Raw genomic sequence first — 72,089 nt, 5'->3', positions numbered from 1 at the left:
ATTTGCTTACAATGAATGTTTGATTAATACTGGCACTAGTGAAAAAAAAGCCTTTTTATATCCTCTGAATTAGATTTTGCCAGTATTTTTTCCTTCTATTCTCGTTAATCGTGGATCAAAATATTGAATCTAAAATGCACCCAGGGTGCTTCTTTCTAATCATTAAATCATTTTAGTAAAATCTGTTGGTAGAAACAGAGGTTTCAGAATCTTGAGCTCCTTGGAAATGTGCTTGTTATTTTTATCCACAGCTGATGTGCTGGGGAAGAAGAGCAATTTTGTTTACTCCCAGGTGATTTAAATTAGATTTGAACTCACAGGTGGATTTAAGCTGATGAATAGCTTTTTATTGAAAATGAATAAATTGAGAAATTCAGATTAGTCAGCCACTTTTTTTGTCATAAATTCCAGAGAAGGTGCATTTAGCAAAAATAGAGCAGAAAAGTATGTACAATTGATTAATTGTACCTGATAACTAGCTGACTTAATAAAATCATTAATGAGTTTAATGCTGTTCTAGGTCTTTTCTGTATTGGTGTTCTTCTAAAAAAGAATTTATATGGAAAAGGAGAAGAACTGACATCAAATATAAAAACAAGTGAGTGCATGAACCAACCAATATGCAGACTGATACAGAGAGATAGATTCCTGCTTGTAAACATGCACAACAGCACTAGAGCTCTTCTGCATAGACTGAATATCCTTTAACAAACATTTTGGTCATGCATAAAACCAGAAAAATTTCAACTGACTAGTATAGTCTTTGTAGAACTAGACAAAATTGAGCACTTGTCAGCATTCGGTTCAACTTCAGAGTATGAAAACCTCTCTCACAAAAGAGAATGTAGTCCTAGCAATCCTTTCTGGAGGCAAGTATCATTACCTAAGTATAAGAAAATCTGGATCTGGCTGTCTGTTCACTGATAAGAGAAAGGCATAATTAAAGTTAAACACACAGATTCAGTTGTGTCTTTTTTTTTTTTTTTTTTCCCTGACAAAATGCTGAGCTTTCTTCTATTTCTGCAAAAAAGATTTTGTGTTGATTTTCTATATATGTGTGTATGTATATGTTTGTGCTTATTTGGAAAATGCTTTGAGACTAAAATATAATAAAGTTTACATATTATTTTATCCTACTGAGGCACTTGGATAGCAGTGACATTTCTATTTCATAAGAATGACAAATCGTGTGAGTCCCCTGTCTATACAAAGAAGAAAAGGACTAACAAAGTGTCAGGGATTAACCCAGCAGGCTCACACACTACACACCACACTTGCTCACTCCCAGCACCCGCAGTAAGATGGGGGAGAGAACTGGAGAAAGGAGGGTAAAATTCACAGGTTGAAATAAAGACAGTTCAACAGGACAGAAAGGAAGGTAAAATAATAATAGTAGTGTTAGAAGAATTAGAGTATACAAAACAAGTGCCACACAGTCCAGTTGCCCATCACCTGCTGACCAAAGCCCACCCAGTTCACGAGCAGCGATTCCTGGCCAGCTTTCCCCTAGTTTGTATACAGAACATGACATCATATGATATAGAATATCACTTTGACCAGTTGGGGTCAGCTGTCCTGGCTGTGTCTCCTCCCAGTTTCTTGTGCCTCCAAGCCTATTTGCCAGCAAGGTGGTGTGAGAAGGTGAAAAGTCTTTGACTCAGTGTTTACACTGTTACTCAGTGTGTTATCAACATTATTCTCATCCTAAATCCAAAACACAGGTACAAGGAAGAAAGTTAACCCTATCCCAGCTGAAACAAGGACACCAAAAGGGAAAATACTCCCTTGTATTTAATGGAAAGTGATTAGACCCCCTTTGTGCTGGTAATTTGGCTTTAAGAGAATTGGTGAGAGACCATTAGAATGAGCCCTCTGAAAACAGAATAGGATGATACTGTATTGGTTCATTTAGAGATTGAGAGCTGGGTCAGGGTATGTCTGTTGGTTTGTCTACTTATTATATGAAAATTACTCAGTAACCCTGAAAAAATAATTACATCTAGATAAATTTTAGCTTATTAATTAATTTTAATTAAATATCAGATTATAGCAACTTATCAGTGGAGGATTGTCACAAGCAGAGTTCCCTAATTAATTGTATTAAATTCTTAAAAACTTTGAGTTACTTGGTACTTAATAATTATCTACTTTTTATATCAGTGCTGTCTATCATTAATCTGTTATATACTTTTATCATTTCATTATTTTATGTATAAAAATACTTAACCAGAAGTTGGACAAATATTAAAACAAGATGGAAAACATCTGCTAAACTGTCACAGGAGCTTTGTAAACCCAAGAGATAACTGCAGCCCTCTAACAAATAATAACATCTGCTGTTTGTAATGTAGTTAGAAATTCTAGTGATTTCTTATTATTTGGTAGTTAGTAGTAAACTATTACAAAATTTGATTGAGAAACACTCATTTTTATATACATTCATTTAGGGTTTATACATTCGTTTAGGACACTAGTGTTTCACCATCTGAGTGCACAGCTAATCAGTATGATAGGCATATTTTAATTTACAAGGATTACATTCAAATCAATGTATTTACATCATAGTATAGTAGTCTGATTCTAAAGTTATTCCCACATCAGAGGCATAGAGTGGGAGCTTGATACCTTAAAGCTGGTTCTAAAGTTGAAGGTGAGTCATTAGCTTTACTTCTAAGTACACCTGCTTTACCTTCCTCATTCCCTTAAAAACAGAGTGACACATCTATTTGAAAGGTATTGGTCCCAAAATGGACAGAATGCTTGTACGGGGCATTATTTGCTGGATGATAATATGTGATGTGTTTTTGAAAATGTTCCTGCCAATGAAAATACAAAATTGACAAGAGGTAGGATTATTCTAGAGTGTTTCACAGCTGTTTTGGAGCAAGTTTAGATTAGTTTAGTGTTATCAACAAACAAGTTGGTGCAGTGACATTATTTACAAGCTGTCTTACTAAAGATTCAGTTGAGAAAAGTGTGGTTGAAATTTAAATAAACACATAACCCAACATTTCTTCATATTTCTATTGTGAGCTCCTAGACACAGGGAAGGCTGACATTTCAATTTGCCTATGGAAAATTTTGAATAGCACTGAATAGAAAAAATAATCATCATTACATGATGAGAGAAATTTTATACTGAGGAATATGAAGTGTTATATAATGTCAGTAGTGTCATATTAGAACTCCTGCCTATTTCCAAGCATAAGTAAATTGTGTGCAAAATGTATTTATACACCTGCATATGAATGTAATACTAAAAATGGTTGAAACAGAAAACCATAAAAGCAGCAAGCGTGCATTTATGCCCAGTGCATTGTAATAAGAGATGGCAGACATGACGTCAGACATCTAGAAACTACAATGAAAGCAATCATTGATGAGAGTACATTATATTGAAAGAGAAATTACCCATCCTGTATACATAGTCTATAATTACTTTTGCGATTAGCACACATGAAGCGTACATGATGTACAAAATTTCTTAAAGACGCATGACAGGAGTCTTGCTGTATCAGGAAGATGATTTATATTGGTTTGTAATTCTGAAATATTTCTTTTAACTTCCCATATTTTTCATGTGTTTGTGTTGGTGAGCCATGTGACATGCTTGATTGTAATGAATTAAAGGTACACATATGATTTAAATACAAATTAAAAAATGATTAGTTAATTACAAATAAATTACATTAATTAAATGTATACCTTCACTGTATGATATATTAAATAGTTCAGTTATATCTATGTCTTGATTTTTTTTTATCCTTGGTCTCTGAAAGTTTTTTTGTACTGATATATTTTTCTTTATTTTTCAGCACATGGAAGTAGCTTCACGCCCAATTTTCATAGTATCTCTTGACTACAATTAGAGATATATTTTTTTTGTTTAGTTTGTGAATATGAACGTTATTCACAAGATTGTTTCAGCTTCTCAGTATGTCAAAATAATCTCTGATGTGGGAAGAAAGTTATATAATTCAGAAATAAAAAATAATAATTTTGTGGTCTCATTCCTTAAAAACATATGCTTTTGAAGGAGTGTGCTTTGTGATTCTGGAGCTTAGAAGAACGTGCTACTAACATAGACTCAGTATAATTGGAAAAAAAAGGCACTCTTGCTTAACTTACATAATTCAGAGCAAATTATTCCAAATATAATAATTAAACCTTATATGAGTGCTTAGCAACACATCCACAGTCCAGTGTGCCTCACAATGCAGTGTGCTCTGCTTAAAGAAAACAATTGGTGCTAGTGAAATAAGTGTATTATTGTACTTAATTAGGTCAAAGTTCTAATTCTGCTTTTTATACTTTCTGTAAGACTTGGATTTTGAGGACAGGTGTTTGTCTCTGCTGGGTAAGCTAATGGTGACAGTTCAGTTTTGCCTTTGGTGTTGTGGTTGTTCATATGCACACTTCTGTAAAATATGTTTTCAGAGTACACATACTTGTGGTGTGTTGACCCTGTCTGGACACCAGATGCCCATCAAAGCTGCTCTGTCACTCTCCTTGTCAGCTGGTCAGGGGAGAGAAAATACAGTGAAAGGCTTATGGGTTGGGATAAGGACAAAGAGAGAGAGATCCTTCAGCAATAACCATCACAGGCAAAACAGGCTCAACTTGGGGAAATTAGTTCTATTCATTACCAATCAAATCAGAGTAGGGTAATGAGGAGTAAAACCAAATCCTAAAAACACTTTCTCCCCACCCCTTCCTTCATCCTAGGCTCAGCTTTATTGCTTATTCTCTCTAACCCTCCCCCCTGAGCAGTGCAGAGTGATGGGGAACGGGGATTGAGGTCAGTTCGTTCATTACACGTTATCTCTGCCGTTCCATCCTCCTCTGGGGGAGAACTCCTCACGCTCTTCCTGTGCTCCAGTGTGGGTCCCTTCCATGAGTGCAGTCCTTCAGGAACAGGCTGCTCCGGTGTGGTTCCCCTGCAGGGTCACAAGGCCTGCAGCAAACCCACTCCAGCCTGGGCTTCTCTCTCCATGGGACCCACAGGTCCTGCCAGGAGGCTGCTCCAGTACAGGCTTCCCATGGGTTTACAGCCTCCTTTAGGCACCCACCTGCTCTAGCATGGGGCCCTCCTCGTCTGCAGGTGGAATTTGCTGCACCATGGACCTCCCATGGGTGGCAGGGGCACAGCTGCTTCACCATGGTCTACACCACGGGCTGCAGGAGAATCTCTGCTCCTGTACCTGGAGCACTTCCTCCTGCCTTCTGCACTGACCTGAGTGTCTGCAGAGCTATTTCTTTTACATATTCTTACTGCTCTGTACAGCCTCAATTGCTGTTGAATGGGTGTTTTCCCGCCTTCTTAATTATGTTATCTCAGAGGACCTACCACCATTGCTGATGGGTATAGCCTTGGCCATCTTGAGTGAATCCGTCTTGGAGCTGGATGGTATTGGCTTCATCAGAGATGGGGAGAGCTTCTGGCAGCTTCTCACAGAAGCTATTCCTGTAGCTCCCCTACTGCCAAAACCTTGCCACACAAACCCAATACACAGTTTTCATACTTCCTGATATAAATTTGTTATATGTTATTCTAGAATTTGAACATGATCCTAGTAAGATTCGCAGAAAGAATCTGTAAGTTTGCTGTGTCTGAGTAGTGCATTCTGGTACAACAGTTTTTTCTGTTTCTGTGGCTGCTTGTGCTCAAGGCACATCAGTTATCAGTTATCAGTGTTAGTCCATCAGCAATGTCCAGCAGTGTATAGCTGTTGTTCCCAATGATAAAGACATTGTTACTAGTAGTTACTAGTAATATTATCTATCTATCTCTAGATCTAGATATCTAAAGCTGTATCAAATAGCTCTAACAAGTTCTTCAATAGTACTTAAATCTGCAAGGATCTTCAGATTGATTCTCAGTACCAGCTGACTGTGGAAATAATGAGGTTCACAGCAGATTAGGGAAAAGGATAACTTCTCAATTTGAACGAGATTTTTTTTAAAAAATGAACAGATTCAGACAGAACTGAATAATTGTTTTCATGTTTGTAGTATCAGTTTCCTAAGGAAAATTAAGATAATTTAGGTTTATTCACAGTCTTCCATGACTTCTGACATTCTTCCCTGAGATGGGAGAAGCCCCTCTCTTCCCCTGTACTTAGATTCTTTCTTCTGTGTGTCACCCCAGCGTTAAGAAGGTCTGCTGCTGAAAAAGCATGATTTATGCCAGTTACTGCCTTCCTGGCACAGAAATTTTCCTCTACAATTTAGAGTCTGCTTTCTTTTTTCTCCATATCGTTTTCGTAGGTGATATTCTTTCCTGCTTCCTAGGGAATCCAAGTCTGCCATGTTGATTGCCAGTTTAAACTGATGATTAGATAAGATCCGATTAGATAGGAACAAATTAGTTCCTTGATTTGCATGTAATGGGTGAGAACAGAGCTATTAAAAAATGTGGCTTTGATCAGTTGACTCAGACCACAAACAGTTTTAAGCCTGACTTGACTGATATTAATAAAGGAAAATTTTCTTGATGACAAATGTGATAAGAATAAGATAATTTAATTTATTGTGATCTACGAATCTGGCTTTGGTCATTTCACATAAAAACTGCTGGCCAAAGCTGTCCTTTCACTGTATTGTACTCTGTATTAGTTTCCTGTGCTTCACTTTATGATTTACCAATTGGATTTTAAAATGATGCATAACTTGAAAACACCTCCACAGCACACAGGAAATAGAAGTGCTTTTATTGGTATGGTGATCAAATGAGCAGCAGTACAGAACCTTCTTTCCTGTAAGTGTATTCATCACACTGTACATTTTCTTTTACACCCGGTACATTCTGTTTCATAAAGCAGACAGCAACAGTCTCACTTTCTCACTGAAATTAACTATATGGGATTTAACACATTTGTACAAGAAAGCTACCTTACACCTGGTTTTTATGAGAGATACAAAACAGTTAAGGTAAGAAAGCTGTTATTTTTACCTCCTTAAATAATAGGAAAGCCAGGGAAAACAAAGGGCAAAATTTTCAAAGCTGCCTATGAAGGCCGGATAGCTAGCTCTGACAAAATCTCACAGGCAACTTAAGAATTTCAGGCTAGTTACATATTTTTCAATTTACAGATTGTTTTAGTCTGACAGATTATTAATCCCTTTATGATCTGTTTTTAGTGGTTCACATAATAAATAACAGGTTTTCCGTTGTGTTGGTGTTTCTTTGGCATGTGCCAGAATTACTGCATAGCTATTTATTGGTGATGTGACCCACTCCTTTTTCTTGATGTTTTGCAGCACAGTCAGTCCTACGTCATGATAGGAGCTAATCTTGATAGGATAGCCTATCATGATAGGAGCTTTTTTGGTGAAATGTGTTGGGTTCCACATTATTGTATGGAATATTGCTATTGTTAAAAGACAGACCAGAAAGGATCTTCAGCAGAAGCAGCTGATGGAGCACTTCTATTCTAAGCCTTTTTTGCTTTTTTTGTCCTCCTGCTAGATTTCTACCTAACTCATTCGTTATGTGAACAAGAAGCTTTTTATGTGACTGTTTTTACTTTGTGATGTTCTATTAGTACTGTAATCTGTCAATGTATTTATTAGCATATATGCTTAATTAAAAAAACCCAACACTTCTCTGGGTTTTAAATAAGAACCGTATTTTTTTTTTCTGCTAAAAAATAGACATCTGAATAAACATCTTATTAATTCATTTCCCATTTTTATGCAAACAGAAGTCTAAAAATCAAGTGAACTATTTAGGTTTAATACAAAAATGAATTATTTTTGTACTTCAGTTAAAATCATTTTCCTTTAAGTAATGAATACACACAAATATTTTATGGCTAATAAAGTGCTTTACAGTGCTGACATAATGCTTCTGATACAAATGGAAAAACTTACAGTAAACCACAAAAAATCCTATTTATGGACATGCTGCTGTCTTTCTTTAACTAGAAAAAGGATGCTTTAATTTACTTTTCTATTCCTTTTAGGCCTTCAGTTTTTAAGTATTTGAAAAAATATATCTGTGTTAATACATCTTAAAACCCAGTGTTGTCATTGGTTTTGTCCAAGAAGTTATTCCGTTTTTAAATTGTTAATAGTGGTAGTTCTTAACCTCTAGTTAGTATCACTAGTAAGTAACTAGTAATTAGTAACTACTAGTAGCCATACTAGTTTTTAGGTTTTTGATGGAAACAGGTGATCAGTTTAATTATAGACAAAAGGAATTAAGAATGTCTATGGTAGTATTTTCGTTCTGATCACAGGTCCACTTTCAGAAACAAATCTCGGGATCAGTTTAGATCACTTTGAATTAGGGTGGACTAGAAAGCACAAACTGTATCCCTTCCACAAAATACTGTACTGGAAGACAGGCAATAGCACTGCACTTACTCCAAAGTGTAAACAGACAAATGAAATGCATGAGATGCATCTATTGTGATTTCCAGACCTTCAGAACCAATTGTTTCTCTCTTCAGAGCAGAGCTTTTTGTCTGAGTTGGCAATGTAGATCTGGTCTCAGTGGTCCAGTGGCAGCATCTAATGCAGGCATTTAACCCTGCATGTAGGCAGCCAAGGAGACATTGTCCCTGAAGGATTTATTTATTTTTTTTTTTTTTTTTTCACTTTTTTTGAAACTGTTTTGGTTTTGTGGCTGGAATAGTTCTCCAGGTGGATTCATCCCACAGTAATACAGAAAGGTTTATGTAAAATGAAGCGAGAACAGGTTACTGCTTCTCCTCACAGGTTACCGCTTCTCCTTGTAGTAATACAGGCAGTTTATGAATCCAGGCTTCTTATGTAGGCAATGAGAAAGGCTATTTGGGAATTAAAGTGCTTTCAATCACATTCTGAAATCTCCACGAAGTACATAAACAGCTCACATTTTGCTCTCTATATATAGACAGAATTTTTATGTATCTATACAAATAACTAATCCCAGGAAGGTCAGTACTGCAGAAAGCCTTTTAAAGAAGAATAATGCCTTCACAGGCACAGCTGTAGGTATTACAGGGTTCGCACTGTGGTTCTAATATTTTAAGAAGTAGTTAAACTTTGTTATATTATTTTTTTTAAAGTTGAGAAAATATATGATGTTGCAAATATTATTTTGTGTAATTAATGGCAGTACTGGTGGTCATTTGGTAATTTTCTTTGCAGATGTGGAGGGAAGGGAAACTGGTAGGAAGAATAGATGAAAAAGAACTGAAAGAGGCTGTCTTGGGCTACTTGAAGGGAGAAAAAATAATGACAGGAAAAAGGCTTTGTTGTTTAAAAGCAAATATGGCTGTTTGGTTTCAATTTATTTGCTTATAAAGCATATCTCATGCAAAACTTTCTTTTAAAGTTTTTCTGATTTCATTTTTAAAATATTGCACGTGATATGACATTCTTATAACGCAGTTAACACAATTAACACAATAACAAAACAACAAATGTGAAATAAAATGTGAATTGTGAGATCTATCTAGAATAATTTCAGAATGTAATTTTCTTACACTAATTCATTTAAACATTGAAAGGGAGAGGTATAACACTGTATGGGAGGTACATAAATCTCATTAACAGATTCTATAATGGTATTTCTGTTCCTGAAGATTTGTTCTGTGTTTGACAGCTCACCTGTGTTTAGCATACATGGGACTGCTGGGCATGTTTTTAAAGAACGTTCAATCATGAACCGTTAGTAAAATAAACAGAAAAATAGCAACCATTCTGCTGTGCTATCATAAGAAATAATATTTATGATGTCCAGATTCCAGCTCTGAGGCCATTTATGTTGTATTACATTTTGAAACAGGATATTTTCAGGCTTCTTTTTGTAATATAGATTTTGATATTTTCACATAGTTATTTGGAAAAGTTTCATCCCTGTTTGTCATTTTTAAAATCATCAAAGGAAAGAGGGATGATACAGTTAGTACTTGCTATACCTAATGTATAAACTAAATTGAGCAATATAATGACTATGCAAAGTTTACAGTATACCTCAAAATACTAACACATCACCTGGAAGTTCATATTAACACATCACCTGGAAGTTCATGTTGTCTAGGCAAAAGCCTCTGGAATACCCTACATGATTCCTCCCTTGTTTTTCCATCTTAAAGAGATGATCTCTTCAGGTAAAATCCTAGATCTGGTAAAGCTGAAATCAGAAATGCCTGTTAATTTTAATGGACTTAGGGTTTTCAATTTTAGTTAGTGATTGATTGTGTGTATGTTCGTATGGACACAAATGGGTGGGATGATGGTGTGCACTGTTCAGAAACTACAAGTGATATTCTTGTTTTACCTGCAGAACAGATGCAGCCTGGTCACAATCAGACAGTGCTTGCTTTTATAGGTACACATTGTGATATAAACCCAGACCTAACTGTGTAGGAATCTTAACTAATTGTTGTTACCTGCCCACCAAAGAACATAAGATACATCAGCTATGTAGGTCTGGTTTAGACTTTTAATTCCAGACTCCAAAATACAGGCCTATGCAGCCTCTGTTAAAAATGTTTTTTGCTGTTCTTTTCAGGACTGTAAAAGAAGTTCTGGCTACCAATAAATCATTCCTAATGCCTAGAAGTGAGTACCTCCACTCACACAAAATAAATGCCAATACACTGCAAAGAAAGATAAAGCAATGTCATCTTAATAATGCTTATAGTAAATCAGGCATTAAGCTTGCAATAGTGTTAATGTAATTTAATACTTTATAATAGTTTCTGAATAAAATTAATGACAATGTAGGACTGTAGCTGTTAGCTTGTGTGTCAAGCGAAGTCTTCACATTACAGTAGGGGTATGGCTTGTGAGAAAAAACCTAACACTGTCTTCACCAAATACACTTTCTCCACCAGTTCAGCCTGATTCAGAATTTTCTCCTTTCCTACGTACAGTGGCTAATAAGTCTGCAAATATAACCAGAGATGTCCAAACTAAAAATTAGAGAATTACAGTGACGTTCTTTCTTCCTTGCCAAGCGCGCTGAAAAGAATGCTTATCTGCATCTTCACAGGCACAGGATTGTTAATCTAGTGCAAGGATGTAATAATGTAAATTTTACAATGCAGACATAATGTGGGTTTGTAACATCGGCTGAAAAGTTGGTAACTGTTTACATTAAGTGCCTAATCATTGCTCCTTTGGTAGTTATAGTAATAGTATTTCTGATAAAATAATTTGGCATAACTGTGTATGTTATGTAGCACAGCATGAGAGTCCCATTTTCATATTATATGCTTTACTGGACATTTTAAAAAAATTTGGGGAAAGTCACCTGTCATCTGGAGACTGAAGAAAGAAGACATTTTTTGAATAAATTATATGCTACATTAATATTTTAAATGCAACTAATTGTGTTATGACTTGAATAAGCAGTGCTAGAATCAATAGGAAGAAAATTACAAAATCAGTATAAATAAAATAACAACAAGAATTCATGTACTGTAAACTGAGTCATAATGGTAAGATAAGGAACTGGCATATTTAATGACGAAAGTGTTATCCTAAGCAGTAAGATAACATTTTTAGCTATTCTAGATTAGTAGCTTTACTATCTTGCTATTTGTTCGTGTATTATTCAGGATACAGCTATCCTTTTATCAGAGATTATTAAAATAGTTTAAAGAAAAAGACACCCTGGAGATAGAGAATATGGACCTTGTGATAATGCTGAAAAGGAGTAGCTGTTGACAATTTTGTAAGAACTTCAGAAAACATTACAAGACTCAAGAGGGATGATATGTGAATGATCAGTAAGAGCTAAATTACAACTGGCTTATTCATGTGAGTAGTTCCACCGAAATCAATAGGGTTATTCATGTGGACCAGGTGGTGGCAAATTACCCCTGGCCTTACTAGACGAGCATTTTACTGCTGACGTATTTTAATGTTTCCTTGAACAATACAATCTTTTCTGCACAATAATTTGAGCTTAATTTTCTGGCATACATTACAGTTTTCCTCTTCACCTTTCCTCAGTTCTGATTTAAAAATGAAACAGATGTATCTGTTTTCCTCGTCTTCTATTTCCCAGTATAATTTCTCTGAAGCTACAAATCGTCATATGAATAGCACTGACTGAAGATAAGTTACTTAATAGATGCTAGGGACCTGGTTTTAGCTGCCTGGTTCTTACGGTTATTCCAGGCTAAACCTGTTCTGTTCTCTGCAGAGGTGCTCAAAATCCTGCCTCTTGGGATATGTGTAACAGATCTTCTGTTGCTACAGTTTTCCAGAATTATCTCAGGTAGAAAAGATGGTTTAAATGAGACTAAGTTTTCCATGGCACTAGAATACTGGACTGACAAGGTTTACTTTTTAACTAAAGCAGCATGTTACTATGCTTCCCCAGCTCCAACAGAAGGTCAAAACTGTGCAATATGACTAGTTAGAGTAATTTTGGCGAAAAATAAAGGCTGACATATTTGCAACAACCATGAAAAAAAAAAAAAAATGGTTCTAAATATAAAAAAAAAGGAGAATTAAAAAGTAGTATTCTAGATAAGACAATTGAATTAAGAAAATTTAAAAAATAAGAATAAAATAACAAATTGAAAATCCCAAATGAGCAGGAGGTCTCTATGAATGGGTCTTTTTCCACAGAGATTATGAATTGGGCTGTAGTATGAAGAAAAATTGCCCATTTTAGCTGCCTTTTGAGTTTAAAAGTAGAATACCTTCTTCTAAGAGCAGTCTGACTTTTCAAATAACATTTAATTTTTTAATTGCTTTGGTATCTTATTTTGTACCTCATTATTTCATGCCTGCCTTTATTTTGATGATAGGTCAAGTATTTTTGAAATACCTGTCTTACCCTTTTGTTTTTGAACAGTTTGCATCTTCCTGAGTTCTCTTTCATCTTTGGAAAACCTACAGATTTCTCCTTTCCTTGTTAAAGGAGACAAAGTATATGCACCTTTTATTCTTGAATTGTATAACCTATATGAATATTGCATTTTGTATAGGATTTGCAATGTGAAAACCTATTTCTTCTTGATGATAATTGTTCAGACCATTTAATCTTGCATTATTACTAATTTAGACCAGCTGGTTTGATTTCTTGTAATTTCTTGTAGTTTAGTGCCCGAAAGGGAAGAAAGGATACCAATAACTGCAGAATTACTAGAGCTCTTTATTTATGCTTATTTTATATTACCACTTTAAAAAAAAAAATTCTTTTGAAATAGTAATTTTATTTCCCTTACCTTTTATAGCATTATGTAAACTGTACATAATAAGCTGAAGTTCTGCCAGTGAATCACTGACTTGTACTGCTGTTCTGTCTTTGAGACATTAAAGGATTTTAACCAGGAAAATGATCATTCATACATCCATTCTCTCAGATTTTTGTGTCATCAGCCCAAAGTTTTGGCTACAGGGAGACGTATCTTGAATACAGAGCTCAAGTAAATGTTTTGTCCAGTCTGTGACTGCAGTTTGACGGTCAGAGGTAAATAGGGGTAGGACGTGCTTCTGGATTGGCCCTCTAAGAATCTGAACACTCCACCTGACTTTGGAAATAAGTGAATAAGAATTATGTTTAAAATTAATACGTGTTTTTAAATTAGGTTTTGACTCCTCATGGTGGCAAGAGAATCTTAAGCATACTTTCAGATGTAAATAACTGAACAAAGTGAGTTCATCTTGTAATGAATATATTGCAGGTTTCATTTTCTTATTCACCATACCAGTTTGATTTTAAAGTTGTGTTACAGAAGTCTAGTCTTATTCCCCAACACTTAAATAATACTTAATTCTATTAAATGCTTAAAGACTTTAATAATACTTAGATAGTACTTAGTTGTATTATAATGTCATGCTTACATTATAGTTCTGACATATTTTTCATATATAGTGGTGTTTCCACTTCTGCTTTTTTAAAAGTTTTATTTAGCATACTATAATAATCCTACTTCTGCATTCTGATAAGTCTTCACAATTTTGTGTATCATCATTCTGTTTGCTTTACATATATGTTATGAAAATTAATGTGTCTTTCTTACATGTTTAATCTTTCGGTTTTACTCTTAGTTAAATTCTCATATTTAACTAAGCTACATAATGTATTTTAGCTGTCTGAATCGTGGAGTGAAAGACAGTTTGCACTTTTCTTGTCTATATTCAAGTTTTCTAGTACTGCGGTTTTGGTTTTCTTTTTCTCTTCTTGTATATTATGACCTATTTTTAAATACAGTGGAGCTTTTATGACTGTGGGTTTTACAGTACTGGATAAGGCAATTTTGGATGCTGCTTTTGTACATGTCATTGTTTCATTTATGGATTTATTTATTCATTGGATTTATGCTGCTACTTTGCTTTTGATTTGTATATCTAAAAAAAAAATTATTCAGATTTCATCCTGGATCAGCTCTAGGGTTATTCTTTGTATCATGCTATTTACACATAAGCTTTCTGTTAGTTGATAAGAACCTAAATTACCTAAATTGTAAGTAATCAGCTGTGATACTTCTGATAGCCCATTCCTTTGCTGTTCTGTGTGGGAACTGTGTTTGACCTCAGTTGTACTTCTGTGATTAGAGTGGTTATCAGACTGGACTTTAGTCCATTCACGTTGCTGTCTAAAAAGTTTTACTTCCCTAGTTCGATAGCTTGAGCTTTCAGGTTAGCGCTGGAAAGACATAATATAATATGAAGCAGACCATAATAATGTGAAGATTATTTAAAAGGTGCTGAAAGAAATCACAGAAAGATTACCATGCTTGATAAAGATACATTCTTCAGTGCAGTATTTTTCTCATAGGAAACAGCTTAAATGCATGCAGACTTTTAGAAGGAACACCTAAATATTTATAAACAGGGAAACATCACCCTGCTGCTTCTGCTTAGTATGGATTTGCACTAAGTGATAATATGTGTGTGTAAGGCCTGTGTAGGGATTCCTGAGCTTTACAAGAGGATGAACTGCTTCTAACCCTGTTTTTTAAACTACAGGTTCTTGATACTGCTTTTCTAATAAGCCCCCCAAAAAAGTACTGAGACTATGAGTTTGACCTAAGCCATGTCCTTGCCACAAGCCAAAAGACAGGCTGTGAATTATTAGTCTTTGAAGTTTTATTCAATGAAGCATGCTTCTAAACAGACAGAAACCAAAGTCAGACCCTATTTTTTTATAAAGCAGTGTAGAGAAATGTTCCTTTCCCGCTTATAAAATGTAAATGTGCAGAAGGTGCTGAAAATAGCTTGAGAAAAGTGCAGATAGTAGGTCAGTACCATTTCTTTGAATATATATGGGTTTTTTCCTAATCATTATGGAGCATCTTAAGCCTGTTCCAGTTCTAAAAAATAAATACTCAGCATTTATATATGGAAACTGCAGTCCTATTCATTTTATTTCTGTAAGTAATGTCACTAAATCAATGGCAGTAGTTACATAAGATAAGCAAGACATACTTTGTGTGTCTTTTAAAAAAGATGCACATTTGACAGAGAAATTAATTACTAAACTGTGATGATGGGGAAATACAGCAATGCTGTTTTTTAAAGGTTATATCAGATACAAGGGTCTTCAAAGCATGTGGCATTTTTATCATAATTAAGAGCTATTTGTAACAGGATTTTTTTTTTTTTTTTTTCTGTTTTAAACACATATTTAATGTTGGGTCTGATTTTATGTCTTCCATATCTTATAAAAATAACTCTCTGGAGGGTGAGTTTCTGTCATGGAAACTCTCGATTTTTCAGAACTTTTACCATATAAGCAAAACTCTGAGCATTTTTGGGAGACCTAATTGTGAAAAGAATGAGGATAATTCTTGTATTGATTAACAGAGTAGTATTACCTAATTAATTCAGCTACAATATTTGAAAATTTATTTTTATTGAAACTCAGGTAAATTGGACAGGAATAAAGAAAGGCCACTGAGGTCAAGTATCTACTAAAGCCTTATGATTAGCAAAATGAGACAACTAAAGGCAGAATCTCACTCTGCCTGATGTCATCTGCTTGGATGTCAGGCTCTCACTCTGGCTCAGTTAGGAAAGGAAGTTGGTCTGTGGTCTTACTCCAAAGAAGGGTAACCTTAATGCTCTCTGCAGCTTCCTGAGGAGGAGAGATAGAGAAGGAGGTACTGATCTCTTCTGCCTGGTATCAGAGATAGGACACATGGGAATTGTTCAAAACAGCATCTTGGGAGGTTAAGACTGGACATTAGGAAGGATTTCTTTAGCAAGAGGGTGGTTAAATCCTAGAACAGGCTTCCTAGAGTGGTGTTTGATGTCCCAAGCCTGTCAGTGTTTAAGGAGCTTATGGAGAATGCCCTTAATTTTCTTTAACTTTTTGTCAGCCCTAAAATGGCCAGGCAGTTGGACTAGATGATCATCGTAGGTCTCTTCCAATTAAAATATTCTGTTCAGTTCTGTCCTAAATCTCTCATTCTAAATTAATACAATTTCATCATCCTCAATTATGTTTCAGCATGGTACATATCATGACAGGGAAAGCTGCATGCAAAATAGACTTTCAGACTGTCTCAAGCAATTTACTTTCATTATGTCAAGCCACTAATAATTCTGTTCTGTGATAGCTATGCTTGGTAGGTGGGTAGATTGATTTTTACACTTTCCATTCCTTAGTGCTCAGTTCATAAAAATAATAGCTGTGTCAGATAATATTTATGTTCTATGAGAATGCTTTCAAGAAAGCATTAATATCAATTATGCCTAATAATAACATTGAAATATAAAATATATTTGTTAAAATGATGATGAAAAATTATAATTTAAATAGTTTCATAAATTGTGGTTTACAAAGTAATTACTATTTGCTCTAAACTAAAAAAATTCTTGACAAAATAGTAAATAATCATATCAATATAAGAGTATTCTGGTATCTTATAGAATAAACCAGGTAAAATAATTAATAAAATGCTTCATATTGGCAGTACTGCTGAATCACTGAGTATCCTTAGGAAGCCCTAGTATCCCTCCCTAGGAAAACACAATCTGTGACAAAAATGTCTATGAAAATTAAAATGTACATGATATTAAAAATTAAGAATTCAAAATAGAATGGATAAAGACAAGGACTATTAGCTTTGCTTATTTTATAAGTGAAAATAGAAAACCTTACCTACTTAGAACTATAAAACCACAATTGAAAGGGGTTATCATGTCCTAGTTGCAAGATGGAGAGAGCTGGATGACTAAAGAGAAAGGATGAAGTGCATGTAAATATTAAATGTAGAAAAAAACTATTTAAACAATGGGACACTGTTAGTGTCAATACAAAAATATTACTCCCTAATTTATGTTCCCTAGAAATAAAAAGAAGCTTGATAAAATTCTGGAACAGCATTTTAATAAAATTAGTGTAATCCAAAATCTGGCTTTGTGTTAAGATGACAATCATTTTATGAGTTATTATATTTTGTTGTTGCTTTTGATTTTAGGGAACTGCTCTACAACCCAAGGATATATTGCAGGCCTAAGCTGTTTCGTTCCAGTTCATATTTTTTTCTCCTAATTTATGTCTCTATTTGGTTTTGATATTTTTCCAGAATGTCCAATTAATTTTTACATTAGTGATCACAGTCTGTAAGAGCAATATTCCTGAGTTCATACATATTCCACTTCAACCAGCTTTTCAGCAAGACCTAGCAGAATAGTGAAGTCCCCTTTTTTTTCTTTTCCCAATTCAACGTTAATACTGAGGATAATAAAATTCATATAATTTCCATGATACTGTATTCTTTAGGTTTTATACCTTGACCCCTTCTTAACCTATCAGTACAAATGCTTTCTGAATTTTATTACTGTTAGCAGTTTGATTTTATTTTTCTCTCACAAAACCAATCTCATCTAATGTAACCCCAGGCTGCAGCACATCTTGATAGATTGTAGAAAGTTTTCAGAAGAAGACCTAAATGTCCTTTTTATTAGAGCAAGCCAGTCATATACATTGGAAAACATAACACAATTTTTTTAACTCTCTGAGAATATTCTCGCAAATAGTATCTGTGAGGTACATAAAGACTTTCAGTGGTTATATTTAAAAATGACTTATACTGCTCTGCAGTTTTGTATCATTTGATATGAAGGTTTAATTTAAACGTGCCCGCCTTTTGTCCTAAGTGACTGGAAAAGGTGCCAGCAAGAATTTCAGGTTAATCGTTCTCACAATTTTCACTTTTGTGCATAAGCACTTACTTAGACATCTATTAGTGGGAAAACATGATCTCATACTAGCCAGATTCTATTGATTCTGTTCCCATTACTGTAGCCTTAAACAGATAGAACTAAATCATAATATAATTTCTATGTTGGGTGCCATTGTTATGTATGTCATCAGTAAACTAATGTATGCCCTGTTTAAAAATGAAAGTTTTATTCAGATATGCTTCTTAGTAGTCAAGCTGCATAACAATCTGTGGTCCAATATCCAAAACCAATCTAATCTATTGTCAAATACATCCTATATTTATGTATGCATTAGTGTTATGTCTGAGGTATGCTTTGATTTCAGTATGAAAATAACAATGAGAAACTTCTAACTAAATTGATGCCCCAAATTTGGGATGATTGTTGGTAACTGAAAATAGACTAAAATTTTTTGATTCTCAGCTTTAGGGGAAGGGGAGTTGATTTAAGACATTAGCACATTTCTGCACAGTTTTAATAGAGCATGTTTCATATTTTAGAGTCCATTTTTGGTGGCATTAAGAAGCGTGGGGTGAATCAATATTTCAGACTTCATGCTGCAGAAGCATAACAGAATATAATCTTTCTCCCCACTAGTGAAATTATAATAGAAGGTCTCAAACTTAAAATATACAGATCTGACTTGACACATTCTAGCACCAGACATATTTATAAATGCAGGCAGTTGCTAAAACCAAACTTTCAAAACCATCAACTGCAGCTGAGCAATATACTGAAACTTAGGGTTAATCTTAGTTATTCTTAAGCAGAACTGAACGTCCAATTTTAAGGAAGTTCCTTCAGCTACCACTAAGTGGGGGAACAAACAAAATGAAAGTCAGAAAATAGGAAATGGGAGCTGACTTACCATCAGTAACCGTTTCATGCGCACCAGAGTCCCAAATATGTGCAGGTAAGGGTGATCACAGGAGGATGCATGGTGGGCATGAGGTTAACTTAGTGCCTGAAATGTGGGCTGACTGCTGGCAAATGTTCCGAATTGTTAAAAGGAGCTGGCAGAACTTGACAGTGAGAATCATCAGTAGGTCTGTATAGTACAACCTTAACATTAGGGTTAATTTTTTTGTGTAGGACTTGAACTTGGTGGGACTACTTGCATGATGAAAATTACCGTATGTCAGTTTGTATGTGATACGTGGATTCCCATGTATACACCAAATAATGTATGTGGCAATTTGTTCTGAAAAGTTACTAGTCTTTCCTGTTATTTAGTATGGGAGTATTTTAGAACTGTAGAATCATAGAATGGTTAGAGCTAGAAACCTAAAGATCATCTTTCCAACCCCCCTGCCATAGGCAGGGACACCTCACATTAGACCGTGTCGTCCAGGGCTCTCTCCAGCCTGGCCTTGAGCACTTTCAGGGATGGAGCATTTACCACTTCTTTGGGCAACCTGTTCCAGGGTCTCACCATTGTCACAGTAAAGAACTTCCTTATATCTAACCTAAATCTCCCTTTTAAGTTTTAACCTGTTCCCTCTTGTCCTATCACTACAGTCCCTGATGAAGAATCCCACTCCAGCATCCTTGTAGGCCCCAATAGTTAATAGCCCAAATTTAATATAAACTCTGTAGTGTGTTTAACATTGACGTGAATATAGAACTTAAAGCATAGCATTTTAAAAACCTGACAGTCCTTTATAATGAAAAATAAATCAGGATAGCTAATTCCCCTTCATGTGAAGAAATCCATGATCGTGAATGCATAATAAAAAATGTGACACTTTTTTGTGAAAGTAGAACCGTCTTGAAAGCTTTCACTGCTAGTTGTCAAAACATTTTTTAAATTCTCAAGCCTTGGAAATTAGCTTACTGTCATCACAGCAGTCTGATGCTCTACGACCCATTATTTTAATTTCTTACTGCAGTTCCTGTTGAGAAATCAGCAATGCAAACTCTTGTTTGACATAAACCAAACATGATTATAGGTATCTCTTATAATGTGACAGGAATGACTAATATCAGAAACTGAAAATTAGATTGTGGCATCTTTGTATCTTGGGACATTGAAATTATCATGCAAGATAAAAGTCAAATTTTCTCTGAATGGATTTATTTATTCCTGATTTAGTGTGAAATATTGTAAACTCCCTTTAGTGAACTCAAGCAGGAACTCATTAATGGCCTGAATAATGGAGAAAAAGAAAAAAAGGGGGGCAGGGGAGAGAGGAGTAGTATGTCAAATGTGTTGTGTACGGTACAAGAGTCAGCTCAGAAATGATCAGTTCAGTGATAGGTCTGTAATATTCTGGCTTTTCTGATCCATTTGGATATCTTGTAGGTTTCTGAATCATAGAGGAGCTGTTAGCTTGGACTTCATGTTGGGATGTGCATGTTTGCTTAACACTACAGCTAAGTATATGCTGCAGCTGAACCAGTAACCTTTACCAGACAAAAAGTTATTTGCACAAAGTGCAAAAAGTTATTTGTGCTGAGTTAGTTGCACGGAACAGTTAGTCTGCAACATTTATATCTTGGCTGCAAGTAACTGAGAATTAAACCATCCTGGTTTATTTTGCATTCCGCTTATGCTGGACTACACCATATGTTATACAGCAAACTGTGTAAATGGTAACTTCAACTGGAAAATAAATTCACTTTTTTAATTTGTTCCCTAGGAAGTGATAAATCATCATCCTTTAGATGTTAGGTTTTAAATAATTCTAATATTTAACAAATCCACAGAATCACAGAGCAGGCCAGGTTGGAAAAGACACTGAAAGATTGTCTGGTCCCACTTTTGTGGGAAAGGGAGATTATCTAGCATCCTGTCCAATGGCATCTTGAAAACCACTAGTGGTGGAGACTCTACCACATCCCTGGGAGGTTTCTTCAGTGACTGATTGTTCTCATTGTAAAAGAATTTCTTTGTTATGTTGTGGGTAAACTTCTCACAGTACAACTTGTACCCGTTGTTGTCTTCTCCATGTGAAGAGACCCTCTCTCCTTTTTGCCGCTGCCTTTTAATTACTGGAATACTGTGATGAGGTACTCCCCCAAAGCCTTCTCTTCTTCAGAGAGAAAAGACCTAAATCCTTCAGTCTTTCCTCCAAAGGCAGATTCTTCAGCTTCTTGATCATTTTCGTACTCTTCCTTTGGACCCTCTTCTGTCTGCCTATATCTTGCTTGAACTGTGGTCACCAGAGCTGGGCGTAGTGCTCCAGAGACAGCCTGAGAAGTGCTGAGTAGAGTGGGATAATCATGTCTCTGTCTCAGCTAGTAGTGCCGCCAGAGATGTAGTCCAGGACTCAATCTGCCTTTATGAGGGCACAAAAAGCTGGGAGGGGACAGAGACAGGACACCTGACCCAAACTAGCCAAAGGGGCATTCCATACCACAGCACATCATGCCTAGTATATAAACTGGGGGGAGTTACACAGAAGAGCAGATCGCTGCTTGGGTCAGGCTGGATATTGGTCAGCAGGTGGTGAGCAATTACATTGTGCATTACTGTCGTGACCCGAAAGGAGTTGTTTAGGATGACCTCCTTCCCCATCGGACCAACAATTTTGTGATACCCTTGTACTGAATTAAGGTGAAACAACACCAACCAACCAGTTTTATGATTTATTAATACAAAATACAAGGCAAGTGGTTAGATACAGTAACTCAACAATCATTGACAGGATCAGCAAGTCCCGTGCCATGGGTTTTTACTTAGGTCTAGTCAGTATTCAGTGAAAAAGAGAGAGAAAGAAAGGGAGAGAAAGAGATAAAGAAGTATCACCAGTCATGGATCCAGGGACGCCTTGTTGGTCCTCTTTACCCATGGTATTAGTGGTGGTGATAATCCTCCTTCTAACCTGAGCCCCACACTTTTATGTTCTTATTCTTTTGGGGTGTTATTCATAGTTTGCATATGAAGTGTAGAGAGGGATTACTAAGCTAATGATGGGCATAGTTTAGTGAGCACTTGCACAGTTCCAAAGCTGAGGTTCCCCAAGGGTCCTCCAGATGGTCATTGTCCCTCATATTGTGATGTCTGCTTTTTGCCTATATCCTCTGAGTCAGTTCATCCTTGAGTCATCATTTCACATTCCTGTGGAGACTTATCAACCTCAAACAAAGGGGTCAGAACAATCCTATCTACACAGTATTGATAGCCAGCATCCTTGTTATTTGCTTTGTTTATGCTCAAGGCCTCCCATGGTCAAATGCAAATGGTGCCTGAGATTAACACAGCCTGTCTCTGACTCATCCTATGGAATGTAAATGATGTTTGAAACAAGATTAATGTCCAGGTTCTCACAATCACTGATGTTTATTGTGGTTTTCCTTTCCCCTTTTAGCTTTGTATCTCTTCCCTTGTTATTTCCTTTATTATTAGCAGTATTAGGATTGTATTTGTAGTTTATTTTAGTTATTAAACTCTTTTTATCTCAATCTGTGGGTTTTGCATTTTTCAATACTCCTTCTTATCTTGCCTGGGGAGTAGGGAAAGGGGGGTGAGCAAGCAGCCGCATGGTACTTAGTTGCTGGCTGCAGTTACACCAGGACATTCTTGTGTGTTCACCTCACCACCCAGTTTATTGACATCAGTTCTTGTCTTTTAATCGCATGGTTAAATTCTAGAATGAGTCTGAACTAGTTAATCTAACAAGATAGCAGGGAAATAAATATCAAACTAGAGGATAAGCCTCTATATGTTCAAGTATCTTTTGCTAAGCACAAAAAATGGTTCTAGATCATGTTACCCCCGTGTTTCATGTGAAACTGACAACAACTTTTCTATTACTATTTCATAGACATATTTATGTTTGACAAAACCATATTAAAGTTTTATCTCACTTCAGCTATGCCTCCAGTTCAGCACTCACAATATGAGTGTCCTACTACTTCCAATGTATGCATACAGCTTACTTTGCAAAACCTCCAGGAAGTCTTGACAGGTAAAATTAATATTACCTCCATGATCCAAGCAGACAGAAGTTGTTCCTTCTGCTGCTTATAGGGTTTTGACCTTCAGTCTGTAAGCAGAACTCTCCTGGTCAAAGTGGAAATTTTGCTCATGTAAGAATTACAGATTATTTGTAGCTTGTATCCAGAGCTTAGTCTTCAGTGCTGATGTATAATGAGTAACTAGTGTATGTTTTCCACAGAAAGGCTTCATAAAACAAAAGCAATTAGTAATATTCTTCAAATATAAATATATACATATATATATAAAAATAAATACAAATATAAAAATCATGCAAAAATTATTAACCATGCCAAGTGCAAGGTCCTACACCTGGGTCAAAGCAATTCCAGGCACAGCTACAGGTTGGGCAGAGAAGAGATTCAGAGCGGCCCTGCAGAGAAGGACTTGGGGGTGTTGATTGATGAAAAAATGAACATGAGCCGGCTTCAGTGTGCTCTCGCAGCCCAGAAAGCCAACCGTATCCTGGGCTGCATCAAAAGGAGCGTGACCAGCATGTCGAAAGAGGTGATCCTGCCCCTCTACTCTGCTCTCGTGAGACCTCACTTGGAGTATTGTGTACAGTTCTGGTGTCCTCAACATAAAAAGGACATGGAAGTGTTGGAACAAGTCCAAAGGAGGGCTACGAGGATGATCAGGGGACTGGAACATGTCCCATAGGGAGATAGGCTGAGAAAGTTGGGGCTGTTCAGCCTGGAGAGGAGAAGGCTGCGTGGAGACTTCCTAGCAGCCTTCCAGTATCTGAAGGGGGCCTACAAGAATGCTGGGGATGGACTATTCATCAGGGACTGTAGTGACAGGACAAGGGGTAACGGGTTCAAACTTAAACAGGGGAAGTTTAGATTGGATATAAGGAAGAAATTCGTTACTGTTAGGGTGGTGAGGCACTGGAATGGATTGCCAAGGGAGGTTGTGAATGTTCCTTGGCAGTGTTCAAGGCAAGGGCAGGTTGGATGAGGCCTTGGGTGACCTGGTTTAGTGTGGGGTGTCCCTGCCCATGGCAGGGGGGTTGGAACTAGATGATCTTAAGGTCCTTTCCAACCCTAACTATTCTATGATTCTATGAAATATCATTGCTATCTGCCTCAGAAGAATCAAAGAGAAAAAGTTGGAATCGATGTTTATGAGAAAATTAGTAACAAAGAAATTAATATATTGGAACATAAATTGGAACTATTAATATGTGACTTAGCTTAGTAAGTATTTGGTAACTGCTGGTAAAAGGTAGCTCTGTTGGCTTCACCTCTCTGGGCAACTTACGCCAGTATTTTACCACCTTCATTGCAAAGTTTTTCTCACATGCAGCCTGAATCTCCCCTCCTTTAGTTTAAAACCATCACATGTCATCCTATCACAACAGGCCCTGCTAAAAACTATTTCTTATTCTTTCTTACAGGCCCCTTGTAAGGATTGAAAGGCCACAATAAGGTCTTCCTGGAATCTTCTCCAGGCTGAACAATCCCAACTGTCTCACCTGTTCCTCATAGGAGGGGTGCTCTATCCCCCTGATCATTTTTATACACCATTAGCAAAAGGATGACCAAGGAAAATGTGATCCCGCTGCTAAATTAGGTGGGGACCTTGATGAAACAGGACATGGAATAGGCTGAGTTACTGAATGCCCTTTTTAGCTTCTGCCTTTACTAGCAAGATTAGCCTTGAGAAATCCCAGATATCTGAAACCAGGGGCAACATCTGGAGCAGGAAAGTAGTACCGTTGGTAGAAAAGGAGCAGTCTAGGGGTTACCTAAGCAACCTGGATATGTATAAGTCCATGGGCCCTAAGTTGTACCCAGGAGTGCTGACAGAGCTGTCTGACATCATTGCAAAGCCACTTACCATCTTCAAAAATATCATGGTGACTAAGAGAGATGCCCAAGGACTGCAGGAAAAGAAATGTCACTCCTATCTTAAGAAAGGCAAGAAGGAGGACCCAGGGAACTCCAGACCTGTCAGGTCACATCTCCATTCCTAGGAAGGTGATGGAGCAGCTAATCCTGGAAACCAATCCAGGAAGCCTGGAAATCAAATGAAGTGATGATTAGGTGTTTGGAGAATCTCTCTTATGAGCAGAGATTGCAGGAGCTGGTCCTGTTTAGTCTAAGAGAAAAAAAAGACTGAGAGGGGGCTCTCATCAATGCATGCAAATATCTCAAAGGTGGGAGCCAGGAAGATGGTGCCACACTCTTTTCAGTGGCACCCAACGATAGGACGAGGAGCAATGGCGATGAACTAAAACACAAGAAGTTTCACCTCAATACAAGGATGAACTTCCTTACACTGAGAGTGGCAGAGCCCTGGAATGGGCTGCCCAGGGGAGTCGTGAAGCCTCCCTCTTTGAAGGCGTTTAAAACGCACCTGAACCCATTCCTTTGTAAGCTCTTTAGGTGGCCCTGCCTTGGCAGGAGGGTTGAACTGGATGATCTCCAGAGGTCACTTCTAACCCTAACAATTCTATGAATCTGTGAGATACCCAAAATCTATCTGGACATGGTCCTTGGCAACTTTCTGAAGATGATCCTGCTTGGGCAGGGGAGTTGGACAACCTAACACCAGAAGTCCATTCTAGCCTTAACTGTTCTGTGATGATGTGCTTTACAAGTGTGTTATCGTTGATATTGGTAGTTTTATAATATGAACAGGCAGAAGTTTCTTGTATGGTTTATAACATCAACATCAATCCTGAAAGAGGATGACCACAGCTGACAACTGGCAGCTAAGCAAAAATCTAATTAAGACACTGTTCCTCTGATGCTGGGTGATCTCTTTGGAAAACATCGCCATGCATGGGACAACCAATAAATGCTGAAGTGAAAGTATTTTAGATAATTTCTTATGAAGACAAGTAAATAAAGTTCAAATTTTAAGTTACTATAACTTAATTGCCAAACATCAGTATAATCTTTGGCTCCTCCTTGAAAGAAAGAAGCACATTTTTATGTCTAAAGGAAACGCCCACCTCATAGTCTTTGAATATTCTTTTATTCAAGAATAATTGAATCAAAATTATATTTTTAGAATAAAATTACAATTATTTGAAAGTTTGGGGGTTATTTAACAACAACAGTTGATTTATAAGTACATTATTATTAGTGGGACTGGGCCATTTTACTATTCTTTTCAAATCCCAAGACCTCTAGAAAATTTCAGTTTCAAAATTAATCATAAAAACATTGAAAATCTTGAAAAATGGAACATTTTGATTGAGGGAATAGAACTATTGTAATCTGAAAAGATTTATCTCATGTTAATTTAGTTTTAACTAGTGTTAAAAGTTAGCGCTAAACTAAAAATACAGGGTACAACTGAAGTTATATGAATTCTAGCTGCATTAACATTTTTCAGATTTACCTGAAGATCAAACATAGCTTTTTCTTGCTTTGCTGCTCATCAGGACAACAAAACATTCTGTGCATCAAGCTATGGAAACATAAGCTGATCATTCACAAAAGAGAAATTTTACTGTGAAACTATCAATAATATAAACTTCAAAAAGCAGGACATGTTATATTAAGAAAAAAGAAATGATGAAAAAAATGTTAGAGATTTTTTTTGTTTGCTTTTATCTGTTTATACATGTTGTATGTATCAATACAATGGAAAAATTCACCATGCTGTAATGTACTAAATATAATACATTGTTAGATTCAGTGCTTGCTTGCTATTCAGTCAAGCTTGTAATTCAATATAATTTACAATGTTACATCTGATTTTATCATGAATTAGATTATGAAGTCTTCCAGGTAAAGAAATCTTTTCTACCAGTGCATATTTTTTTATAAGCAGAATTCAAGTGACTAATCTATGCAAAAGAAGATGAATCAAGTTGTATTAAGTGATCCGAGCAATGTGGTCTAGTTGAAGATGTCCCTTCTCATTGCAGGGTGGGCTGGACTGGATTACCTTTGAAGGTCGCTTCCAACCCATACTGTTCTACGATTCTATGTGGAGTCACATCAGATTCTACACTTAACATTTTACCTGACTTTCTATATTCCTATTTTGTCCTGGGTTCAGTAGCAGTAGTCAGTTTTTCTCCTTCTTAGTAGTTTTTGCAGCACTGTGTTTTTGACTTTCGGCCTGGGAATGGAGCTGATAACACAGATGTTTAGACTGACCAAGGACTTTCTGAGTCTCATGCTCTGCCAGGGAGGAGGGGAAGCCGGGAGGAAGCAGGGACAGGACACCTGACCCAAACTAGCCAAAGAGGTATTCCATACCACAGCACGTCACGCCCAGGATGTAGAACTGAGAGTTCCCGGAAAGGCTAGATCACTGCGGAGTGGGGGCGAGGTACCAGTTGGTGAGCGGTTGTATTCTCTTCCTTGTTATTTCCTTTATCATTATTACTATTAGTGGTAGCAGTAGTGATTTGTGTTATACCTTAGTTATTAAACTGTTCTTATCTCAACCTGTGGGAGTTGCATTCTTTTGATTCTCCTCCCCGTCCCTCCAGAAGCGGAGGGAAGAAAGGTGGGGGGGGAAGTGGACTGCGTGGTTCTGATTTACAGCCTGGGCTTAAACCATGACATATTTTTATATAGTTTTTTTTCTGATTTAACTGAAATAAGACTATTATCCCTCAGCAGAATTGTAAATAGGGTAATTTTGCCTCACTGTTGTTTTTATGGCTGGAAGCAATATGTCAGACTGTTACTGAAGTTTTTCTCAGCTTTCAAATCTATTCAGCACTCCCCAAATGCTTAGCATACAGTCTATTCTAATGGTTTTAGGAGGAACAGACATCTTTTCTGATTCTGTGCATCAAATTTCCCTTGGCATGCCTGCTAAATCAGGAAGTCCTATAGTTATGGAGCAAGCCAAGAAAGCAAATATGCTTTTCCATCCAGACCTCTAAATGTTAGTTGTGTCCTTCCTGGATTTATCAGGTCACAGGCTAGGAGCAGGCAATCCCTTCCCTACCACCTCTCTCACTCCTCCCAAACTGGGTAACCATTGTCAGCTCTGTTCATTTGGTGTGGTTATCGTTCATTATCTTACAAAAGAGGATTTAGGGAGATGAGGTCCAGGTGAGTAAGAAAGGATGGAGTAGGATCTACTGTGAAATAGGTTTGTTCATTTCAAGGTCTCATGAAAAAGTACTCTCATAGAAGAGAATATGCTTTTGTTAAGAATATGTAAAGGTTTCTTTTCCTAAACCCAAGGAATTAGGAATATTTTCGCCTTGTATGTTCTAACACAATCCTGAATCAACTAAAAGTATGGCTGGAGTAACCTATAAACATTTGCCACAAATTGTCTGGTGCAGTAATTTTTATTTACAGTAATGATATATGAATATTTACAATAATGATATATGGATAATGCAGTAAGAATAGTGGGGGTTACAGTTATGGAAGTATTCTAAGTGTTAAGCTGCTGAAGGCATGCATCTTCACAAAGCATTAAATGAATACTGGTTGAATATAAATAGAAAGCATTCTATATATCTGTGTCTGTTTCTGTGGGAACAGTAGGGGGGCTGAGTGCTGTGATTTGAACTAAAGACATGTTACCTACTGTTGTGTGTGCAGTCTGCATTACAAATGGTAGCAGAAGATTCTTCTTTGTAACCACAAAGCATAGTGGGGAAGACACCAAGCCACAAAACCCCAGGAAATTAAGCAAATATGTCTACACATTGTGAACATTCTGTTAGACTTTTTTAGGTGATGTATTGATCAGCAGGCTCTTTGTCTTGGAGTACAGGAGAAACAGAAAAGGTGCCTTTCAACATTTGCAGCTTTGAATCTCTTCAGTGACTTTGGCTAGGGAGAATGAGTAGCTTGGTTTGTTTCAAGTTCAGGGAGCATTTGGTGTTCAGATAAGAGAAGAAAAGGAAATAAACAGTCATAAAATTTTCAGAAGAAACGACTTTCCAGTGATGCCCAGAAAAGAGTAATTAGCTCATTTGGAAACTTTTCTATGGGAGTATCCAACCACTGATACACAGAGGTTTTACTGAAGGTTTCTGGCCCAACTGTTCCCACTTCAGCTTCAAAGATATCAGTGGGCTTTAAACAAAGTAAGTGCTATTCATAACTACTTGTGTGACTAAAACTAAGAAGGATCTGCCGCTCAAAAGCATACAGTCATGTTGAGAGGAAGCACAATCCTATTTATGATATAAAAATAAAAAAAATTTGCAGAGTCCTTGGAAAGAAGAAATATTAATAACTTTATTCTAGTCCACAACTGACCTATCTAATGATCTGTTAAAACTGATTAAAAGAGTTGGGAACTATGTATGTCTTTTTAATAACCTCCCTAGTAAAAGTACTAATATTTTCCCATAAACTGTAGAAATTAAACAGTATCCATTCAATGATATCCATGTTTTCATAAGTATTATTGCGAAATGCAGAAAAAATCCAGGCAACTTAACAAGAGCTGTGAAGTTTTAGATTATTAGGATGCTTCACAGAAGCACATACATGAGTATAGATTTGGGCATTTTATCATCTGTCAGAGATACCTGTAAAAACTAATTACTAGTAAAAGTGATTGTTTGCTTCCCTTGTATGTGCGGCCCCAAAAGATATTTATCTAAAATCTGCTGATGGTAATAAAATGCTGAAGTGCTTCAGATCACAGGAAGAGAGTCCATAATAAGGCTATATGCCTAGAACTTTTTACTGTTTTCTGTTAAGGTCCTGGTAACATCATTCAGTCTGATACACATCAAGATTTAACAAAACAGGAAATTCGTGAGTCTGATGCATTGGTTGTTTGGAATAGATCTTATTTGTTTGGTAGCCCAAGGGTGAAGTGTATGCACAGATGGTACATCTTCAAATTTTACATCCTTGAATACTTAACTGTGGTATCTCAGTGTCAGTTCCTAAAGCAATGCTGGAAGTATGAACTTGGGTGTCTTTCCTCATTCTACTTTCTCTAGTCCCCCAGATATTTTTTGTTTCATTTGTTTGTTTGGGGGTTTTTGTCTGTTTTGTCCGTTTGTTTTATTTTATTTTTGCAGTGTCTGGCCTTTCTGTTGATGGTGATGATTGGTTTTTTTAAAGATGCAGTATTGGCATGACACTTTATTTCTGAGCTAAAACATCTGGAATATTAGTGAGTAGGTTTAGCTGGTGAGTATGCAATCACCACCTCTCCTGATGCCTGGTTAAAGTAAAACTGATAAAATATCTTCACTTTTTTATTATTTTTAAAGAAAATTATGACTGGCTAGATTAGCTTTCCTTCTTCCATCCATGTTAACAGTAGAAATAAATTACCAGGAATTATTTTTTTTTTTAATATAGTGAAAGACAGAATGATTAAAACAAAACCAAAGAAAACCTATGTGATATAAACAAATGATACAGGTTTTTAAACCATCAACCTCTTCAGTTGTAGAATATGCCAAAACAAAAGTTCACCCACAAAATTATCAACACCTCTGCATATATTCTGGAAGATAGAAACAGCTTGTGTCATTTGCACTGCCTTTGTGTACTAAAGACATAAGCAAAAATTTCACACTTATGGGAGTGGATCCACAAGGAGGCACAATTTGGTCTTACATGTTGTTTTATTCTCCTGTGAAATTCTGTATGTCACTTCATGAAGACTTTTCAACATGCTGAGAAATTAGCAGTATTTCTGCCTTGAAAAATTTCTCCAGACTGCCTCTAATGTTGAAAGAACATTGCATGTAATTCTGTTGATGGTGAAATGTGCTTTTTTTTTTTTTTTTGCATTGTCAACATTCATAAATCTTGAACGAAGAAGTAAGTTTTTCCTGCTTCTCCTGAAATTCATGGGATTTTGCAGTATCACACATTTTAATTACTTTTTCTATAAGTGGGTCTGCCATTTGCAAATACTTATTAATCCAAACTGTCTTTTTAAAAAATTCTTGAGCAAGATAAGAATAATAGTAAATCCCCTAAATTCTGAGATCCACATCCTCCAGTCATTTTCAGTGTTGGTTTTGCTTAAATGAAGATTATAAAAATGAACTTCCTGAAGCTTCTTGGCAGTTTTTTAGGACCCCTGGAATATAGTCTGCATGGACAGACTCTTAAGTCTACATAGCAACATACTGGATCAAAGGGATTGTTAAACAACCAAGGACATAATAACTAATCTTTTCTTCAATAGCTTTTTGATGGAATCACGTTTTTCTACTTGTTTTACTGTCCCAAGGCACAGTACATTTGCATCTTTCGAACAGACAATTTTCTGAACATAACCCTTCCCCACAGAATTTTCTACAAACACAGTCCATAAGCCTAAGAAAAACAGAGACTGAGAATATTTTCACATGTATGGCTCAGAGTAGCTTCATGGCAGATACAGATGATTTGAAGTGTAAACAAAGATGTTACAGATCCTAAAAATATTTAGGAAAATCAGTATTACGTAATAAACCATGCTCATTTTCAATGCTGACGTCTACTCACTCTTGAAACACTTTCACAAAATGTACTTTCAGTCTCATGTTTGGGGGTTTTCTTACCATTGTACTTTATAAAGTCATGAGTATCCTCTGATAGTACTGAAATGCACAGAGTCCAGTATTTAATGAGAATTTGTTCACTCACACGCATCACCATTTCAGGATGTTTGTGACACCAGCTTGCTTGCATATCAGTGTCAGTTTCAGGATAATCCATAGGGGTAGTTAGAAGTTCTTGTAGCTATAGCCTTCTGTTCCATAATGATGAATCTGCATAAATTTCAAGGTAATTTGTTGGAGTGTAGACCAAATAGAAGGGAAGAAAAAATTGAACTGATGCAAGTTCTCTTTATGAAGGTCCCATTCTCTTAGATTATATGTCAATTCAAATCGACATAATGAAACTTTGTAAACGCACATAAAGGGAAGATTACAGTACATCTGATATAAAGTCATTTTTTCATGTCTTTGAAAGAGAAGAAAAAATACTGGAATCCATGATAAGCTGAAACATTTTGCTCTGAAGTGTTTCTGATGTGCTTGGGAAACATCATCTTGCAGCTATCAGAATCAAGGATGATATACTAAATATTAGTAGTATCTCCATTATATTATTTGGATAATATGCTGGTTATGTGAATATCTTTGTAAAATTCATAAGTATTGAGGTAATAGAATCTTCACTGGAATAAATGCTAGATCCTAAATATATATATTTTTTTTTTACTTCGATTTTTATGTGGATTTTTTGTACAATTATATCCGATTTCTGTGGAAAGTAGGCATTGGCTATAATTCCCCCCCCCTTTTTTTTTTTTATTACACATGCTGTTCTCCTCAAGATTTTAACAGATGCTGTTGTTTTTGAGTATTTTATTGAGTGGCAAATGCCATAACATGGCTAGATTTTTTTTTAATGCAAATAATCGCTACTGATGTTAAAAATAACAAAGCAAGTTATCATGGTATAATTTTGCAATTTCTAGGTAACTGGAAAATGGTTCAGAGTACCTATAATGTTCTTCCATGGGAAAAAAAGGATGATACTGTAACAGAGAAGTAGGTGAAAGAGAAATAACACAACTGATAACAGGAGAGGAAAGATCGCTATAAGTTAAACATTTAGAGAAGGGTTATGGAGTTTGTGGTGTAGAAGTAATATAGTGTTTCCTGACATAGGATAGGAAAATGGTAGAGTCACTGACAGTGCAAAAAAGTGATTAAAATGTCTCAATGCAACACAAGTATTGTCTTTCATTTTTTTAAGAAAAAGAATGCAATGGAAAACTTTGATTAAGACATCCACACTAATATTTTGTAACTATGGTTGTAATACAATAATATGAAGTCAGCAGTGCACCCCAGCAGCAATGTACAATAGTATGCTGGGTTTTATGAGTAGGGGCAGAATCAGGACATCAAGGGGAGAGATTATTGTCTCTACTCCTCATTCATTTGGCCGCATATTAGATACTGTGTTCAGTTCGACCCTCAAATACGCGAAGGACATGGACAAATTGGAGTTGGATCAGGGGATGCCACTGGGATGATGGGGACTGGAACTGCAGCTTCCATACTTCCATTATTCCCTCCACAAAGCGAATTATTTTTTTGTATTAAGCATTCTTTGTCTGTAGTGCATGTGCTGGATATTCTATTGACAGAGTAATCTTTGTAGATTTGTAACCAGGGCTTATGTATTCTAGTCACATCACCGATAATAGTAAGAAAGGGCAAGCATTCTTCATTACATCCTGATTAAAAAAAGGAAGGCAGTTAAAACAATAGCTTAAGAAGCTAGAATAAATGGATAAAAAGCAGTCAGGGAAGGAAAAAGGAATTAATGTTGCAGGAGATTTAGAAGTTGTTAGCCAGCAGACTAATTCTGTTAATGTTACTAAGCCTTCAGCATTCAGTGCTGTATCAGATGTACACTGCACACACAGCTATAACAGAAGAGAACGCTAATGGTAACGGAAGAATTTAATCTTGCTCTATCCTGTAGGGACCCAATCCACAACAGAGTTTAATTGCCACAAGTGCAAGGTCAGTTTGATCAGTTTCTATCTGCAGAGGATCTTTCTCAGACCAAATTTTATTTAACCTATGCAGAAAAATGAGAGCAATGTTTCACGGAAAAAAAGAAAAAAAAAAGTTAAAAAAAAAAACCAAAACACAAACCAAAACATTGTAAGGTAGAAATAGTTTATTATGCTGCATAGAGCTGAAACAACAAGCAAGATGTAGGCATTATATTACTGCCAACTATGCAACTGCTGCTTTACAACTGTTCCGGGGGCTGGACAGGGAGCTCTTTCCCTGTACAGGCACAGCCACAGTTGGAAGGATGCATTTTCCTCATCTACCTGAGATAAACTCTTTTTTTGTTTGGTTAGTTTCTGTTTGTTTGGGTTTGTTTGTTTTTAATCTCCTAACTCTAGGCCTTCAATCCTAAAACTTAGTCTGTCCATTCTAGCTCCTGACACCATGATACCACATCTACACCAGACCTCCTGTATTTCAGTCCTTTGGGGAATCTTCCTAATAGCACTTCCAGAAGGCAAAAGTTGGAATCTAGGTCTCAGAAAAACATGTAGCAATTTTGCCTTTAATCACTGAGGCCAGTACCTTGTCTCCAGTTCTGCCTTTCACCAATTTGATTTTTTTTCATCAGTTTCCTGTTGCTGTGGTTTTCCTTTTGCTTTCTTTTCTGGATTATATTGTGATTGTTATTTAAATACAAATATCACACTGATGTTATATGTTTGAGAAACCTTGCAGTTTGGGAAGAATTTGAGAAACACTTTGCAGAAATGGTTTTAATGCCTCTCACATCTTGAGTAATAACTAAATAGCTATTTTTTTAATCTTAATTTTTATTAGGAAAAAAAGACACAGGTTGATGGAGTGGGAGGTTCATGGAAATGGAAGATTTCTTTTCACTAATGAGGCTTAAGGACAGAATACCATAATAAACTAGACGTGTTAATCCTCGTGGCCAGAATTGTGTTCTTTTACGTTTTTTAAATTTTCCCCCTCTGTTCCCTGCTCTTGGAGCATTGTGAAAGACATAAAACTAATTTTGAATAAAAACTGCTAAACATTAGCAATTTGCTGTCAAGGGCTGGAAACTACCAGCGGGATATGCAGAGGCATGTGTGTGTGCAAGGTTACCTATGATAGATTTGATTCAGAAAGAGCAATTTAGTAATGATAAAATATGATACCTAGAGAAATAAGCAGGTTAGTGTTGGAGTGAAAAAAGCAATGCATAAAGGCAGCAGCTTACTCACCATGGTACCTGATGATAGGAAAATCTGGATAGTCTCAGATCACCTTATTATGCCTCTGCATTATGGATTTTATTACGTCTCATTGCCAGTCATAGGCCTTGAAAGTCAGAAGTCAGTGGTAAAGAATTTGTTAGAAGTTATATTATTGTCTCTTCCAATAAAATACAGTGTAAATTTCTCAAGACCCTGCCTCTGTCTGTGCAGTAGGGAAGAGACCTTCAACAGATAGACAAATTGCTTAAGTCAGCCAGGAGAAATTTAATTGATACAGGGTTGCTTACTGGCCTCTGAATATGCTCTTTGGTTTCTATGAGTTTTACGGCTTTTTAAGTGCAATTGAAATGTAACATTGCTATCTTAATTCAAGAAATATGAACAAATGCCTGTTAGTCTCATTTTTACAGGTACAGGAATCTAATTTGTTACACTGGTGAGAAAATTCTTGGAAATTAATGCAATATATATAGTCATAGTCTCTCTCTTGCATTATAATTTATCTAATTCCTACCATGGACAGTGTTCTGGGCTGCCTCACATGAATTTTGACCTTCTTTGCAGACATACATCTTAAAACTAAGACTTGTCTTATATGAATAAATTTTACTACCTCAGATAGCAGGCATGTACATAACTCTCACATGACTTGACATGTGACCAGCATATAGCAAACCTGTCACTGTCAAAATTTGCTTGGCTAAAATCTGAATGGCTTTTTGGCATAGTTTGCATGCAATACTTTATTATCATACAGTATATGACTTAGAAGCCTCTGTAATTTGATTTCATTTAGGATTACAGAGGTTGTCAGACAAACAAAATTGGTGTTCTTATAAGCAATTCTTGCTATGCTCCACTAGAACACTGTAGGTCCTGACCTCACGCATGATTAGAAGCCTTATACTCTCATTTATGACAGAATAAACTGAGGTATCTAAGACTTCAGTGTGCTGAGTCCTTAGAAATCCAGTAACTTCAGACCTGAAGAGTTTCCCATTCAAATGCCCATCAAAAAGGGTAGTAAATTAACATCTAAGCCCTGTGAAGGGATGGCTGTATGTATAGTGTGATGGGTTTTCCTGTCCTGGATGCCAGATGCCCACCAGAGCCTCTCTATCACTCTCCTTCTCAGCTGGACAGGGGAGAGAAAACATAAAAAAAGGCTTATGGGTTATGATAAGAACAGAGAAATCACTCAGCAATTACCACCATGGGAAAAACAGAGTCAACTTGGGGAAATGAATATAATTTATTACCAATCAAATCAGCATAGGATAATGAGAAATAAAAGCAACCCTAAAACCACCTTATTTCTACCCTTCCCTTTTCCCAGGCTCAACTTGACTCCCAAATTCTCTACCTTCCCCCCCTCAGCAGTGAAGAAGACAGTCAATGGGATTGTGGTCGGTTCATCATATTATGCTCCAGCGTGGGGTCCGTCCCATGGGAGACAGTCCTCCACAAACATCTCCAAGTGGGTTCTTCCCATGGGTTGCAGTTCTCCAGGAAGTGCTCCAGGAACTGCTCCAGCTTGGGTCCCTTCCATGGGAGCAGCCATTCAGGAACAGACTGCTCAGCATGGGTCCCTTCCATGGGGGCAGTCCTTCAGGAGCAGGCTGCTCCATTGTGGCCTCTGCAGGGTCACAAGTCCTGCAGCAAACCCACTCTGCCATGGGCTCCTCTCTCCACAGATCCACAGGTCCTGCCAAGAGCTTCTTTCTGCATGGACTCTCCATGGCGGGACAGCTTTCTTCAGGTCACATCCACCTGCTCCAGTGTGGGGCCCTCCATGGGCTGCAGGTGGAATCTGGTCCATCATGGTCCTCCATGTGCTGCAGGGACACAGCTGCCTCACCATGTGCTGCACCATGGGCTGCAGGGGAATCTTTGCTCCAGCACCTGGAGCTTCTCCTCCTCTCGTTTACTGACTGCAGAGCTGTTTCTCACTCCTGGTTTGGCTGCTGTTGATATTTTTCCCTTTCTCAAGTACGTTATCTGAGAGGCGCTACCACCATTGCCAATAGGTGCAGCCCTGGCCCACAGTGTGTCCATTTGGGAGCTGGATGGCACTGGTTTTATCATAGATGGGGTAGCTTCTGGCAGCTTCTCACAGAAACCACCCCTCTAGCCTCCCCACTACCAAAACCTTGCCAGGCAAACCCAATACGATATAGTTTGCATGTTTGACAAACTAAAATAAAATAGTTTCCTTGATGATGAAGAATTCAATTCATGGATATCTTACCATCAGTTTGCCATTTTTCCATAATCCCAGAGTATATATTTCTATAAGCCAGTGACCACATGCACATTAAAGTGGAGGTAAAAAGGCTCTAGCCAGGACTAACTTCACTAATGTTAACAGTTTCATTTTGGGACTAAGCAAGTCATAATGCTTGATCCAAGCCATCAAATTTTTTCAGCTTTCATGGAATACACTGTGCAGGCCTGGCCATTCATGTACGTAACCCAAATATTTTTCTTTTACCTTTCTGCCCTATTTCAGGTCCACTCTAGTGGTGGACTTTAATTTCCTCACAGTGAGCTACAGCAACATGTTTATTCCTCATCATGCTTACAAATTAGTCTTGAAAAAATTGCAATTAAGCTAGCTAAATGAGAGAAAATAGCATTCTAATTATTGAGATACAAAATTTGAACAATTTCATTTTGAATATACTTTTTAAAAAAATAAGTCTTTAATTTGTAATTACATACTTAAGTTCAGCTCAGTATGTCAGGATTATGGTTCAGAATTCCAGTTCATTTCAGAAGTTTTAGGGATAAAGGACTGTGAATGCTGCCTTGCAAACCTGGGAGTTGAGTCTTCCACATGGTTTGGCTACAGCCTATATGTATGAATTCAAAGTAAATGGAAAATATCTCCAGCATGACATATTTAATGTTAATAGGACTCATGTAACTAAACCTCCTGCTGCATTAACATTTCTCCTTGATGTCCTGAATTGGAAATGGAACTCTTACAGACCATGAGAATTCCTGCCATAAAATTGATGCAGGGCAAAATTGTGGGGTTTTTTCTCCATTAGACTCCTTGTATCAGTCAAAACCTTAAACCCTATAATGTTTGGGGGGGGTTATAATAAATATGTTTGAAATTCAGTCCTCTGAATGGTAACTATAATTATCATGTAGAAGTAAGCACATTGAAAGATTCATGGATCTTTTAATTTTGGATTTTTTTTTTTTTCAATTGAAATGCACTGCCTATCTGTGTACTTTGTGAGTAAGGCTACTAAATAGCTGACAGTATCAACATTATATGCAAGTTGAATTTGCACTGACACACTCAAAACCACTTTGCTGCTATACAATGATTAAACATTTCTTCAGCTCATGCCACATTCAGCAAAGTAGGGGTAGTAAAACATCTGTGGAAACAAACTGGCCATGGATATTTAGAACTGAATTACCCATTTTCATTAATATTTAATCTGCTTATTACCTGCAAAATGCTTCAGATTGTTTACCTGTCATTTGAGTTTATTAAAGCGCTACAGGTAAGGCTCTGTGTGACAGGAAGGTCTGTAGTTCTGTAGAAAAATGTGAGAATTGTAAGGTGTATAAAATTTAATTAGAAAAACATTCCAGGATTATAGACTTCCTGTGATATTATGTTTCTGTGACGCATGAATCAAAATGTTCATTTGACATAAAAATCTAATTGTCCTACTGAATTGGCATATATCTGATCAGCATATGTATTTGCTGGGATTACTATCTTGAAGGTTATATTTACTTTTGAGTCTTTCTAAAAAAAATAAAATACTTCAGTTACACTCTAGGAGTTATATTCTTCACAGAACAAAGGTAACTTTCAGGGGAAGTGGTTATAGTTTATAAATACTGTAGACATAAAATCCATTGCATCAAGCAAGGATTATCTTTATCTGTGGTTGAATGGAGGAGATAATAATAAAAAGCAGATGTAGGCCATCCCTTCTATGAAGTTGCTTACAGGTATCATTAGCTAAGCTTTCACCTTATGGTAGAATGTAAAATTCATTGGTTTAAATGGGAATAAGATTTTTACTTTTTTTTTTCAGATTTACAACTTCTTTATGGTGCCTTGTTTTCTAATACAGATAATATAGGTCCATGTCCTGGTTTAGCAGTAGCAGTCATTTTTTTCTACTGGTGCAGTGCTGTGTTTTGACTTTTGGCCTGGGAATAATACTGATAAAGCCGATGTTTTCAGTTGCTGGTCAGAATGTTTACCCTGACCAAGGACTTTGTGAGTCTCATGCTCTGCCAGGGAGGAGGAGAAGCCGGGAGGAAGCAGGGACAGGACACCTGACCCAAACTAGCCAAAGAGGTATTCCATACCACAGCACGTCATGTCCAGGATGTAGAACTGAGAGTTCCCAGAAGGGCTAGATCACTGCGGGGCGGGGGCGAGGTACCAGTTGGTGAGCGGTTGTATTCTCTTCCTTGTTATTTCCTTTATCATTATTACTATTAGTGGTAGCAGTAGTGATTTGTGTTATACCTTAGTTATTAAACTGTTCTTATCTCAACCCATGGGAGTTGCATTCTTTTGATTCTCCTCCCTGTCCCTCCAGGAGTGGGGGGAAGAAAGGTGGGGGGGGAAGTGGACTGCGTGGTTCTGATTTACGGCCTGGGCTTAAACCACGACAGTCCATATGGAGAAAAATGAAAGAATAAAGTCAAAAGTCACATTAACAAAAATATTTTATAGCCTCCATTATATATCTGTTGCTCAAGTGCAGCAAGAATCAGCCTAAAATTAAAAAAAAAAAAAAAAAATCTCTTATGTAAGTACTGTAAGGGTATCAAGAATGTTTTTACCTCTGGGATGAGGCTGATCTCATTAACACATACTAGGCATATCCTCTATTCTCTTTTCCCTACCCCTGAGAACATCTGTATTATAATGAAAGATAATTTCCAAATTGTCCTGGTTTAGCAGTAGCAGTCATTTTTTCTACTGGTGCAGTGCTGTGTTTTGACTTTCGACCTGGGAATAATACTGATAAAGCTGATGTTTTCAGTTGTGGGTCAGAATGTTTACCCTGACCAAGGACTTTGTGAGTCTCATGCTCTGCCAGGGAGGAGGAGAAGCCGGGAGGAAGCAGGGACAGGACACCTGACCCAAACTAGCCAAAGAGGTATTCCATACCATAGCACGTCATGCCCAGGATGTAGAACTGAGAGTTCCCGGAAGGGCTGGATCATGGCAGGGTGGGGGGCGAGGTACCAGTTGGTGAGCGGTTGTATTCTCTTCCTTGTTATTTCCTTTATCATTATTACTATTAGTGGTAGCAGTAGTGGTTTGTGTTATACCTTAGTTATTAAACTGTTCTTATCTCCACCCGTGGGAGCTGCATTCTTTTGATTCTCCTCCCCGTCCCTCCAGAAGCAGAGGGAAGAAAGGTGGGGGGGGAAGTGGACTGCGTGGTTCTGATTTACGGCGTGGGCTTAAACCACGACACAGCTAACACCATTTTGAAGCTTTAACTTAATCCTTATTCATAATCATTAAGTGGTCTACAAAGACTGCTTAAGTGTAGACTGCATAGAATGCTCACAAACAAATTAGTTCTTTTAGTGGTGCTTGCTCTTTATTTTTCTCCTTTGTTTCTACGTTAGCATGTATATACAAAAGAAAAAAACTTCCCATTGCATATTTTGTTACAGAGAATACTTAAGTCTTGAAAACTTAAACATTCAATACCTTAGTCTAATATTATATTTTATTTCTAGTAAAAGTTCAAAGGAGAACTAAAACAAAATATGATACATGTTCTAATTCAAGATTGATTCTCAGAAAATAAAAGCTAAAACTTAATTTGTATCCAAAATATTTGCTAGGTATTATTTAACAATACAAAACATGCTTATAAAAACCAATGCAACTGTATTTTTAAGTAATTACCTAAAATACAGATTTCTTATACAACAGCACAGACTAGTGGCTTTAGCAAGTCATAGAATCATAGAATCATAGAATAGTTAGGGTTGGAAAGGACCTTAAGATCATCTAGTTCCAACCCCCCTGCCATGGGCAGGGACACCCCACACTAAACCATGCCACCCAAGGCCTCATCCAACCTGGCCTTGAACACTGCCAAGGATGGAGCATTCACAACCTCCCTGGGCAACCCATTCCAGTGCCTCACCACCCTCTCAGTAAAGAATTTCTTCCTTATATCCAATCTAAACTTCCCCTGTTTAAGTTTGAACCCGTTACCCCTTGTCCTGTCACTACAGTCCCTGATGAATAGTCCCTCCCCAGCATCCTTGTAGGCCCCCTTCAGATACTGGAAGACTGCTATGAGGTCTCCACGCAGCAGATTGGCCTTTAATATTGAAAGAAGATGGCTAAAATCAGTCTCTAGAACAATTTGAGTATAAGTAAAGGAAGTTATTTTACAGAAGCACGTATTAGAAAGTACTGCTTCTTATATATTAAGAACCAAAGGGCAGTGTGACAAGATAGGTCACTGCTTTCAAGGTACATCTCCTTCAGGGGAAGAAACAGGTCATGGGAGTATTCTTTTTTCTTTTGTTAATTTATTTAAGGAAAACTCATGCATTCTATTAATAGACAGTAATACTATTTATATTATTTATTTTATTGACATGTTGAATGGGAGTGTACCTCTGGCATTTAATCTCTGTTTAGGTCTTCTAGACTTCGGAGAAATATAATTAAAGTTAACAATTTATCCTGAATGTAGAGATTTTGATCATAGAGGTACCTCATCTCACACATCTTTCTATGCTCCCTTGATACAGCTTTTCATTTCTTTCTGTATAGTTAGCCCAAGCACAGTATCACAGTAACATCAGTATAGTTGCTTTAGGTCATGTGTATACTCCCAGAGCATTATTATTTTACATTTTTTCCCATTAAGATGCATCTCACTTTTTATGAAATGCTTTTCTCTGCAGTTATCCAAATAACAGCTAGAAAAACCTAGTGTGGCTCTGTAGAGGCATGAAAATATAATATGTATACATTCAGTGTACAAAAAGCTGCCAACTATTGAAAAATAATTGCAGATTCTGGACTTAGCATCGGCACTGGCAAAATTTATTGCTCTTGCTCATCAGAATAAATTGAGAAAACAAGAGGAGCTGTGCTTTTGTGTGTCCATCTAAAAAGAGATATCACAACACATCTCACCTGTGTCAGTCATCTTAAAGCTGTTGGTACCAGAGTAATGAATGCTGAACCTAAAGACAAAGTTAGGGCTCCATAAATAATCACTGAAATTGAAATTCCAGTGTGCTGAATTGAACAACAGCTATTTGCAGCTTAGAAATGGTCAATGCAATGGCATGTAAAAGACATTAAATGTAAACTCCCAGCCAAGGAGGAAATAAATATTTTACTGTGCAGTTTGAATTACAATATAATTTGGTGCAAGTTTTCTTGATACAGCAAATGCTTTAATCATGATAGCCTGAAATCAATCTATCAATTTGACTATGTAATCATAGTTCTCTCTCACCACACTCCTCAACTGTTTATTTATATTCTTCCTTCTTTAGCTAGACAACCATTACATACTGCACTTCTCTATCCCATTTACTATTTCCAAGCAGTTCCACTGCCTTGAACTGCCTCATCCTAGCTGGTCGCAGCTCCACTCCATCCTCTATCACAATTTCTTCCCAGTTTCATTAATTTCTAAAGCAAATGAAAATAGATTAAGGTAATTACAATATTAATAGTGTTCCACTAGCATCAAGCCAGCAAATAGAGACTAACCATGAAATAGTCTCTATTTTTTGGTAGAATATATATGCCTATAGGCATTCTGGGTTAGACTTGTGAATCTGTGAGACTGGGTACTCATGTTCACGTTGCAATTCAGTCTGAACCATTCAATGTCTAATTTGGCTCTCTAAGTCTTCTGCAGGCTGATATAAAATCAACATTGAAAGGCCTTTAGCTGAAAAGGATTAGTCAGTCTTTCCTGAATTTGGGACTCAGAACTGAGAATGAAAATAGAAAAGCTCTTAAGAAAATGTCCAGTGCTGTGTAAGCTACATGTTACTGCTTACTCTACATTCAGCATCAATGTGACTTTGCAGTGCTAAGTGCTGATGTGTACATTGTGGCCTAAAGAGAGGTTTCCTAACAGGAGGACAAAATGAATGTGTTTTGGTTTTTGGTTGTTTGGTTGCTTGGTTGATTGCTGTTGCAGAGTTTTTTTCCATTTTTCTGGAACTGCCAATTCTTACAGAGAGCTGGGTATTCGCTCTGAGGTCCCTGCTATCAATCCATGACATGCCTTTTTTCTCCTAAAATAGCATTTTTCCATATATTTATGAATGAAACAGTAATATTGAAATTTATGCTGTAAAATTAGACAAATGGTTTTGTCTTTGATTTTCTCCTCCCTTTGCATCTTCTTATCTCGCACTTTGAGAAGGATTTATGCTCTCTAGATCATATTTATAAATATGGTTTAGTTACCCAGTCCCCCATTCAAACATTGGATTGCAAAGAGATTTAGGTCCATATTTGCATAATTTTACACTCTTGATGCCATTAGAGTAATGAGCATTTAGATGGTTACACAGATGTTATGCACCTAAATTTCAGCAGTGGTAAGAGTTTTAATCTGTCATTACATTACTCATTAAAAAAAAAAAAAACAAACTCGTACACTTTTGTTTGTTTTAAAGTTAAATCAGGAAAGGAATCCTTCCAGCAGATGGCAGTAATTCTCCACCTACCCCAGCTACAATAAAAATTTGTAATCATTCTAAGCAGAAACTCCTATTACTAAATTGTGGGGTTTTTTCCCAGCTGATGCCTGAAATGCTTGCACAGGCTATTCTTTTTCAGTTTTAATTTTCAAGACGACCAAGCACAACAGGTGTCACTAAGTCATCTGAAACTAGACAAGGGAAGAGGCATCTAATTCGTACACCATAATTGATTTGCCATATTGATAATTCAGATAAATTAAGGTTGATCAAATTTGTAAGTAAATCTGCAATAAGGCGACAAGGCTGCACTGCTTAGTTTGCAGCTACAAGAACCTGCAGGAAGTCTGAGTTTTATTCAGCATCTGTGCAGATTTCCTTGAAGTGGATTTGTCATTCCTAACTATCCTGCTTACATGACATATTTGTGGTAGAAGTGATATTGAACAGGATGTACACAGTCTCCCCAAAGGAGAGTGTTGCTCAGACATTCTTCTCTAGTCACAAAAGATTATAATATCTTCCTGTTCAAGGGATACGGTCGAATAGAATATTTAGAAATAAGCCAGTTAATTCAAATCCAGTGTATGCTGCAGTTTCCTATAAATAATGGACTGATTTTATTTTAGATCTGCCTTAAAAACAGTGTTATAGTGACTTCTCCTCCTGCTGAAAAATCAGTGCAGCTACTGAGATAACAAATGTCTTTGGCTATATTCTGCAATTTATTCAACTACACATGGACTTAGCTGCGTCATGCAAATAATCCCTCTTCTGTGGAACTTCTTGTTTTACTATAACTTAAATACATGAATAAGCCTTTCTAGGATCCAGATATAGCTTACTACAATTAAATTACTGTCATACATAAGAAGCATGATAAAAATACGTGGAAGGAAATATATGTATAATGCTTTTGGTTTTTTACTTGTTATTTGATATTTACTTGTTATATGATATTTAAAGAACTTGTAAGTGAAGATGGCTAATAAAACAGAAATCTAAGAGAATCCTAACATTCTGAGTTTCTTTAGTGAAAAATATGAGATAAAAATTTTTGTGCATACTTGCAACACAATGCAACTATAATCCAGACTGCAACAAGACAGTTAATAGTATAAAGCATTTTATCTGCTAAAGAATTTTTATTTTGCATATTTTTACCAAATATGATTAAAGAACTTATATTAGAAAACACAAATTTGCATAAAAGTACCATGAAAGCACTATCAATTAGCAGATGACAGACAATTTCTTAGCTATCTTGTATGTAACTTTACTCGCCACATCTATTCAGAAGATTTTGGAAGATTCCTGGCCCTTTTGCTTTAAACCTCTATTTGCTATTACTGATGGTATAAGATCACCTGTATTAACAGTGGGATTGAGTGCACCTTCAGCAAGATTGCCGACGACACCAAGTTGTGTGGTTCAGTTGATATGCTGGAGGGAAGGAATGCCATCCAGAGGGACCTTGACTTGCTTGTAAGGTGGGCCAGTGCCAACCTTATGAAGTTCAACAAAGCAAAGTCAAGGTCCTATACCTGGGTCAGCGCAGTCCCAGGCACAGCTACAGATTGGGTGAAGTGATTCAGAGCAGCCCTGCGCAGAAGGACTTGGGGGTGTTGGTTGATGAGAAAATGAACATGAGCCTGCAGTGTGCACTCACAGCCCAGAAAGCCAACTGTATCCTGGGCTGCATCAAAAGGAGTGTGATCAGCAGGTCAGAGGAGGTGATCCTGCCCCTCTGCTCTCGTGAGACCTCACTTGGAGTATTGTGTGCAGTTCTGGTGTCCTCAACATAAAAAGGACATGGAAGTGTTGGAACAAGCCCAGAGGAGGGCCACAAGGATGATCAGGGGACTGGAGCACCTCCCATATGAAGACAGGCTGAGGAAGTTGGGGCTGTTCAGCCTGGAGAAGAGAAGGCTGTGTGGAGATCTCCTAGCAGCCTTCCAGTATCTGAAGGGGGCCTATAAGGATGCTGGGGAGGGACTCTTCATTAGGGACTGTAGTGACAGGACAAGGGGTAACGGTTTAAAACTTTAACAGGGGAAGTTTAGATTGGGTATAAGGAAGAAATTCTTTACTGAAGGGTGGTGAGGCACTGGAATGGGTTGCCCAAGGAAGTTGTGAATGCAGTGTTCAAGGCCAGGTTGAACAGAGCCTTGGGTGACCTGGTTTAGTGTGGGGTGTCCCTGCCCATGGCAGGGGGGTTGGAACTAGATGATCTTAAGGTCCTTTCCAACCCGAACTATTCTATGATTCTATAATTCTATGATTCTGTGACCCATTAGTAGAAGATTTTCCTTTTTATTTTATGGGAATTGTTCAAGAATTTCTATGTGACAGTATGTTATTTTCATAAATGCCAAATGCTATTGAGTAGTATTTGCATTCATTAGATATCTATAAATGAGCCAGTAAGAGCAGAATTAGAAAGCCATAGAAACACACTATTTTTAAATGAGGGTGGGGTGGAAGGAAAAGTAGGGTAGTAACACAATGCAATTTGTATATGCATTTCATTTACCAAATTTTTAATTATACTAAGAACATCTGTTGGGTTTAGAAAAGAATACTCTTTACCTTTATTGCAAATACAGAGCATTGTCACTACTCAGCTGTCTCCAAGACACAAGAAGTTAGCTCACATAAAAAACTGGGTTTGCTGTAATGCCTTTTGTGCCTGGTAGTCTGAGAAACAGTGTTTCAACAGTTTCCACCTTGGAAAGTTTACAGACTAGACAGTATTTTGTAAAAATCAAAAGTCAACATGGACACTAATTCTACATTGCTTTGATAATAGCCCAATTAAGAGACAAGTTGATAAAAAAACGCCTTTCCCCCCAGTGCGAAGTGATATTTTTCCAAACACAAGAAATACCTGAACAAAAAGCCTAAGGTAAATTATTTAGTGCAGAAGCAAGACCACAATCGATCTTCAAAAGTTTTAATTTTTTTTAAAAGTATCTAGCAACTAACATTTTTTGCAAGGAGGAAATACTTGTTCCACATGAAGAGCGAATGAACAGCACTTTTAAATTTGATTTATTCTATTTTGGAGCAGGGGATGGGGCCTGGGCAGGAGCAGGGGGCTGTGACAATGTCGCTGTGCCAGGGCAGGGATATGGAGTTAAGGTGAAGCCCAGGGGCAAGAGGAGGTTCCAGAGGTGTCATGGGTGGAGGCAGAAGATTCAGCCCAGAGATTCCATGTTGCAGAATGCAGGGGTAAAGGTGAGATCAGTGACCTTCAGATCAACCGTAGCTGTGGGTTCTCAGGCATAGCTGCCCCAAAGGGGTGCAGCCCCCCAGGGGTGTAAAAAGCAAAGGGAGTGGAGGAGCTGAGCAGAGGGGATGGCATGACTGTGGGCCTGGGCTGGTCAGAGACAACAGGAGGTGGAAAAGGCACTGGCTGGACCCCAGTGTCCCTGGACAGCAGCAGGGCCCCAGAATTTGTCCAGGCTTTAAGGGCTGTCCCAGGGCTTCACATCCACGGTTGTCTCTGGCTGCTGCTTTTCCCTCAGCCCATGGTAGGCTTTTCAGGAACTTCTGTCTCACAAAGAACAAATACAAATATTTTATTAATATTACTAACATATTAATAGAGGAGGGCAGTAGTGTCTGCCCTGCTATTTTTTTCTTTTTTTTTTCCCTACAATTTCAAGCTCTTTTTACAGCTTAGTCTTACACCAGCATTGGAATAGAAATTGGCATACTTTGTCAAATGCAAGGTAAAACAACTCCAGTGACATTCTAATACGTGAAAAAAGGTTAAACACATTTTCAGTTTATCTCTCCACAAGGGCCTGTTTACTAGAGCTTAAATCTCTACCAAATAGCAGTCTGAAACCCCTCTATTTTGCTTCCTGTGCTACTACATTCCCACTGGGGCAGTGCCATGTTTCTTGATATTATTCTTCGTCATGCTACCTTTAAATAGCAATACTACTGAGAATGACTTTACAGGAGGAGAAGCACTGATTTACTTGGCTGTAAAGTTATTCCTGGAAGGTTGCCTGCTTGTGCCATACCTAAAAGGGAGTCTTTGTTTCAGCCTGTTGGTGAAAGTGAGATTAGACTAGTGAGAAGTCTTAATACGCTATCCCCACATCTCCAAATGCAAATACAACTCTTAGTTCATTATCTGCTGACAGCTTTCTGGACTAATACACAGGTGAGCTTGGTTGTCCAGATTGACCATGAATATGCTATGAGGAATGTATTAAAAAAAAAAAATATTTAGGGCAAAGTACCTTCTATTATTATAAAAAACATTAGATAAAAAACCCTTAATCAGCCTATTTAAACATTGTTCTTGCACATTCACTTTATAATGACCTTTAGACATTGTAGTAGGAAGGACCTTCTAGAAGTAGGACTTCTAGAGCTACATCTAGAAATGGGAAATAGTCTCGGGCCACTTCAGACCAAATTTCTTTTGCTTATCTAGTTTTTTTGCAGAACTTTGAATTCTTGTTCTCCAATGAAACAGATTGAGCTAACATTTGCTATATGTTGAAGTTTGTGATTTTGATATAGTTATTCAGAATTTACATGTTTTCATTTGAGGGTTAGATGTTTTTATTTCTCGTGGATGTTACTTTTTGGAGCCAAAGACACATCTCCTGATGTTCTTTCTTGAATAGAAGCAAATGGTTAGATAAGGAATATTGCACTATAAATGTAATTTGAGCAACACATATTTTTCATACTCTTTATGTTGCATCTTACTTTGAAGTTCATCATCTTTCTGAAGGTGCCAGTAAACACTGTCTGTGTACTCACAGATCTTGAGAATAATTATCAGGTATTGTTGATAGTGAGCTTGTATCAGCAAGGAAAATTTGCTCTAAATAAGCAAGCAATTTTTGCCAGTACAATCTCTTTGTCATAGATTCCCTAAACAAAATCAATTTTCCAGTTCTATGAGGAAAAATAAATCAATATGAAGGAATAATTCTAGGCATATACCAAAGTTTTATACAGTCTTTCTTCCTTGGAAGATTGGATATAAGGAAAAAGTTCTTTACTGAGAGGGTGGTGAGGCACTGGAATGGGTTGCCCAGGGAAGTTGTGAATGCTCCATCCCTGGCGGTGTTCAAGGGCAGGTTGGATGAGGCCTTGGGTGGCACGGTTTAGTGGGAGGTGTCCCTGCCCATGGCAGGGGGGTTGGAACTAGACGATCTTAAGGTCCTTTCCAGCCCTAACTATTCTATGATTCTATGATTCTATGAAATGCACATGATAATTCAGGCCTACAAGGTAAATGGCCAACACGGAAAGCCCACTGTTGCTCCTATAGAATTTAAGAGTTCCAGTTGGAAGGGACCTATAGTGATACCTTGTCCAGATATTTGACCGCTTCAGGGCTCACCAAAACTTAAAACACACTATTAATAACATTGTCCAAATGCATTTTAAACACTGAGAGGCATAAGGCATCTAGATTGTTAATGAATATATTGAATAGAACTGGCCCTAGAATTGAACCCTGAGGAACACCACTGCTGACTGCAGGCTGGCCAGATGCAGCCCCATTCACTACAACCCTTTGAGCCCTGCTCTTCAACCAGTTCTTCGCCCAGCACACCATGTACCCACTAATCCCACAGTTGGACAACTTTTCCAGAAGGATTCTGTGGGGGACAGTATTATAAGTTTACTAAAAGCTAGAAAAACTACCTACACCTCCTTCCCTTATCCACTACATAGTTGACCTTATCATAGGATATCAAATCAGTTAATCAGGACTTTTTCCGTTTGTGAACCCATGCTGACTGTGCCTGATGATTTCATTATTCTTTAAATGTCTTTCAGTAGTACCCAGTATAATCTTATTCATCATTTTAAAATCCTGAAATCTACAAAAATATTTTTTTGTTCATTAAGCTCTGATTAGCTTGAACAGAATTAAGAGTTCTCTAGTCTGTAGTGATACCCTGGGTCTTCATTTTCATGCTTCATTAAGTTGTTAGTATGGAAGGCCAGGTCAAAGCCTGATCAGATCATTGAAAAATTCCTGTTGGCTTCAGAGGGGTTTAGATCCGGCCATACTGTACCTTCCATGAATATTCAGGAATCTTGGTGATGAGATTTTTATGTTTCTTCATGCTTGGTTACTTGGAGGTCATAAATGCCTAAATCCATAATCATGCTTAAATTTAAACCCAAGAGATAAAGAACATTTTAAACCCATGCCATTTATACTTTTTTGTCATTTTCTTGAACTACTTCCTTTTTCAGGAAGTAGCATTTTTTCAGTATCTCTTAGCTGTTATTACCTCATGAAAAGAAAAATAAAAATGTGCAGAACCAATAAGATTTGCTCTAACTTCATTATTTCCTTTAATGTCACTGAGTCTTTACATAGTTATGATTTTTAGGAGAAAAAAAACAGTTCTTTAGTTGCCTGTTTTCAACATCTTCCTTTGTGTTACATATGCAATGCATTTCAAAGAACATTTTTCACTGAAACTGCTATTGTATTATGACAAAATAGTTTCCTCTAAAGTTTAAAGGAAGAGAATTTTTAAGTGAAACATTCTTGATTCCTGTTTGTCATTTATTTCTATTTACTTGCCTTTTATTTTTTCCTGAATTATTAGAAATACTGTTGCTTCTGAATGTCATCGATGAGATGAAAAAAAACATGGAAGATGATTATCAATCACAGTCCACCTAGGGTGGAAAAAACACAAAGTGCCATGAATAAAATATCACAGAATCACAAAATGGTTGAGGTTGGATCCACACCAACGTACCTGCTCGAGCAGTACTACTCAGACTAGATTGCTTTGGACTGTGTCCGGATGGCTATTTAATATTTCCAAGAATGAAGGTTCCACAGCAATTTCTGGGCAAACTGCTCCAGTGTCCATATTAAAAAGCTGTTTCAGCTTTAAACAGACCCTTCTGTTTCCTTGTTTCCATTTCCTCTTGTCTTGTAATTGAAAAGTACCTAACTCTGTCTCCTTTGCACCCTCCCTTCAGGTATCTGTATGCACTGATGAGTTTCCCCTTAAGCCTTCTCCAGGCTGAACAGACCCAGCTCTCTCAGCCTTTTCTTGCGGGAGAGGTGATCCAGTCCCTTCAATACCTTCATGGTACTTCATTGTTTCACTCCAGTATGTCCATATCTCCTTTGTACTGGGGAGCCCAGAAGTGGACATGGTACTCCAGTGAACTCACCAGTGCTGAATAAAAAGGGAGGATCACCTCCCTTCACCTGCTGGCAGCACTCCTTCTACTTGCAACCCAGGAAGATGTTGACCTCCTTTGTGTCAAGGGCTTATTTCTGACTCATGTTCAACTTGTTGCCCACAAGGACCCCCAGAGCCATTTGTGCAAAGCTGCTTTCTGCTTCCACTTGTTAAACTTCATAAGGTTGCTGATAGCAAATTTCTCCAGCATCCTGAGGTCCCTTTGGATGGCAGCCCAAGCCTCTAGTGTATCAGCCAATCCTCCTATTTCTGTGTCATCTGCAAAACTGATGAGGCTACACTCTGCCCCATCCTCTAGATTATTAATGTAGACATTGAACCTCATGTACCTCGTATTGATTCCTGGGGCACTCTGCTAGTTACAGGCCTAAAAGTAGACTTTGTATCGCTGACCAAAACACTCTGAACTCAGCCATTTCTTGCAAGCTTAGACAGTGTCTCTGTATTCCTCCCAGATTACCTGTCTCTGCTTCCACCTTTCATATACTCTTTTTAAGTTTGAGCTTTGCCAAGAGTGCCTTGCTCATCCGTGCAGGGCCCCTGGCATTTTTATTTGACTTTCTTATTGGGATGACTTTTGTAAGATATGATCCTTGAATATGAAAAACATTGCTGAGAAAAATCATATTCAATAGAATGACAGAAATACTACTTGTAACTGAGATTACAAAATACTTGGCAGTGGCAGTTATGTTTATCATATTTTTGGGTAACAGAAAATGTTTCCTTTTTATTATTGCTCGTCTTAATATAAGGTTAACTTTTCAATACTGAGTAATTAATTTATTTGTAGAAACAATGCACACTTAGGAAGTGGACTTATTGCCCACTGCACTTAAGAGGGGATCAATAGACTCAGAAGCTGACAGCCTTTGTGCATCTTCATTCTTCCTTTGTTCTTACTGTCACAACAAATGTTTCTGTTACATTATTGGGAGGGTTATTTTAGACTAAAGAGAGGAGTCTGGCAGCAGGGTAAAGTCTACAAGACTTGCAGACTAGCAGCATAAAGACCAAAATCTGCTGGTTTTCTTTTTGTTCTGTTCATGATTGTAGTTTAAGTGGAACATGTATTCCAGAGACGAAAGAAAACAAAGTACTGAAAATGATGTTATCAAAGCCCAGAGAGGATAGTACAAGAAGGATGAGATGGAAAGTAAAGTGTTCCTGCTCAGTCTAAGCTAGCTTTATTCACTAAAAGTGATAACAGTGAAAAAATGGAACATTTGCATATTTATGGAAGGTAGTGGCAAGGTTGGAATATGAGAACTATTAAGGAACCTGAAATGAAAGAAGGGGAAGGTGTTTGAAAAGAAAAGTACTCAACTTAGAGCTGGAAAACAAGAATCTTAGAATGGTTTGGGTTGGAAGGGACCTTAAAGATAATCAAATTCCAAGGGCCCTGCCATGGGCAGGGACACCTTCTGTGAGATAAGATTGCTCAAAGCACCATCCAGCCTGGCCTTGACCACTTCCAGAGATTCCACAACTTCTTCCAGAGATTCCAGAGAAGATTCCAAAAGAAGATTCCACAGAAGCCACAACTTCTCTTGGCAGCCAGTTTCAGTGTCTCATCATTGGCATAGTGAAGATTTTTTTCTGAATGTCCAATCTAAATCTCCCTGCTGTCAGCCTAAATCCATTTCCTCTTGCCCTTGTAAAAAGTCCATCTCCAGCTTTCTCCCAGGGCCCCCTTTAGATGCTGGAAGGCTGCTGGAAGGTCTCCGTAGAACCTGCTCTTCTCCAGGCTGAACAAGCCCAACTCATTCAGCTTGTCTTCATAGGAGGGGTGCTCCAGCCTTCTGATCATATTCATGGCCTTGCATGCTATGTGCATTGGCATAGAGGCATTTGAGCTGGGACCCTGATGATAATGAGTTATTGGCTGGAATGGCTGGAAGTCCTTTGTGTTGCTCATCAGGTGCTCTATTTCTGACTTGTGATCCCTTTCCAGGCTCTGAGCATCTGCTATGAGCACCAGCATCAGACTGGTAGGATTGGGATGGATTGAGGTTATCCTCATCTAGCAACTTTAGTTTAAAGCCGCCTTCACAGTGTGGCAAGCCTGTTATTGAAGATACTCTTCTCTTTCTGTGAGAGGTGGACTTCATCAGTCCCTAGAAGAAAGAAAGTAGAAAACCATCATGTGATAGAGAGTACATCCTATGATGAGGGCACAGGTGAAGCGATAAGCAAATTAATATACCATGAAAATACAACCTTCTGTTCCACCAAAAAGCAGAAATTCCCTGCTTAACACAATAACAAGAAGCCAGTTGAGGTTTGGGGTTTTTTTATTTGCTTTTTTTTTTCTGATTCCACAACCAGGCTTTCATTATAGAAGAAAAGATAGACCATCATTTACCCAGGTTATTTGTATGTGATAAAATAACTTAAGAATACTTGGCAGCCAAAATTGGCTATTTTCCCAAAGGGTCAACAGCCAATGCATTCCACAAAAGCAGAAAGGGAAAAAGGTGTGAATAAGATGAAGAAGAAACAAAAGAAAAAGTCAGTTAGAAAGGAATGTCTTTGCATGATAGAAATGCTGTTGTCACAAATGCAATTATCTTTTCCACCCAAGCTACAAATAATATAATCAGACCAATGTGGAGCTAGGGCGTAATTAAACACAATGTTTAAAGATATGCACATCTGAAAGAAAAGGTGCTTTTAATTGTACCTTCATACAGTGACATTCAAATATATGCTGAAAGACGATTCCTGCTTTCGGTGTGTACTTGGCACTCATCAGTTTTGGGTTGCGTAGTTTCTAGGACCTCTGTAAGCCTGACTTCTAATGAGAAAGATTTAAATAAACGAGTTAGAATGGATATCCATATGGTAGAGATTGACACTGGTTTGTGATGGGTAAACAGATAGCTTTACTTTTGGAAAGGCTACAGTTCTGTTTTCACAAACTGTTAAGGTAATTTACTGATTGATATACTGCCTCTGCAATTACCTTAGGTTTTGGTAATACCTCTGGTTTATTTAATGAGCTAATAGCAAAGGTTCAGTTATGAAACTATGTTTTAGCACTAAAAATAGTAGTTGAAAAAGTGTTGGTCTAGCACAGTGACACAGTAAGAAAGTGTTTATAATTAAAATAATGTGTTTGAAAACACAGTTGTTGTTTCTTGAACACTTTAATCAGAAAAATCTCTGATTCAGATCATTTAATATATGACCACTGGCGATCCAGACTCTTTTACATCAGCATTAATATCAAAATTCTGCTTTGTTTTTCTGCCTTTCAATACCAGTTTGCAGCATTTATTTAGAGTCAGGGTACTTTTTCTGTTTCTTGAATGCTTTAGAATTGTGGTGTTACTCTAGAAATGAAAATAAAAAGTGTTTTATTTTCTTTTTCAGGGAAATTTTGAAGAGTCTTACTCTTTTAATCCTCCAGTCATTGATTGCGCTGTGAGGACATTGAGGTGAGGTGGTAAGTTGGTGTAGATCTTTTGCTAAATTCAGTTAAAATTGTCATTTCAGATTTAACTGCTGAAACAATATCCTTCAGTGTTGTGTCTGTGTGACAGAAGTTGAGAAATGTCTTCCTGGCAAACTTCCCAAAAGATTGATTTCATATGTAGGAAGTCTGAATCATAGCGGCATCAGATTTGTTCTGAATTTGCACAACAGCTTTATATCATATGAATAGAGCAGTTGATTCATACATGCTCAGTGACTGTTTTCCACAAATTCTAGGTTCCTGTACATCTGGAAAACTGGGTGATTATTGTAGTTAGTTTGACAGAGCATGAGTCACTCAGAAACACTTGGTATTGTCAGCTTTTCAAGTTTCAGTGATCTATTTGTTAACTACTTGTCAGGCTTTTTTCAGAATTTTCCCTCTCCCCAGTATGGCAAATCTGTAAAGGCTTTTCCTGACAACAGAGAGGGTTGATAGATTTAAGAGGTCACTGTTCCTTGGATAAGCAAATTTTTCAAAGCTCAAATAAATTACATCATGACTTCAGCTGATCTCAGCAACACTCTGGTAACTCTTATATAAAAGTCCCCAGCTGGGAATTCGTGTCTGAAATAAGTTTATTTTTAATTTTTGTTCTTAGACCCTAAGCAGATAAAACAGGAGTGAAAGTCTCATATTTCTAGGTGTCAGAGCAGTTCTGAATATTGAAGGGTCCAGTGACTTCAAGTCATAGTTCAGAGAATCATGACTGGTGACTCACTATTTCTGACCTCTAGCTGCTTGGCCAGTCAGTCTTAATAAACCATGGTTTGGATTTTGTTGTTGTTGTTGTTGGTTTGTTTTTTGTTTGGGGTTTGTGTGTGTGTGTGTGTGTGTTGGGTTTTTTTTTCTTTTATTTGGTTTTGGTTGGGTTCTTTTTGCAGGGTTTTTTTTTTTTTTGTTGTTGTTGTTAGTGGTTTGGGGGTTTTGTTTTTGTTTGGTTTGGTTTGGGATTTTTGGGGGGTTTTTTAATTTGTTTTGCTTTGGATTTTTTTGTGGATGTTTCCTTGGGATTTTGGGGGTTTAGGGATTTTTTTATGAACTGAAAGTTAACATTACTGCTGTAACTTGAGTACTCAGAAATATAAAACTTCATCTTTCACTGAGAAATCATATGGATTTGTTTAGCTAAATTTCATTTTTGTGTTATTTTTCTCTATTTCTACTCATCCATTAATAAAACTAGAAAAATAGCTTTACGACTTCAATTATATATCTTTGTTATATGAAGAAGATTAATGTTGCCACATTTAAGGATTACAAGAAAACCTCTCAAAGTACCAGATACTGAAAATAATAAAGTTGTATGCTATTGCATTTTCTGGACATAAAAATGGTCATGCATATATAAATATGATGCACATCAATTGCAGAGTAAGGAACACTGATGTAGCATAGATTCTTATTCTTTGCTTTATTCTGTTGTTGATAAATGATGTATTTACAAAGTAAACATGGTAAATTCTTTTTGACTTTAATATGTAAAGATCACCCAGTCCAGAGTCTGTTACTTTTTAAACCAGCAGTTATTTGTTCTGATAAGTCTTCTGAGTGACTTTATTTTTGTTATATCATTGAAGTATAGTGACAGCTACTAAATCTTGGTCTAAAAGCAGAAGTGATTTCATACAAGCAGTGTCCATTTGAGTTAATACTAACAACAGAATTCCATTTTGATACAAAGTTTCCTTTGAAAGGATTTTTTTTCTTCCCTTTGCAAATCAGTAGTACATTAAAGTGCAATCTAAATCGTGTCATTTGGTCATCCTTTTATTTAGTTAGTGAAGATATAAATTACTGTTATTGGAAGTAATAAAATTATCCCCTTGACTTGATTCTTCTTAGTGTAAAACTGTATATGTTTTCCATGCAGTAATGTATTTCACCTAAATTAATAAACATGTTCTTAGAACACATTCACATTCTTAAAGCAAAATCTTATAAATGCAGATCTAATTTATTTCTGCCTTCTCTTGCAGTAGTGTCTTTTTAAATTTAATATGAAGTTAATATTAATATTTATACTTCACAGTTAAAAAAGCCTTGATTCTCTGCAGCTCAATTGCTGCAATTTTTGTAAAATTGCAGATCTTGAATAAAGGTATTTACTTATGATTTCCTAGACTGAAATCCTGTTATCTTATCAAATATAAGAAATGTCTTTGAAGGAATCGATAGCAATGAAAAACCAATGGGAAATAAAAATGGAGGGGAAAAAAGAAAAAAGACTCAATTGATACCAAAGTTTAAGTTGCTCAAGGTTTATGTCAGTTTTATATTTCCAGATCTATGACAGATATACAGTGATATGCAGTTTTCAACTTCCATACATTTTCTATTTCCGATATTATGGAGAAAAAAACTACAAATTATGCAAACTTTCTCATTTACTGAAATTAATTTAGCAAAAATTCATAATATTAAAAAAGCCTGTTCAAAGTTGAATAGACTTTGCCTTGTGTTGTATATCAGTTTCTTCTATCCAGAAGTTCAGTGCTTTGTTTTTCTCTGCTTGGTGAACATGGTGTCAGCTCTGAAAATATTAGCATGCAGTTCTTAAGGGGGAAATTTTGGCTGTGCAGAAATAGAAAGCATAAATCTCAGACTTCAATGTGTCTCAGATTCTGTATGTAAACTTTGATAAGCAGGGATGTGTATGTGGCACTTTCAATGATAATTGAGATACATCCAAGAGGAGACAATAGGTCTTCATTATTTAGAATTAATTTCTTTGCTTTATGAAAAGGTTTGAAAATGTAGATATAGGTAAATAGGATGCAATAATTTACTTTTTGTGAGATAAAGGAGGCAATTAATAAACTTTTTAATGAGCATATTATTAATAAGAACACATGAGTATTACATAAATGTATTAAAATTCTTTGCACTGTCAGTTCAATAGCTTAGCAAGTTGAAATTAGAATGTTAAAGCTTTAAACTCTAGGCCAAATTTATGAAACCAGTTTAGACTGGTTGAGTTTGAACATTCTTTTAGCTCGACAGTTATTTGGCTCCCTGAAATGTAATGGTGGAATGAGTTCAAATGCTGAGGATAAAAAAAAACAAAACACATTACAAAGCAATAGCATGACATGACAGTCGTTCACATCTTGCAGTCACAACAGAAGGGTCAAAGCCTGGATGCCTATGCAGAGACAACTGCTCCTCAAATGAAAATTAGGTCTTGTGGCTCAAAACTGATGAGGTGCCCTGTGAAAAAGCGAACTTCTTCCCCTGGCCCCTGGCGCCGGCAGTATTGCAGTTGTGGTTAAAAAATTTGAGTTCGTTTAGCTACTTTCACAAGCACAAAGTTCACTTTACCACTTAATCAAGATTAAAATTAGGGAAGAAAAAGTACCTCTTGTCTTTTTATAAAATCTACATTGTTCCTAAAAATATCGACTCGTAGAATCACAGAAGAGTTAGGCTTGGAAAGGACCTTAAGATCGTCTAGTTCCAACCCCCCTGCCATGGGCAGGGACACCTCCCGCTAAACCATGTCACTCAAGGCTCTACCCAACCTGCCCTTGAACACCGCCAGGGATGGAGCATTCACAACTTCCCTGGGCAACCCATTCCAGTGCCTCACCACCCTCTCAGTAAAGAACTTTTTCCTTATATCCAATCTAAACTTCCCCTGTTTAAGTTTTAAACCGTTACCCCTTGTCATATCACTGCAGTCCCTAATGAAGAGTCCCTCCCCAGCATCCTTATAGGCCCCCTTCAGATATGGGAAGGCTGCTAGGAGGTCTCCACACAGCCTTCTCTTCTCCAGGATAAACAGCCCCAACTTTCTCGGCCTGTCTTCATACGAGAGGTGCTCCAGTCACCTGATCATCCTTGTGGCCCTCCTTTGGACTTGTTCCAACAGTTCCATGTCCTTTTTATGTTGAGGACACCAGAACTGCACACAATACTCCAAGCGAGGTCTCACAAGAGTAGAGTAGAGGGTCAGGATCACCTCTTTCGACCTGCTGGTCATGCTCCTCTGGATGCAGCCCAGGATACGGTTGGCTTTCTGGGCTGCGAAAGCACACTGAAGCCGGCTCATGTTCATTTTTTCATCGACCAACACCCCCAAGTCCTTCTCCGCAGGGCTGCTCTGAATCTCTTCTGTGCCCAACCTGTAGCTGTGCCTGGAATTGCTCTGACCCAGGTGTAGGACCTTGCACTTGGCATAGTTAAACTTCATAAGGTTGGCACTGGCCCACCTCACAAGCGTATCAAAGTCCCTCTGGATGACATTCTTTCCCTGCAGCTGTCTTGGTTTAAGCCAGTCGGCAAGTCAGCCACTCAGTTTCTACTACCCCAGCCCCTTCCCCAGAGGGATGGGGAGGAAAATCGAAAGAATGTAACTCCCATGGGTTGAGATAAAAGCAGTCCAGTAACTAAGGTATAACACAAATCACTACTGCTACCACCAATAATAATAATGATAACAGCAGTAACAAGGAAAGAGAATACGATAGCACCCGCCGAAAATGAGCCCAACAGAGCAGAGAACGTGCCCTTCCGGGAAACTCCCAGTTACATCCCCGGGCATGACATGCTGTGGTATGGAATACCTCTTTGGCTAGTTTGGGTCAGGTGTCCTGTCCCTGCTTCCTCCTGGTTTCCACTCCCTCCCTGGCAGAGCATGAGACTCACAAAGTCCTTGGTCAGGCTAAACATTCTGACCAGCAAGTGAAAACATTGGTTTTATCAGTATTATTCCCAGGCCGAAAGTCAAAACCACAGTGCTGCACCAGCTACTAAGAAGGAGAAAAAGTGACTGCTGCTGCTGAACCCAGGACACCAGCGTATCATCCGAACCACACAGCTTGGTGTCATCGGCAAACTTGCTGAGGGCGCACTCAATCCCACTGTCCATGTCACCAACAAAGATGTTGAACAAAAATGGTCCCAACACCAATCCCTGAGGGACACCACTCGTTACTGGTCTCCAGCCGGACCTTGAGCCATTGACCACAACTCTTTGTGTGCGGCCATCCAGCCAGTTCTTTATCCACCGAGTGGTCCACCCATCAAATTGATGTCTCTCCAATTTTGAGACAAGGATGTCATGTGGGACAGTGTATGCTTGCTGAAAGTGAGAATAGCATAGTGTCCAGCAGTAATTTCTACTGAAGGAACAGTGATTAGGAAACAGTGCTGCTAATGGACCTTCAGAAAATTTTGGTACAGCTCAGAAACATTATTAATTAAAATATTTTTGTCCCCAAATTTAAAGGTGCTTTAAGTATCTTACTTCTTCCTGAGTGCTGTTATTATGTGGATAGAAACCTGAATCAAGCATATCTTCATAGAACAGTTGGGCATTTTGAAAATACATATGTTTAGAGTATCAGTGTTTTTCCTTCTTAATGATCTATTACAAATTATTTTCATTGAAATAAAATGTATACGATTCTTAATCTGTATGTTTTCCCCAATTAAACATTGGTGTATCTCCCAGATATGCAACACACAAGAAATAGAAGTGGAAGAAAATATGTAATACAATTCAGTATTTCTCAGTAGGTGTGTGCTGACCTTAGTAGAGAAGACACAAAAGGTAATCCATAGAGCTACAAAGCAGAAAAGGTTATAATCTGAAGAAAGAAAATACTGCTTTTCCGTAAATATACTTTTACCTTCCTCAACCAAGTAATTCTGAATGCATGCAACACAGTTTCTTTGGGCTAATCGTGACATAATAATAGCAATATATATAAATATATTGAGAGCCAAAACATTTTAAGGATCATTTTTAGTGTCACCTGTTGTTATGCATATATGTTAATCTTCTTATAAATATCTTATGTATATATTATGATCACATGTTCAAAAATGCGTGCATGTATTCACCAATTTTCCTAAATATTAGGATCATTTAAGGAAAAAATATTATTTCACAAAGGCCATTTTAAGACTTTGTACAGCTTTTAGAGGCCTTATTGCATGGTGAGGGGTGTGTATGGCTAAAAAGTAATTCATTATTCACTGAGAACACCTTTTTACCTGTGTCATGATGTGTTTTTCACTACAACCCAAAACTTTGTAGTAAAAAAAGCTTATTTTCCCTCACAGTATTCTTTGTACAGTACAGCATACTTCAGAAACATTTAAGAAATAAATTATAACTTCCCCAAATACTTTTGCTTAGCAAATCTGAATGTTTTTTGGGTTTTTTTTAATCTTTTTGTTTCTATATTATAATTCTTATCTCAAAAATATTTATTGTATTGTCTGAAAGTAGCAGTGATACTGTAAGTGGGTGCAAAATTACCGTCCTTCTATATCAAGACTATCACAATATGTGTGTGTGTATATATATGTATATATATAATTTTAATAGGTGTTAATGGAATTCTATTTATACAACAGTACAGTTGGTAAAGAAGGCTTTGTGTGGAAATTACCATGTGATCTAGGATAGTGACAATCTATCCAGAATAAATGGATAAAGATGGATAAATGGATCCAGAATAAAGAATAAAGATCTGTTGCATTTTATGTTAGTTATGAGATAGGATATGAGACTCCTGAAGACAAGACATGTAAAGTGTGGGTTTTTTTAATTTATGTTTTTCATTTTTAATTTAAATGCACGTTCACTACTTTACTTTGTCTGCTTGCTTTGTTCTTTCAACATCCTATGATGTTACAACTAACTATATTTGCTTTCTTTAGTTTGTCTGATTCATGATTGCATTTCTGATGTCCTATAGTAATACAAATGACAGCTTGTAAGTATGAAAATGCCTTTTGCCATGCTTAAAACCAGGCAGCTAACTGTTACAGGGCTACTATTCCATATTTGCCTTTTGTGATACTTCATGCTGGAAAAATCCATTGACAAATTGCTTATGTCCTTGAGCAGCACAAGAGCATCTCAGGTATGCTGTTACCTTGCTTATTTGACCACTAGGTTTTTGTTTTGTTTTGTTTTGTTTAAAAAAAGGGAAGAAAATAGGTCTGGGATGCATAGAACAGAATCTCTTTTGATACATAAACTTTTATTTTATAGGCAGTAGCATATAATCCTATGTCCCTGAGAAAGAATGTTTTCTACTTAAATTAGGAGAAATTGCATATAAGAGATGTTAGCAAGGCTGATGAAGGCTGATGACAGTTCTAAAAGTGGAATACAGTAGCTTTTAAAATTTCTTTCACAGTTGAAATGTGTTTATTAATTTGTCACAAATATTATGCAAAATAGAAGATTTCTAATTTTAGAAACATTAGAGATTATTAACTTTAAATGTACAATTCTGGTCTAAAATCTTTGTCATTCTTTGTTTCCCAGTGCATACATTTCATTCATGTAGAACAATAAAATCATTAAACTGCTTTGTTGAAAGCTGATTGGTACTTAGATCTGGGGGGTTTTTTGTGCCTCTGATGAATAACATTATCCACAGTCAGGATTAGATATTCCCAATAGTATGCTGTGCCTTTATTTCTCAAAAACTAGATTTAAACTATTGAGTTACAAAGTGAAGAGCTCCAGTAATGAAAATAGGGAAAAGAATCATATCTAGAAACTCAGGCGACATGATCCTGAATTTATTTTGGTGCATGAGTTGGAATTAGGGATAATTTCCCATGTATTAAATTCCCAAGGTTAATAAGAAATTACACGTTTGTCCTCAAATTTTTTTAGCAGTGATTTACAACATGTGAGTAATTTCCTTTAGTTCTATGGCAAGAAATGGCAAAACACCAATACCATTAAAAAAAGAGCTACAAAAGTTTTTTGTTGTTGTTGTTTAAAAGTAACTGCTATTTATTCTACAAAAATTATTTAAGACCAGAAAACACTGACACATTTCATGATTCCTCTTTCTGACATATGATTTAATGATACTTTAAAAACAAACAAGCAAACAAACAAAACCAGAGGATTCCCTCCTCACAAAATCAATGCAAAATTATTCTTTTTTTGTAATATTAAAGAGATGAGAACTAAACTACTGAATGATATTTAAGGTCCCTTCCAACCCTAACCATTCTATGATTCTATGATACTTGGAAACTCATTTCATTTTTTTTGGTATATTTTTTTTCTATGCAAATTCAGCACTCTGGTTGCTTAATCCTGTTTTAATTATAGAGTTTCAGAGTATTTCTTAAAAAAAAAATCAAAACAAAACCAAAAAACTGTGTAACTCCTGGATTGCATTGAATAAACAAGCCTGTGTCCAAAAAAAAAAATCCAGTGTTTGTCTGGAGTTTGGGGGCTGGTGAGCAGCAGTAAGATTTTGCAGAATTTAAGCCTGAATTTTCAAGTAATTTTTCTGATGACACTACGAAGCTCTGCCTAAGGAAATAATACAGAATTTAGTCATTATTTACCCACATTATCTGATGTATAATATGTTTTTTCTTTCACTAAATCACAAAAAATGTGTTGCAACTTCTGCTAATTCAGGAATGCATTTCTAAAGAAGCAGTGAGTATTACAACTTCTTCACTGAAACATTCACTTTGTGAATGCTATGGTAGGTGACTTTGTTCTACTCCCACTCTTTCTTCCACTGCTTAAATATTTATCTGAGGTAATGACAATAATTATAAAATGTAAGTCAGCAGCTGTTAGCACACATATTTTTGTTGCTGACAAATTCAATTAAAGACATTGCTAGGTAAACCAATCAAATAACAGGTAGCTCAGAAAAGGTCAACTCTGAATTATTGTTTGGGAAATAATAATTTCCCAAACCATTAAGTCTGTAAAATTAATTTGAAACTGAAGCTCATAAAAGTAAATTATGGAAAATGCCTTGCTAGTTTGTGAGTATTCTGGAGCATAAAGCTATGTGTCTCCCATGCATAATGCTTCTGCTAACATTGTCCAGATTGTAGCAGAACTACAGATATTCTCTAGCAATATTTTCATTGTAAATGCCTGTTTTCAGGAATGCCAGCTATAGTCAGAAAACCTTTTTTTCCCCAATGAGTACACACCCAACATTTTTCTTAATTTTGTTGGTTGAGTTTTTGTTTGTTTTGAACTCTGTTTTGGGGAGTTCATGGATGACAAGAGAGAACACTTGATACACAATAATAAGTAAATTTATTGTAATAACTTCAACTGAACTTAAGTAATTCAAAAGGGAAATGTATTTCCAAAATCCCAATAGAAGTTTGAACTTTGTCATGAAAGAAAATGCAAATGATGATAAAAAAACCCAGCAACCAAACCAAGAGATTGTAAGACTTAGGGTGAAGCAGTTATTTATACATCTACATTAAGTTTTTAGTTACTCTGATCAAGGCCCATGCTTGCCAACAATTCCACACAACTGAGGTTTTCATGGTTCCTGATTTGGCTCTTCTAACAATTGTAACAGCTTGCAGAAGTCAGCAGAAGTCAGAAACAAGCCTAAACTGAGTAGCCGGAGAAGCAGGGAACTTAATATGATCACAGTTGTAAAAAAAGTAAAAAAAGATCACTATGGAATCAACAGGTGCTGCCAAAACAATTTTCACCTCCCCTGCTTCTACACAAATATGGAAATATCCAATTTATAATTACTCCAGAACAGCACATTAGTCAAAACTGCTTCACAGTTAAGAACAATATAATTCTGTGGCCTTTTTCAAGAATGGCAGATTCATATTGTTCATATTGTTTTAGTAGACTTATGTGATATTGATCGTTCTGTTTACCCTTTGCCATGGCTTCCTTTGTAAAAGCTTCCTTTTAGTAGGAGAAAATGCTTATTCAGATTGTCTTTTATAAAATGCAACATTATAGATTAATAGGCACCTGAAAGGGAATAAAAGTTACTGGCACATTAAAGCCACCATGTATTTCAATTATGCAACACAGAGATCATAGGACTTGAATTTGTATGTTCTACGTTTTATTCCTGTGTATTACTGGAATTTTAGTTTTGATTTTTATCCTGAGTAGCTGTAATTTATTTTATTTCCTTTTAGACAGAAATGAGATCTTCACCAAATTGCAACACTGTCAGACTCTTAAGTGCAAGTGTATAGGTTGCTTTTTTCCTCCTCTGTAAACACTATGCTTTCCCAAATTCTCAAACTGTACCTGCAAGTTAGGTTTACTTCAAAAAGTGACTGCTTGAATTTTTTTTCTTGTAGAAAGCTAGAAACACTCTGATTTGGGATTGAAAAAAGGGATTTTTTTTTTTTTTTCCCTTCTTGTTAATATTTGTGGGTGGATAGAGGTTCAAGGATTATTTTGAAAATACAAATGCCAGCTGTGGGTTTCTAACTTGAATTAATTTAGGTGAGAAAAATGCAATTCAAACAGAAGTTTTAATATGGCACAAAGTTGAGAATCTGGACTTCATCTTCAGACTATTTCATTGCCACAAACACAACTGTGTTTTTTTGTCTGGTATTATATGTAGTAAAATAAGAACGAGTTTAAGTAAAACTCCGTATTCAAAATACAACTGTGGACAGAGATAAAACGTATTATACAGCAGTTTGTAGTGGAAGTAGAGTAGTCAGCCTGGATTCACTGAAGGTAAATCTTGCTTGACCAATCTAATAGCCTTTTATGCTGACATGGCAAGATAGATTGATGAGGGGAGAGCAGTGGGTGTTATCTCCCTCAATTTCAACAAGGCTTTTGACACTGTCTCCCATAACATCCTCATAGGTAACCTTAGGAAATGTGTGTTAGATGAATAGACAGGGAGGTGGATCAAAAACTGTCTGAATGGCAAAGTTCAGAGAGCCATGATCAGCAGAGTAAAATCCAGTTGGAGGCCTGTAGTCAGTGGCATTCCCCAGGGATCAATACTGGGTCCAGCCTTATTCAACTTATCAATGACATGGATGAAGGGCTAGAGTGTACCCTCAGCAGCTTTGCTGATGATACGAGGCTATGGGCAGTGGCTGATACACCTGAAGGCTGTGCTGCCATTCAGCAGGACCTTGATGGGCTGGAGAACTGGAAGGAGAGAAAACTAATGAGGTTCAACAATGGCAAATGTAGGGTACTGCACCTGGGAGAAAGAACCCCAAGGATCAGTACAGATTGGGGTCTGACCCACTAGGAAGCAGTTCAGCTGAGAAGGGCCTGGGTGTATTGGTGGATGATAAATTGACTATGAGCCAGCAGTGTGCCCTTAGAGCCAGGAGGGACAATAATATCCTGGGCGAATAGTGCATTGGGAGGAGTGTGTCCAGCAGGTCCAGGGAAGGGATCCTCCCCCTCTACCTGACCCTAGTGAGGCCACATCTGGAGTCCTGTGTCCAGTTCTGGGCCCTTCTTGTCCAGAAAGACAAGGAGCTACTGGAGAGGGTCCATCGGAGACCACAAAGTTGCTTAGAGGTCTAGAGCATCTTACAAGGAATGTTTGCAGGAACTGAGCCTGTTTAGTCTAAGAGAAGACTGCGAGAGGGCTCTCATTAATGCATGTAAATATCTCAAAGGTGAGTGCCAGGAGGGTGGTGCCAGGCTTTTTTCAGTGATGCCCAGTGACAGGAGACAGAGCTGTGGCCATAAACTAGAACACAATAAGTTTCACCTCAACATGAGGAAGAACTTCTTTATGTTGAGGATGGCAGAGCACTTAACAGGCTGCCTAGGAGGTTCATGCAGTTTCCCTCTCTGGAGACATTCAAAACCTTCCTGGATGTGTTCCAGAGCTGCAGGTGGCTCTGCCTTGGCATGGGGATTGGACTAGATGACCTCCAGAAGTCCCTTCTAACCCTAACAATTCTGTGATTCTGTGATCATCCAAATGGACAATTAAAGGCTTGAAAATGTCTCATCTTCCCATGGACTACTGTATTCTTTATGAATAGAACTGATTTCTACTAATAATACTCAATTACTCATATCCACATGATATTACAAGACCTTTTGACACCAGCTGGGAAACAGAAGTTCTGTTTCCTGGGAAAGTAAATGGTTTTGGCTTTACATTTTTCTAGATGAGTATTAAAAGGTAGAAAAAGGAATAAGTGATTTTGGTCATGTCCAAGGAAGAAAGAAATATCCAACAAATAGAAAGACCAATCTCAGAGGAGTACCATCCTTTTCATGAATAACAATTTGCCTTGTCATTAGAGTTGTCACATAGGGCACTGGAGAGATCAAATAAGCCTAGCACTTGCCCTAACCTGAGACTGATGAGGAGAAAAAAATCCAAAACGCAGAACAGTCACTTATGTATTGGAGCAGTTCTGTTTCATATTCTAACACATCAAGCTTGAGAGAATTTGGTGCTAGGCCTTGCATTAGTAACATAGACTTTGAACCTGTATCAGCTGGGAGAAAGGGTTATGAAAACCGCAGCAGTATGGAATTTCAGGCATCTCTCTATCTGACAAACGTTTTTATTAAAAATTTGGTTGCCACCCAACACACTTTTCAGGGAAAGCTTTTACCCAAACCGACTGTTCATAATTAAAAACAAAACCAAAATCAAAACCAAAACCAAAAATACCCATAAAAAAACCAAACAAACAAAAAAACCCCAAAACACCAACAAAATGAAACAAAAAAGGGTTTGCTACTAGATCGTAGAGTTCTATCTGGTATACAGCATCAACAGCCGCAGCATGTAGGTAGTTACAGAAGTAAAAAAAAAATAATAGTGGCCTTCTATCTTTTGTTATAGGATCAACAGAAGCTTGCTTGTATTTCAACTAGGTTAAAAACAGACATCATGGCTTCCATTAATTTTAACCAATCAAAAGTTGGGAACATTAATATGAAAAACTCCAGCTTGTACAGAATCAACTGCATCTCTGTACTTCAGCTATGCTAAGTGTTGCCACACATTTTGAGGTGATTCACAGACTGCAGATCCATCTCTTCTGACCATCCCTACTGCTCTGATAATTTTTATTTTCCTTTTATGTCTTCTGTCCTGCTCACCTGCAAAGCGGAAATGTGTCATTACCAGTTTTCCTGCATGTGTATGGAAATCACAGTAACTTTTGGAGAAGCACATGTGCAAAAAGAAGATAGAGCAAAGAAATTGGATGGTATTTACACACATAACAGCAGCATAATCCATTTTTAAAAATGCAGATTAGCTGAGAGAAATTTAATCAATGCCTTCTGCTCATTCATGATAGTAAAAAACCACAGTCTGCATCAGTGCATAATTCAAAGGAGCTGGATCATTTCATAGTAGAGTGAGGAAAACTGACTTGGCATAATTGACTTGTTGACACCAGCCATCCCTCTACTGTTTCTTCTAATTCTTTATAAACAATTGTTTCTAATATCCTCTACTGCCAAAATAATTCACATTCTGTGAATGATGGGGGTCATTCCAGATATTATCATACATATTCTTGTTTAATATCTTAAAAGAAAATTTAAAGGATTAAACCAATTGAGCAGAATAACAACTTTGAATTTAGTTTTGTAAATTAAATATTTATCTCCAATGATAATATAACTATATTTATATGAAATAAAAATACATGTATACTTGTTGTTTTTTTTTTTCCAGCTTGAACATATTTCACTTGCAGTTACATATCTTCCCTGAAGACTCTTATTTATGGCTAAGAAGGGTCAGATACTTCTTTATCAGCAACATTTTGTGGCATTTTTCTTATTTTTTTTCTTATAAAACAAATAAATAACCTTACTGGCAACAGTGAGCTTCAAAAAAACCCCATATATTATTACATTGATTTTTATACATCAGGCAAAGTATGCACACACAAAAAAGTAAACCAGCCAGCTAATGAAAAATAAGCTACTTTTTCTTAATGGTGTTTATTGACAATAACAATAGTATCTGTCTAATAGCAAAACAAAACCTTTTTTTAATGACTACAGCCTCATACTCTATCCCAACATATCAGTTTTACATGACAGCAAACCTGTTCAAATCAATGGATTTGTTCAGGATGGAAATACCCATAAAAATGAACAATTTAAAACAAAGTGTACCGTAGTAGGAATTATAACTTGTGTGTATGTGTGTGAGAGAGAAAAATAAATTTCAATATATATTAAATAACAGTCAAGTTTTACAGTTGGTCATTTTTCTGGTCTGAACCTGATTCCATCAAGGAAAAATATAAACCTGGAAGAAACTATGAGAGCAAGTCACTTCTAACCAGCCATATTGCACTGGGTTATTCTGGTGAGCAGCAGAACACACACGTAAAACCAGCAGTGATAAAAAAATAGCAGCTGTAGCTTTGTATATATGGTGTGCTTGTTTCGCATACTGTTCACGTCACAACAGGGGGCTAGTTCTTAGGCAAAGAATAAAAATTGCAGAAGTGAAGGCACTAGCTGGAGAAAGAGTTTTAATACAAGATGAAGAGCTATTCTCAAGGTATAAATTAGGGCTCTCCCTGCCAGTACTCTTTACAAAGTTACAAACTTGATGCTGTCTGCATAAATGTGTAGTATCTTCAGCTACAAGAAAGAAGAGTATGTGCAGTTTCTTCAAATATCTTTGCAGATTGTTATGTTTTAATTTGCCTCAGAATATTCTAATCTGCATATTGACTGAGATATTTGTGCAACTAAAGAAAAGTTTAAGGGAACATAATGTCTGAAAAGATGGTGTGGCTTTCTTTTTAGGAACAGTTGTGTACTGTTGTACAAGTGTATACAAGTGTAGCACTAAAGAGAAGGATCCTTTAAAACAACGAATCTCTGTTCTTTTGAGGACACACTTGTGGCGTTCTCAGAAAGCGCTTCACTATTCCTAAGATGTAATTATCAATAAGAAACTGAGAGCAGCAGCCATTGTCTGTGAAACTGAGTTTATTAGAGTGAAAAAATCCACACAGCCAAGAAGCTGTCAGTAACAGAACTAACTAATACTAGCAGAAGCCTTACCTGGATTGATTTCAGTGAAATAAATTACTTGCTTTTATGCAACAAAAATATGAAATGTGCTGTGTTAAAAGAGGTAATAGTCATGCATACAATATGGACATATGGAGGGATTTCAGTCCCTTTGGTCCACCCACTATTTTAATGTCTGGGAGCCTAGCCAAATGTAATTTTGAGGCAGCTGACAAATCACTGGGGAAATACCACAATCAAACTGAGATAATTACCAGTCCGCATCTTCGGGCCAGTCAAGACTTCTAAACTACTGCAATCAGTTTAAGATCTGTTGTGGTTTAAGCCCAGCCAGTAATTCAGAACCATGCAGCTACTCACTCACTCCCCACCTTATTCCTCCCCCAGCTCCCAGAGGGATGCAGAGAAGAATCGAAAGAATGTAACTCCTATAGGTTGAGATAAGAACAGTCCAGTAACTAAGGTATAACAAAAAAACACTACTGCTACCACCAATTATAATAATGGTAAGGAGAATAACAAGGGAAGAGAATAGAATCGCTCACCACCCACCAACCGATACCCAGCCCGACCCAAGCAGCGATCTGGCCCTTCCAGATAACTGCCCCCAGTTTATATACTGGGCATGACGTGCTGTGGTATGGAATACCCCTTTGGCTAGTTTGGGTCAGGTGTCCTGTCTCTGTTTCCTCTCAACTTCCCCTCCTCCCTGGCACAGCATGAGACTCAGAAAGTTCTTGGTTGGAGTAAACATTACTGAGCAACTAAAAACATTGGTGTTGTCAGTGTTGTTCCCAGGCTGGAAGTCAAAACCACAGCACTGCACCAGCTCCTAAGAAGGAGAAAAATGACTGCTACTCCTGAACCCAGGACAAATCCAAAAGCTTCTGGTCTGGAAGGAAGCAGCCTTTCTCTGCATTGAAAACAGAAGCTGTTCTAGGCAATTTTCATTTGATTCTTTTCTTACAGTCTGTTTTGCAGTGCTTAGGCTGTATCATCTGTCATGTGCATTACTTGGCAAGTTGTATGTTCTGTAAATATAAGACATCTTTAATTTTTTGTTTTCAATTATAAGACTGCATTATACCTTGTTGTTTTTTTTTTTCTGATAGGCAGCAGAATAAAAGACACTAGGAAGGTGGTTGGTGCTTTACACATATGAAAAACTCAACAAAGTATCATTCAACTTTCTTTTAGCACTTATGATGTCTACTTCTCCCCTTCACTTCCCCTGTACATTGTTGCCTCTTCTTTCATGACATTTTAGTATTTGTGATCTTTCTTACTATTAAAGAGTTGTGGTTTGGGTTTTGGTCATTGTATGTTTGAGATTTCTCCTCTCCCTTCATGTTGTAAAGTGTCTCAGTTGCCCTCCTTAAATTCTTGAGCAGATTCTGTCCTGATCTTTATCAACCTTTTAGCAAATATCTGATCACTACTATGAAAGACCTAAGAATCTTCTCATGATACTTCACACGGTAGAAGTGAACTAGCAACTGTGTGGTTTTGAGTTACCATCTGGGCTTAAACCATGACAATGACACTGACAGCAATGACACTGACACTGAAAAGTAAGTTACAGAAGAACATTCTCTGATGAAGTAGGCTTTCTATGGTTAATGTTAATTCTCATTTAATTTAATGTTACCATTTTTTTCCCTTCTCAAGTACAAACATTAAATATAGTGAAAATGATGGCTATAAACCAGCCTGACAGATCGCCTAAAAGTAGAGTAACACTGGGATTGAGCTGGGATTTGTGTGGAATAGTGGTGAGATTGTCTGAATGAAACAGGATTTTCTATGCTGCTGGGTATAATCTTGTATCATCTTGTACAGAGCTGCCTGTCGAGCAGTCTGTGCCATGAAACTAGTACTGTGCAGATTGACACAGTTGTAACACCATGGTGGAGCTGGTGAAACGTGCCTCGGGAGAAACAAGAAAGAGATTCTGAGAGCTGCAGTAGTGTAAAAAAATCTCAGCAAATAAGAATAGATAAAGAAGACTTAAGCAATATTTCATTATATATTTGCAAAGAAGTGGTGGCAAGGGATGTCCATTGAGCAGCTCTATTTATCACATTTTAGAGATGTGTGATATTTTAACAGTCTTCAATTAAATCAGTAGGTTAGAAACACAAGCAAATTATTTCAGGACCTTGATGATTATTGTACTAGATGCACAAACGTTCCATTCTTATATTAAAAGCAAATGAAATAAAGTGAAATTACAGAAGAATCTCTGGGGCCAGCTGGGTTCAAGATAAGATTGCAAACTAGGCAGAATTCTCAGAAAGAAGATCTCTTTCTTAGCTATTGAGAGAGCAAGCAGAGTTCACAACGCAGAGGAAGTCACCCAGAGATGGAAGATGATGGAAAAATGAGGGTGTTCTGACACCACATACAGTAAGGAAGTTGAGAAAGGAAAAGAGTCCACAAAATGCAGGTTGTTATGAGCATCACATTCCTCCATAACAAACCATCAAGCAGGGAGTTGGAGCTGGGCTGACTCGTGGAAATAATCACCCTCAGGTTTTCCCCTATTGAAGTAATACACTACCAGTACAAACATGGTAATGGCAAGTAGTGGAGACAATTGATTTCACTAGCTGAGCCTTGAAACTCCTCAACAGAACTGCCTGAGCACTTTTAAAGCAATCTCAAAGTGTTTTTCTAGTAGGGAGAAAATAGAGTCACAAACATGAGTAATGATCACTTGCATATGTTAAGGATGAGTATATGTCTCTCAACAGAAATGTTCTGAATCAAGAAACTGAGCAAAATGAATGATAACCTTCATTACAGTAACTTGATATATACTTGAGAGGAAGATCTATAATTAATGTAATTGGTTTAACCTTCCAATGTGCTTCAGGCAGGAAAAATAAATCACTGATTTTGAAATATTCAATTTATTCCCATCCTGACAGTCTCAGTTCAACTACATAAATTTAAAATTCCATATGTCCTTTTGTGCCAATGCCTTGGTTTATGGGTATATAACTAGTATCTTTGGTGATGTTCTAACATTACTCCTGTCTTGGACCAACTCTAAGACATCAAAATTCAGTCAAAAGTTTCAGTTTCCAAAGCATCTGAAGGATGCTTCAGTTGGTGAACTTGCTCATTAGCAAACTGTAAGATATTCTAAGAAAC

This window comes from Psittacula echo (assembly GCF_963264785.1).
Source record: "Psittacula echo genome assembly, chromosome: Z".
Taxonomy (NCBI): domain Eukaryota; kingdom Metazoa; phylum Chordata; class Aves; order Psittaciformes; family Psittacidae; genus Psittacula; species Psittacula echo.
The sequence above is the reverse complement of the archived record's forward strand: the minus strand, read 5'-3'. Positions refer to the sequence as shown.